The sequence below is a fragment of the Argopecten irradians genome, chromosome 3, assembly GCF_041381155.1.
Source record: "Argopecten irradians isolate NY chromosome 3, Ai_NY, whole genome shotgun sequence".
NCBI classification, from domain to species: Eukaryota; Metazoa; Mollusca; class Bivalvia; order Pectinida; family Pectinidae; genus Argopecten; species Argopecten irradians.
The window spans coordinates 59,103,174-59,164,121 of record NC_091136.1 but is presented as its reverse complement, the minus strand read 5'-3'; the positions used below and the strand labels follow the sequence as shown (position 1 = coordinate 59,164,121).

Sequence of the window (60,948 nt, the reverse complement as noted above, 5' to 3'; positions counted from 1 at the left end):
CAATACATAAAGTCTAGTAAATGATTATGATTTTTATTGGTAAAAAGTGTTTTTTTATTCAGATGTCTATGTCTGTAGTCTCTTGTGTCATTGCATGTTAGTAGAAGTAAGGATTAGTGGGTTTTTTTTGTGTGTGGACAAAGGGGAGTTACTCGTACGTCTCATATTAGACTGGTTCCCGCCTCAGTTACGTCCCTTGCACTCAATCCTGCGCATGGTATAAACAGGAAGTTAGACTTACGTTTCGCGCGAAACAGCGTGATCAAAACAAAAACATAGGGAACCATTTTGTTTTGCTAGATCAGCATGCCAAAGCGAAGAAACCCGTTTGGAGACTGCTCTCCACTGCAGTTTAAAACACACGTGGGTCAGAAAGAGCTAGTTGATGGTATATCCGGCAAAGACCAGCTGAACGCTGTGTATGGTAAATATTTAGAGACATCGGTAATGTTAGGACTGAGTATTTTACTGTTTTACCAGGTTGGGTACAACCCTGCATATGGGTAAGTTAACAATTACCCATTTGAGTAACAGTTACATTTTTGAACATTTTTGAGTAATCAATAAGTTACCCAAGTGAGAAATTCTATGAAAAGTAAAGAAAAATGTTGTTTTAAAAATTATCAAAAAAAGGACTGATCTAAGACTCTATATGTTTCAGAAACTTTTTGTGCGTGATATCAAATTCTGTTCAAACTTTGTTGTAAGATGACAATTTAAGTGTTCTCTATTGACTACAATGTATACACGAGGAGAAATTACTTCACATACATGTACATGGTTGCTGTTGCAATTTAAATGGCGGAAAATTGTTCTCTAGCTTTTAGGTAGAAAATGTTAATATGCTGTGTCACCAAGGACGTATATGAGAAGGATAAGTCACACTGGGTTTTGGGCAAGAACGGCACAGGAGCTTTTGTGTTTGTGCACTGACCGTGACGTTGGGTGATGACTGATTTTCTTTTGATATTCTGACGGCTCAGCATTTGATGTAGCTTGCAGGTGCGAGGGTTACCATCTTACTTTATGAAGCATGCTGTCATTTCATGAGCTGTTGTATTTTTTTTTAACAAAAATTTAAGACATTTCTTCTAAATATTCTGTCCTTAAAGCAAGTATAACATTGTGAAATTAGATGAACTTTACAATGATGTTTCGTTTGACTTAATAAGACAAGTATTTGTTGAGAAAAATGGTTTTTATTCCCGGTTCATAGGCGTCTTGAGTGGTGTTCAGTAGTGTAAAGAGACAGTGACGAATCCTTCTCACTTATAAATCCTTGTGTGTCACCAATAACCACAATTTCAATAAGACGATGAATGGGCCATACCCCGGACATTTCCATGTAACAGTAGCAAGCGCTATGTGTGTTACCGCGTACAAGTCTCTCCTTTCTTCAAACACTCAAACACTATTTCAAAATAGTACCTGCAGATATCGTTACACTATCAAGTGTGGTCTTGTAAACAACCCAAATTTCTGCATATTTCCGATTTCTCATGTAGAACACTGTTATATTATGTAGCAAATTGTAATTAATCACTGTTTGATTTTGAATTACGTATATTAACCTACCAGAATAAGAGAAAACCAAACACCATCATTGCTGGATCTCATTTTAACTAACGAAGAAGGAATGATAACAGTCATCAAATATAATCCAGGATTGGGAAAAAGTGACCACCTGTTACTGGAATTCAACTTGACCTGTTACTCAGAAAATTTGGAATCTAATATTGAAAAACGTAACTTCCACAAAGGCAACTATAAAGCAATTAACGAAGAGCTGACTGATCATGTCATAGATGCAAATACAAGTATGAAAGCAGATGAACATTGGAATAATCTTGTGGATCTTCTAGCTACCAGTATTAAGAAACACATACCAGTACACAAGAAACATATCAAAGAACACTGCAAACAGTACATAGATCGTGAGGTAACTGATGCTGTTTGGAAAAAACATAATTGGCTTGGACAAAATACCTTCATTGCAAAACAATAACTACCAACTTTACAAGATCGCCAGAAATAATGCTACAACATCACTACGAAGATCACAAAGGGGATATGAACGTTGTATTGCAGATAACATAAAGGAAAATCCCAAACGCTTTTGGAACTACGTAAGATCGAAAACAAAAACCAGAACAACAATAACAGAGTTTTGAAGCCCAATGGTGAATCAACAGAGTCTGATCCAGAAACAGCAAAAGTTATGAATGAATTCTTTGTGAGTGTCTTTGTAGAAGATGAAGTCATAGAATTGCCTCCATTTCCCAGCTGAAATGTTACATTCCCTTTAGAAAAAATCGAAATTACAGAAGAGTTGGTGTTAAAGGCAGTTTCGAAACAGAAATCAAACAAATCACCAGGACCAGACGGAACCCATCTGAAACTGATAGTGGAAACAAAAAATACCCTAGTTAAACCGCTAACTAATCCACAAAAAGATATCAACCAAAAACCCTAACAACTATCGACCAATTAGCCTATCATTAGTGCCATGTAAAATCCTGCAGAGAATCATCCGTGACAAAATTGTCGAACATATGACAGCAAATCAACTTTTCTCACCTGATCAACACGGATTCATGTCTGGTAAATCATGCACTACTCAACTCCTGGAGGTTATGGAAAATTGGACACAAACATTGGATAATGGTAGTAATGTGGATGTGATATATTTAGACTTCAGCAAAGCCTTTGATAGTGTGTCACATAGGCTACTCCTGCACAAACTAGAGGCATATGGGATCATAGGGAAAATCCTCATATGGATACGCAAATTCCTATCCAATCTAAACCAAAGAGTAATCATTAACGGGGAAAGTTCTACAAGCAGGAAAGTCAAGAGCGGAGTACCACAAGGGAGTGTCCTCGGACCTTTTCTTTTCCTGATTTATGTCAACGATATCCCTGAAATTGTGAACTGTGTGGTTAAACTCTTTGCTGACGACACCAAACTATATTCTAAAATCAACAATGCACAAAACTGAACATTGACAATATCAAAGACTGGATAGAGAAATGGCTCATGAAATTGAATAAAGATAAATGCAAACATATGGAAATAGGTAACCTTCCCATAATCAAACAGTACTGTATAAAAGATGGTAGTATAAGGATACCCTTGGAGAAAACAAATACTGAAAAGGATCTTGGAAATTTAGTTAACAACAAACTGAAGTTCACCAACCACGTCAACAAATCTATATAGCAAAAGCCAACAGCATATTGGGAATTATCTTCAGAACCTTTGTGTATCTTGAAAACCAAACTTTTACCACACTCTACAAAACTCTTATCAGGCCTCATCAAGAATATTGTTCTTTAATATGGTCTCCTTGGTTAAAGAAAGACATCAAAGCACTAGAAAATGTCCAGAGAAGAGGAACTGAAAGGCTAACTAAACTCAAAAACCTTCCATATTTTGAAAGGATCAGAGCCTTGGGAATTCCAACACTGGATTACAGACAATTAAGGGCAGATATGATGGAAACCTATAAAGTCCTCAATAAAATAGCCATTGTCAACAGTTAAAATGTGTTCACCCCAATGAGACACGCCAGAACAAGGGGACACAACAAAAAGCTATTTAAGAAACCCTTCCGTCTTAACACAGCAAAGTATGTTTTTAGTAACAGAATCATTGAGTCTTGGAATTCCTTTCCCAGAGAGCTCAAGGTGGTCACCCAGAAAACATTAACATCTTTAAGCAAAGACTGAAGAACCACTGGAAGAATCACGTCATGAAATTCCAACCATTAACCTAGTGCAACTACTGATATATATATATATCTTACTAGAAACTAGGAATACTATTATATATACATATGCTAACGCAATCACACGTATAACTTTTAACCACGTAAGTAAATATTACCATATATCTATATAAGCCAAATATGGCTTTCCAATGATGTTGGACTGATGAGATACTGATTAGATAATCCTCATATTTTGATACAATATCTGCGTTTTATAAAAATGATGTTGTTAACACTTAAAATTAGAAACAATGTCGTCAACACAATTATCTAATGTTGATGTTTGGTGGCTCATCTATTTTTGTTAAAATAACAGTATTTTTTCAATAGTCATGTTTGTAAACATGCGTAAATATCTTATTCCTATTCATGATCAGTTAACTTGCTATGGAGTATCCCTATATATATTTAGTACCAAAGAACCACAAAAGACAGTCACTTACGCTGGATACGATTTCCTTTACATTCAGTAATGATTTGTTTTCATCCATAAGATATTAAGGGTTTTAACATACTAATTACTTTCCTGATTTATAAATGAAAGTCCAAAAGGGCAATGTAGGAAAAACACATATGCATGTAATATATGGAAAAAAAGGCGAATAAATGTCATGTAATTAACCAAGTAGAAAATTCATTCTATCATTGTTTTATGTTAATGATTACGAAAAAATCTTAAAATTATGTATATTGGATCTTTAATACTCCCAAATTACAAACAATGTATATATACAAACATAGTAACATAACCAATAAGTCATGTGGGGTCTGATTGACAGCTGTCGATTCGTCAATTGCATTCCTGGTTTTGCTGTTTCAGAGAAGACACGTCAAATGCTTTTCAATGGAGCTATGAAGAACAAGACCAATGCCATGATGACAGATGCTAATGATAACAACATCAGCTTTCCAAGTCTGAGTCCCCCACAGACAGTTCCTTCTGTAACCCTACCTGGACAGATGTGTCTCACCCCTGGGGGACATCTGACCATGTCAGCACCTTCCACACAGGAAGTGATGACAGTGGACACATGTATATCTCAGAGAGTGCCAAATGTAACCCTTTCTGGACAGATGTGTTTTGACCAGACCGGTCACCTCACTACACCTCAGGAACAACAAATGTCTGTAGATCCCAGCTATACCCCAAAGTCTTTTGATTTCTTTAAAATGAAAGGAAAGGGTAGGTATATAATATAAACCTTTTGTCATATCTATAACGTATGTGTCTAGATCCTCTTGTTCCATCCAGCTAAAGTCCAATACAGTTCTGCACATTGCACTATTAATTGGTTCTTCAAATGCACACTAAGAATGGATAAATTACTTCTAGATGTCTAGATAAACTATTGATGTCAAATTAAAGTCACAAAAGACAGCTATGAAACTTAAGGAGCAAAAAAGGATCTTTTATGTTTTCAAGTGAATATTATAGCTTTGTATTAATAGAAGTATCATTTCTTTGCAGGGAAATTTTCAGGAATGAACAACAGTCAATCAAAGAAATCCAAATGTTGTTTTTGTGAAAACGCGGTTGCTGAAGGTTCAATTCAGCAGTGCTGTAGCTGTCAGGGGGAATTCTGTCATCTTTGTTCCACAATCAAGTAAGTAGCTATATATAGTCACAGCTCAATGATCTTAACAACTAGGGCTGTGGATTGTCTAACATGTGGCGATCCGATCCACGATTCGAGGTTGACGATTCACAGATCGGACCACGAATCACCAGTTAGATACAAGCAAAAGATTCAATTGAAGTAGAAACTGTTTTTATTGATAATTCAATAATGCTCTTATATATTGATAAATGTTTGATTGATAATAAAACCATTTTTAGCAGTTTTACATTCCTTATCATTAAGCAATAGAGTTACAGGTGAAGTGCAGCAGGATTCAGTCACTGCAACTGTAAAAAAAATCAAATCATTTGAATTTTGAAATGACGTCATCTCAAAAATACTACTGCACATCAATTATGGCATGAAATCATCATGGTAAGGCATAAATAATATCAGTATCAGTAATGCGTTTGAATTAAACGCTCACTTAAACAAGCGTGTCATACACACAGATAAAACCTAACATGGACGACACAAACATTGAAAACTGGACTGGTGTCCCAAACAAAAAGGCATAAAGTGCCGTGTGGGAATTCTTTTGTTTAAAATAAGATAAACAGATGATAACAGCCGGGGTAGCGGTATGTAATATCTGCCATGCATGCGTGAAGTATAGCGGGGAACGACAAATTTGACTACGCACATGGTACGGCATCACCCAGGAAAGGTTAGACATGACACCAAAAACATTAAGAATCTTATCGATGACCAGGTTAATGATGATAAGAAAGCAACATCTATGAATGTAAATTCAGCCCCTCGTCAAGTTACGCTACAACATGTCTTAGGGGCGAAGTATAAAATGAACTCAGCACGAAACATGGACATAACACAATCAATTGTTACTTAATTTGATAATTTACATACTTACTTAAAACTCAATTGTGAAGTTTAAAATTTGCCATATCATTTAATTATTCTTGTTCCAGTTTGTTAATTTTATTTTTGTTTTCTTTTACTTTTATTTTACAAATATGTAATAAATTTAGAAAAATAGACAAGAGTGTTGCTTTTATTCTTAAAAATAGGGTTCAGATTAACATAATGATTATACAAAAGTATACATTTGGTTAAGGACATATATGATATTTGATATTTTAAGCTCACAAATAAAACACAATATATTGTGGTACATATTGCAATACAGTGACTCTATATCGCAATATATCGTACGATCTTGCCGTATCGTGGCAGCTCTAATAAATAACCATATGAAAATATTTTCACTGTTACTTTTATTTTGGTCAAATACAGAATAAACATTGAGATTAAGAAAAAAATGTTTAAATCTGTAAGAGCAGTTACAATTTAATTTGGTTCTAAGCTTATAGTTTTTATTTTTAATCAAGTGATTTATGATTTTGACTCATAATTAGCCTACCTTTCGTTTTTGACATGGGGTTCACATCTACATACTCAGTAGCCTAATGTAATATATTCGTATTTTTACATATTTCCGACCCGTAATGAAAACGAAATCAATTATCATCTTTTACATCTCTAAAATTCAATAATTATTTTTAATCATTATTATTTTATGAAGAATTCACAACACTGCATCGAAGCGTGGATACGAAAATAACATGTTGCTAGCTTACTTCACGCAGCTCTTGTGTACTTCCGGTCTACTTCAAAGTGAAAACATCGATGATATTCAGATTTTAGTGTACTTTCCTTCACATTTTTGAGCTATGACAGCATTAAAGAAGGAATTATTTTTTGCTTTTGAAAGATCGCGATCCACAAATATCAGGAGTAACGAATACTCGTATCTGATCTTTCTCAATAATTCGTGAATACTCGAGTACTCGGATACTCGTTACAGCCCTATTAACAACCTTAGACAAAGTTCGGGAAATTTAATATATGTAGAAGTAAAAAGACACTAAACAGATCCAAAATGATGCAACACTTTTGTTTTATATGCTTAACACTATCATAGGATGTAAGACAGCAGTTAAATGTTGATTGTGATATTTTACAGCTATGATGAATGTATGGAGAGGATGTTTTGTCTCAACTGTAATCCTTGAGATCATCCAGAGGAGAGAGGAATTTCGAAGTTGTTGTGATCAGGTAGCTATTAGTAGCCGACGGGTCAGTTCCTAGTCATCCGTTTGACCATCGGAGCAGTATGAACATAACAATGCCTAGTCGATTGGGAGACATGCAAATATTGTTGATGAAGAATATTTTTATTATACCACACAAGGGGAGATCAGATAATAAATTCAGTGTGACCATAACTGTGATGTAATATTCTCAAACAGATAGTAAGACCAATACTGCCTGCAGCTCTAAGGACCATTGTAGTTATACAAAGTGTTGAACTATTATTGTAAGTATACCAAGTCATAGATAGATTACAGATTTATAGCAGAAGTGACACAAAATGTGGAATAATTATAAACTTTTGTTTTTAACATCTCTTGTATGAATCAAATCTGGTATGATTTTGACCATTATTCCAATGACACTTACATAATGTTATTTTTTCTCATATTTAGCTATTGAAACTCAAATTTTTATATGAATACTCAATGAATTTTACTTTATATGTTAATATTATTATTAGATTAATAATTTCTGAAAAATTTAATAATGTATCTTTTTCCATGAATAGCTTAATGCCTCGATTATGGTGTATATAACTTGAAACTTTTTGAGGTTTCATAATCAAATGGTCACACCTTGAATAGGAAAAGTTCAAATGTTGTATGATAGGAATGGTAAGAGAAGAAAATTTTTCCAAATCAAATCTACAACTACCTTTTAGTTTGTCAGCATTTTGTACTTCTTGATCGAAGCTTTACTGGTGAATTGAGACCAGTGCAGTATATATACATTGTTGAATAACAAGCTATGTGTAAATGTTGCGATGTCCCATTTATGAATTAAGTAAAGTTTGATAGCTTCGTTTGGATGGCAGAATTTATTTCATTTCGATGACAAAATTTATTGAGGATGTGAGTTTGTTATACAGTCAGTCTGTTTTACTGATATATTTGTACAATTATATATTTGTTATACAAAGGTTGAGTATTGATCATTAATAAACATATTTTTTCTTGTAAACGTTTGCTTGTGTTATATTTTAAAGCTTGATTCTTCATACTAACAATGGAGCGTGAAATATCAGGAGAAAAATACTGTAAACTATTGTTATCAATGTCAGATTGGTTTCTTAGGATCCTACTTCGAGATGCATGTATGTGCCCTGTATACCTTGGTAGGGTCATATCATCCTCGATACTCCAGGGGCTACTATTACTGACGTTGTTTATGCTCCCTGACTATCGTATTGTAAAACTGAAGGCTGTTAAGGAGAAAACATCTGACCAATTACAGGCCTGCAAAGACTACTTTTGAAGACCACTGAGAGAGCAACAGCCACACCGTCAACCAGAGTGTACCTTTATACCAAACTTATTTATTAACAGATTTATTATGAGAGTCAAGGAATGGATAAAATGACAGTAATAGTAACCCCTGAAGTGTTGAGGATAGGTCAAGGCCATTGTGTCAAAAATCACTCTGATCACCCGATACTAGCATGAAAACAATCACTTATTTGATAAAAATTAATTGATGACAAGAATTCCACGAAAGTGGATTTGTCACCTGCACAGCATCACAAAACATAGTTATTTACAGTTGAAAATATTGTTAATAATTAGGTGAAGTTATCAAATCCCGTAACTCTTGCAAATATTGATGGATTTTGAACAGTATCGAACGCATTTTAGATCTCATTGATTTAAAGCAATACACCAAATTTGGGTGAAATCGGACAATAAATACTGAAGTTATCGAGCGGAACCATGTTTTGACGATTATATAGTCCAGGAACTCTTTCAAATATTGACGGATTTAGACCATTATCGAACGCATCTAAGATCTCATTGATATAAAGCAATGTACCAAATTTGGTTGAAATAGGACACAGAATGAAATTATTTAAAATTATTTAGCGGTAGCCATGGATTTATCTGTTTTGACGATTTTAAAGTCCCGTAACTCTTGCAAATATTGACGGATTTTGACCATTATCGAACACATCTGAGATCTCATTGATATAAAGTAATATACCAAATTTGGTTGAAATCAGATAATAAATAATAAGTTATCGCACGGTAACCGTTGCAGGCGACACAATAAAACTAGGACTGAAACTTTGGAAGGTCATCCATTTGATCATGATGTGGCCCTTTCCAATTTAGGTTTAATGTCCCATTAATATTACCTAGGTTATTTTAAGGATCGTCTTTGTTGTGTGCAGTATGTTGCGTGTGTGAATGCTTGTTTTGGCAGGCTGCAGTATACATTCGTGTCGTGTCCTTGTAATAGTGGATTTCCTGTCGTTTTATAATGCTATCTCACTGAAGCATGCCAGCAACTTCACTTTAGCTCGATCGGTTGAGCGTCAGACTAGTAACCCAGAGGTTCCTAGTTCGAATCCTGGCAGAGGCAGTGATTATGCTTGTATCAAATCATGTGCTCTGTTTCATTTACAAAGTAACCACTGTGCGAAAGTGGAAACACTTAATGTTGGAAATCCAACGCTTGCAGATGACATTACTCCGATAAGCACGTCGCCTCGTTCATTCCAAAGTCTACTGAATATTTGCCACGTTTACAGTGAAAAGTAGAAATTCGAATTCAATAGCACGAAATGCCAAATTATTGTAATCGGGAATAATGCCACTCGCCAGCTCGACTTCAATTGGATGCTCGGTCCTGTCGATATAGGTATAACTTGTTCTCCAATTCATCTTGGAACTCTAGTATCAGCCGGAATGTCCAACATGGAACGTGTTCGCGCGGCGTGTGATAAAGGAAGAAGAACCATCCACTCGATCATTGGCATTGACCCATCCAATTTCATTAATCCGCTCGTCAAGACCAATTTGTACAAAGAGTGGTTTTGCCATCTGTTCTCTATGGATTTGAACATTTGGTGCATTCGAGTGTAAGCGATCTTTCACAACTAGCTCGTTTCCAACACTACGCAGCAAAATGTATTCTTTGTGTACACCGGACATGATCGAGCCCGGCCCATGCTTGGGTTATTTCGTGTATCTGCCGAAATTGACAAAAGAAAGTTGTGTTTCCTTCAGAAACTGATATCCTTAGAACAGTCGTTTTTAGTCAAGCGAGTCTTCACCGCACGATTGTATTTCTATTTGAATGTACAAGTAGTAAAACCAGGATCATCTTGTGGCAAAGGATATTTTTCAAATATCGATGGAGTTCTTCAAAGATACGAGCTACTCTCATATCTTGACACGTACCTCAGGACATATACATTCCCCTCTAAATGGAAATGGAAGTCAGTAGTGAATACCGCAATATCATCTACCGAAAACGCGGCCATGAAAATCCGTATGACAAATGATTCAGATTTTCAGATGTTTCGGCTGTGTCATTCATCCTACAAATCGTACGTCATGTTGCAAGCAGCAACATCCTTATTGGATGTTCAGGTCATTTACTCCTTGTGTTCCACGTTTCACATTATCAGTCACCCATGATACTACAGTGTGTGTTTTGTGCCTTTCTGCGCTAACTGTGATCATTCCAGAGCTCTCCGTGACAGGTTTCTGCAGGAAATCGTGACTGAACTTGGGCCCTGTGTCTTCAACACTATCATAAGCAAAAATGACATTTCATTTGCTAAAATCATTTTAGGCGAAACGGCAGGAGTCCCTTTCAAGGATGCTGCTGCTAGAAAGACATACCTGATGAAATCGGCTCGGTTCATCTTGAATGCTTCGCGTTTATTCCATCCGTGAAAGTGAATTTGATAAAAATTCGCGCAAAAGAGTAATGACTTGCCTATTACTCTTTGATTTATACTAATTGAACTTATCTCTTTGTTCTTTTTATGTCGATTTATTTTGTATCTCCACCTGGAGGAAATAAAGTTTGATGATGACGATGGCTTGGGACAGAACCCAGTCTTCCTCACAGAGGCGAACACTCAACTCAAGACCTAAAGTGAGGCGGCGTCAAAGAGATGTTATAAAGAATAGTAAGTTTGACAGAATGAAATTCTACCCCCTACTTTCCGGACAGAATTTATATCAATAGGTATATGTATCTAGTGTAGGAAAAGGCTTTAGTTACTATTATCATAAATTATGACAGAATGCTGGACCAAGGGGAAGAGTCAAATTTTATGTTTGTATTTTCATTAGCTTGCACCACTTGGCTGGTACTAGTGGCTCTGAAACCGTTAAACACTAGTTAATTCTTTGGTAATGGATACCGTACACGTCTGACACAGAACTACGTTTAGAAGAATAATTTCTCCCATTAGCATCTTTTGTACGAGCCAGTTGTGTTTAGTGGTAAGACGTCTATCGAAACTGAATGCATCACGTAGAGACTTGCGTTCCATATTGCAGGCTGTGACACAATGCATTCAGTGACAAATAAAAAGGGGGTCAATATTGTGTAACAATCTTGACACTAATCGTTAGCCTGTAAATCGACAAAAAGTTATGGCAAATGCGTGATAACGGCAAAATTCATTGAAATAGTTCATCCTTCTACATGCGTTTGCTCATCCAAATTTCATCATGAAGCTCCAAGCAGTTGGTACGGGACCAGGGCCTCTTTGGGTCTCTGGTTTGTTTCTTGGCAATCTATACCTTGAACTAAGTCCATACTCAAGTTCGAAACCAAACAACACATCAATAATGCCCCACAGCTATGCTTTCGAACTCGAACTATGATTTATGGAAGGTGACTAATTTAGTAAAACAATAAGAGGAGATTGGTAATGCAGGTAACTTTGATGAAGAGAAGGATTTGCCCTAAAGTTATATAAAATGTTAATATTTCGCTTATTAAAGTTAATTTGACGTGGACTTGCACGACAGGCGTTGTTGATCACGTGCAAGTGTACATTGATTAGTTGATTAATATTTCCTCATAACAGCTAGGGTCATTTTAAGGACGCCCTCTCATATACACAATGTGTTGCATGTGTGAATGTTAGTATGTTTTGGGAGGCTGTGGTGTGTTCGTATCAATTATTCCTTGTAATATCGAGACGATTGCCCTTTTTACAGTGCCGTCACAGACTCTAATCGATACCCCAACCGGTCACATTATACTTACAACGGGCAAACCAGTCATATCACTCACAGGTTTTAATAGACTAATCACCATGATGTGTCTCGGCTAGGAGATAGAACCCAGAGCCTTCCTCACAGGGGCGAGCGTACAGCTCGTGCCCAAAAGTATGTCGGTGACAAGGAAAATGTAAGGAAGAAAAAGAAAGCAAGTTAGGAATTAATATACCAAATTTAGTCGCATTTTAAACGAATAGAAGAATGCAAATTAGGAATTAATATGCCAGATTTAGTCGCCTTTTAAAATCATGTAATGGAGACATCAAGTCCAGTTCTTAAAATACATGTAGAGCATTGAACTAAGTTAAGGATTTGACCTAGCTTCGCATGGCAGATATTGTAGATGTAATGTTTTAATACTTGATACTCCGAAAGAACTTATATTTATCAGGAAATTTTGCTTTTCGTAACCCTAAGTCCCATTATCATTTTACAAAGTAATTCCCAATTAACGTCAACATTGTTACTTTCACTAAAAGGAAGTTCAACTTGGTCTTCTTTGTCTTTCTTTGGTTTGGTACCAAATGTAACAGTGAATTATTTAAAGTCGGACCAGGGGAGATAATTACTGCCGTTCTCTGGTAAGTATGTAAGTTATGAAACACGCTCAATAAAATGGTGATTTATTTCCAAATCGGATAACAGATATACAATTATGCTTAACTTTATATTAACAGTCTGTTTGTAATATGATGTTGATGGTGATAAAGGTTTAACTCATGATTCATTTTAGATGATCAGGCCTCCTGTTTCCGTTTCTTGGTGGCAGGAGATTCCTGTAGTTCCCGTTGTCGCATTTCCTCTTCCTCCTGGGCCCTCACGCGCTCCACGTACAGGTGTTTTCTCACGTGAATGTTATCGTGGGTGAGCTCCCACTTCCTCATCCACGGTCCCTGCACGGAACAGTCGAATTCCTGGTCATCGTCAACCTACGTAAGAAATGGTCACCTACAGTAAGTATATCAAAGGATTGCGAACGAATGCAAGGAGTATCACAGTTCATGTATTTTAAAAAGTATTGCATAATGTATCGAACATGACTTTTCCGAGGTAGGTGTACTATTTAAAGTGAACAGTCGGGCAAGGATGGCTAAAGTCGGTAAAAATGATGTGAATGTATCCAGAATAATTTCTTATGGAATAGAAAAATAAACTTTCCCGTCAAAATCTGTCTGCGTACGTAGAAATTAATTTAAAGTATAGGAATCCTAAAACGTCCTCCCGGCTGACTATGTCCGTGGTTATATTTCCACGCAGCCTCGCTTTCAATGCTTTCAACTTTTCTTTATTTCAATGGTCAGAACTGGGAAACTTAAGCAGACCTTGACCGTCGTATTAATATGTGAGAACTTTTGGAAGGCCAATGAACGCATTTAGACTGGTTTTCTTTGCCCGACTATTCACTTTAAATTTTGGTGTTTGTTTGAAAATCAATATCAGAATTGCACCTCACATGATAAAATAATGATATGGACATTTGGAATATGAACTTTTAAGTATACTATTATGTAGGATAAATGATATTCGTAGATCCTATTGAAAACATGAATATGGAATTCCAAAAGTGTCTAAATAAGAACTTAACGCAGACAAAATGTTATGTTGTACTTATGTTTACTTTGGCCTAATAAGTAACTTTTCCGGTGTCCATTGACGTTATACCCTGGCGCTTTGTTATTATTCTCTTTATTTCCCCCAAAATTGAATATTACTATACAGAATAGCATTTAACATGAAAACATGAAACAAACAGCAAATATATAAATACAAAATAAGATCAAGTCTTATTAGTTATAAGTTGATATTTAATCGTAAGAACAGTAAGTAATTTTTATGTTACCTTGACGATATCTTTGACCGATGACATCTGTGCCTTTGTTCTATCAATAGAGTCGAATGTTTCCCAGTCTATCTTCATGTTAGGGTTTTTAGAGGAGCGCATCTCCACGTCTGGTTTAAGGCCAAACATCCCGTTCGGAAGTCCCGTCTTCTTGAAGCGCAGGTCGATACTCCAACGGACTTGGTCCGAGAAGTTTTCTAGACTGAAATAAGTTAAAATATAATAGAAATTCACATTTAGATGTTATCAAAGTAATAAGATAAAACAAAATATAGAGTGACCGTTCTTTTTTTCTCGACAACAACAGCCGACATAAAAGTACAGGCCGAATGTTGGCCAAATCGATGTAATGTGGACAAGGTGGCCCATAGAATACTGTAGTATTTAATAAGTCTGAGTTGGTAAAATATAATAAAGTGTATTTATCACTGGAATAATTACATCCACCGTAAAACTTCCCTACAGTATTCATAAATCTAGATATGATTGTTCCATGTCCACCTCTCCTGCGTGGCTTAACTAACCTTCTGTGTGGGATGATGTTATTGAACAAGAGAAATCCTCCGTAAGGAATCGGACAGAGTTTCCTGTCTGCTGTCGTACAACCTGTCAATTCAATTAAATCTTCTTTATTGGTATTTCGTTGTTTTAATACTTTTTATTATACTTAATAATATAATCATATAAAATGTAAACGTTAACGTTTTTACTTTGTGTCTCATACTAAAAATCTCAGTTGTGCTAATTTCAAAAACGATGTACGGCCGATAACTCCTATAGATATGCATTATACTATACTTGATATATTCTTTATTGGGGAAACATTAAGAAATTTATGTATATTTATGACTTTCTGTTTAAAACGTTATATAATTTGTCCTCCTTATATGTCTATATTTTGTGTTGAATGTTGTAAATATTATGTTTCGCTAAATAAAGAAGTTTGGACTAAGTTATTAGGTATATACTTACCCAGAGTTTTCTTCATTTCTTCGTCCTCGATCATGATGTACCAGGTGCCCCCCGCACAGCACTGGTGCATACCTACCCTCCCACTGCGGTGACCTTTCGGGATGACCTAGGTAGGTGGAACAAATACTGTACAAATGTACTAAGACAGGTCTAATAATCATGTAGTCTATGTCGACTTTACATTGCTACCAAATAAACTCGACCAGGGTAAATGGTAAAAGTCTCCGTATGGATGCGTTACATATTCAACTTTTGTAAAGCTTTCCCATTATTTTTAAGACAGGGAACCTTAACGTTAAGAACTATTGGTGAAGGTGAGCCCTGCCATCTGTGTTAGTTTGTCGTGATGGTTTTTAATGATATGTTAGGTACTGACCTCCATACACCCGTTATGTTTGTCTGTATCCAAGAAAGGTATCCACACTGTCGCCAGTAATGTTTTGTAAGCGTCGTTGTCAAGGTAACCGGCGTCTGTTAGGAAAGTGTTTTAAAATTATTATGTATTTAGTGATATTCAACGCGTGCCCCGAAACGATATATATAGCGTGACGGCACGTAAAACTCTTCACTTCAGTGATATTCAGCATTCATTACCAATATTACGATATGCATGCAGAATCATTTTATGAATGGTAACACATTTGATTTGATAAGAATTTACTTAGAAAGTATTGGGATGAACGATTAATTCATGCAAACGTAAGTTCTATTTTTCTTCTTATTTTTGTTGTTGTTTAGTTTTTTTTTTTAGTGAATTCTGACCTTGATGCCAAGGAACAGTGAGCTCCTCATTGTACGGCGTCTTCGTCCGTAAATTCCAGTTGGGCATCCCAGAAATATCCGGTCCCAGAACCTGTTCCATCACGTTAAGTAGACGCTCATTTCCCCACAGATTCCGCAACGACTGTCAACATCAAAAGTGTGATCTATACATGTTTGTGTTTCTTTATTTGTATTTAATCAAGTATATATATATAAATATATGTTATTATCACAAAATACATATTATAGATGCTCCACCGCCGACAGAGCATAAGCGATACTCATGAATAATAATTGATATTTACTCATGTAAATTATGTACAATTAACACAAAAATAATATAAAATAGCATGTTTTGCTTTTGGTGAATGCGCAATGAGTACTCCATTCTATATAGAGCATATTGCCATGGAATTTTTCGAGACGCCATTGATCATTTTTATAATTTTTATCATGAAGTAAAATAACAAGCTCAAACTTTTCGATGGTTGTAATGGTATGAAGTACACTGTAAGTAACTTTTGCAACTGAAGAAAAATGCTTACATATATTCGTTTGCTCCTGTTTTTAATGGATAAAGATTACCATTCGTGGGTGTTATAAGAGATGCTGACACAGCTCTTTGTGTACTGTTATATATATATGTAACAGGGTGCAGGATTTACAATAAATTTAATACCTGCCTCTGCCAGGGATCGAACTCGGGACCTCTGGATTGCTGACGCTCAACCGATCGAGCTAAAGAGAAGTTCTCTCTAGCCGAGCGATATATTGCGGCTAGTATTGACCAGGGTTACATATATGTGATGATGAAGTAATCCTACCTGGGGGAGGTGTCCTATCTTGTGTAGAAGAACCGCTGCCCCCGGGAACTCTTCATTTAGTTTGATCAGTCTTGTGAAAACGTCGCTGTCCTCATGCAAATCTAGAAAATTAAGATAGTGGAAAATTCAGCAGATAAAAATCTAGATATGTCCGTTATTACCCTATTGTTATGGTATGTTACAGTGCGATTACAATCTCAGATAAAACAAGAGGCACAAGGGCCGTAACGGCCATCTGACTACCTTGACAATATATGAAATTAATCATATATAGTGTCATGGTAGCCATCTTCAATTTGGGATCAACCAGAGATGTAACAACACTTTGTCGGGACCATGTCAGCATTATTTCAAAATATGAAAAGTTTATGCACGGCGGACGGCGGACGACGACGGACGAAACATGATGATTATAGGTCATCCTGACCCTTCGAGTCATACGATCTAAAAAACAAATCTTTACTTACTTTTGATTTTACCGCCTTTGTACAGCTTCTGGGCCAGATTTTCCACTAGGATCTCGAAATCACGAAGACATGGTTCTAGTTCCTCCTTAGTGAAGAAATCCTTTACGATGACATACCCCTGCCGACCAAACACAGAGATACCGTAAGTACATTGCATGATATTTACATTTTCACTGCAGTTCCACTATATAACCTTACCAAGCGCATTTGACAGTCATATAGACTATGAACTTCAGTCGATTATTATGACGTCATTATCATTGTGACGTCACAATTGTCGTGAAAAATCCCTTGTTATTTCAACATAAAATTGTAACCAAATGTAATTATAAGCATCGAACGTCTTTCAGTTGGCATTCAAAGCCAAAATGAATGCCAACTGGACAGAGGCGAATTGCATGAAGCGCGCTAGCACTTCATGTTGGATTTGCCTCTGTCCAGTTGGGATTCATTTTGGCTATGAATGCCAACTGGAATAGTTCGATGCTTATAATTACATTTGAAAGACGTTCAACGCTTAAATGAACTCGTGTCTGCTCAAACATAATTGCTATAAAGCCGCTCTTCATGAACAGGCTCATAGATAAGCATGGTTGTATTTATTATGACGAACGTTACAGAACTGTAAATATTTGAATTTCAGCGACAACACATGCAACGCAGAGTTAATGCAGAGTACGTTAAGCCAGCCATGACTGTTTAATTTACTACCTGTTTATCTACATCGTATCAGGTCATATATAAGGACATTGACATTTACCTGTATCGTATGATCTTGTATTGCAGATAATACTGACTTTTATACTGGAACATGAAAGTATGACCCCACTCTTTATCAAAAACGATAGATTTATGTATAAACATAATGTGAAGGCAATCGTACTATAGAATGTCACTTACAGTAGGTTATCTGAATGCATGTATTATATGTGTATAGACACTTACTTCCTCAAAGTATTGTCTGATCTCTTCCGGAGAAAGTTGACCGGGTTTCTTGGTTTTTGGCTGTGATGGCATGGCACGGATATCGAATATCTCCGGATGAGCGGTCTCTGTGTAGCCCGACCATTTTAGACGATCTTCAGTGTCGGTCGCCATCATCATGTTATGTCTAAACTACAAGGTATGATAAGGCATGTCACGTGACTTCGTTATCAACAAGGTCATTGTGAAGAGGGTGGGTGATAAAAGTATATCGGTAAACGTATTGTTCTGCATGTTGTCAATGATGCATCCTTATACAGGATACATGTGCATACATAAAAGTACGTGTAGAAATGCGAAATCTTTTGTTAATACGTTTTGTCAGAGATTTAAATCTCTGGTTTTGTACATAAAGCCATGTGAAATGAGAATAGTTAAAAATACATGTGCTTGATTTGATAAAATGCATGTACAGCTTTATATAGTAAAGGTTTTAAAATCGGTTGTTTATAGATCTCTGTATGAAGAGTAAGAGAACATTGGTTACTAAAATATCAGGTGTCAATAATCCTGTACTGTCCTATAGCTAGGGTTACAAATCTTTGTAACACATTCACCGGCCCGGTGTATAAAGCGCCTTCATGTACTCTAGTTAGGCATACTTACAGTTTATATAGTACTACTCTTTTGTATATTAAGATAATTCAAAATAGAATAAATGTGGTGTTATGATTTAAATGTTTATCCTTCAATTAGATGTTTTATGATTACGAAAAAACTTATGAACAGCTGACTTCATACATTTGTACGGCATGATGACTCACCGGATGTTCAAACTGCGCACACACTAATGTCAGGATTTAAAAACCAGGACGGTCTGTCTGAAACGTCAGATATATATAGTGTGGTGTAAGTAATCATATTCTATTTTATTATACAGTATATATGTAATGTAATTTGTTTTAGGATAGGATTTTATTCAATGTACTTATTAGTTATGGGTAAGTTGCAAATTGTTTTATAGTATAAAATGTCATACATTGATGGACATGATGTAAAACGTAGAAACTTCCCGAGGACAAAAGAATGTTTAGTAGAAGTTTATTGAATTTATTGTTGTTTACAGTTTTTTTTGGTATCAAATGCTCATTTTACACAGAAGATGCTGCAGGATATTCGTGCTATAACATATGAATGCAATACAAATAATGTTTACTTTAGGTGTACGATTTCACCTCAGTGCTTATTTCATACGGGATTTGATCACACAATCTTTGATATGGTCTAGTTAAAGGCCAACCAAAATGTTAACTATTACATAATGTACCATGAAGATGATTTTAACTAATTTCTTCGCAAATGTGTTTTGTTATTTTGTTAATTGCAGATATGTATTTTCATATGTTGCAAATCTATGAAAACTATTTAACGATTTAAGCGTCAGTTACTAACATTAATATAGAATCATAACATACATCAATATTGAAAATTGGATTTTGTATTACAATGTCATTGATTTCATGGCTTAATAACTTACATTATAACAAACAGATACAAGACAGAGACACAAAATACTGTATAACAGTTGTGTCAATCACAGTCTACAATACATTGTCCGGATTTCAAAACGGTAGCGGAGAGACAGAAGGTATGTTTGTTTTAAATATTTCTTACTGACCAAAGGTATGCTAAATTTTCCACCACAAAGATATTTTTATACCTTAAGTGATACCTAGCTCCCACTTATGTAAGGAAAACAGTAATCAGTGTTCTGTAAACACGCTGTATTGTAATAATTAAGATACACTCCTATATTTTAATATGGGTTGAAATTTGTTATGTCGAATGGATCATCTCCTACATTTCACGGTGTTTATTCTTCTTTTAAGCAATACAATTTATAACCTTAGTAAGTCAATATCTATACTATACTATACTCAAAACCTCCTCACGATAATCAGACGACATGAATAATAATATAATTATACACAATTATCATACTTTATCTTCCGCTACATATCTTCCCCTACATATATAGCAGTCTTATTTGATTGCTTCATAAGGTTATACTACAATTACCTCGCAGATTAGATAAGGTTCAATGTTAACAATATAACACTATCTATCAATACGTTTGTGTTGGACGTCAAGGAATGAACCAATACCTACTTATGCCCATTGCCCTCAGTACACCCGCCGCCATCGTGCTTTGATTTTCTAACTTTGTCTTTTTTCATTGTCTCGCCTCGTGTTGGCCTCTGTAGATCTCCATCTCTTGCCTTTCGGATTCCAAGTCATGATGTCAGGACTTGGTATGTAGTGCTAGATGCTTGTGTAAAGAATAACAATATAACATTGTATTTAAGAAGTATCGAAGTTTAACAAAGCATAATTATAACATAGCATAAACCTATATCTCTCATTTCGTTACCATGACAACATAGTTCAAAAGACAGCTATGCTGATAGTCAACATAGCGTTACGAAACTGTTACTTTGTTATTCGGCATACTCCTATTAAACACTTTAATCTGACAACACCTTAGTATCAGTCAATCGGGACACAGTTTTATCAACATTTCTTACCTTTAATGAATGTATTAACTTAAACCCCTCCATCAGAAAACATGGTAGAAGTTAGGGAAACGTTACTTAAGATTTCTTCCATCATACCGTCTTTAATATTTTTTTTAGTTAAGAAATATTGTTGCCATGAAAACTTGAATCTTCCAAAATGTTGCCATTTTATGCTGTGTACCAAATACAGTCATAGTTTAAATTAGTAATGATACGAAATCATTTTTACTCTATGTTTTTATGACAATACTTATAAAAAGTAAGAAAGATAACTCTTCCCATCTCATTGATTTAAAAATATGTACATAAAATACGCTTACTTCATGAATTCGAAAAATGTAGGAAGAAATCACAAAGCAAGCAAAACGTGTAGATTTGAATATAGATGAGTAAGGCAAGGCTATAGTTACAATGTTGAAATTAATCTAAGTATACTTGCTCTCTGCGTCACTCATAATATACCTGAGCGAGTTTAGAAGTAGTTGATCTTATCTGGTTTTAGAATTTTTTTTTATTGATTACTCAGATGTTATTTATGGATGTGAGATTTTGTGTTAAAGTCACCTTTTTAAAAAGTTAATTAATCCTGACAATCACTATCATTCTTTTCATAGGGTCAATATTACACAATGAAATATTTTTGTCTTATCTGTCTGTTGTCAAATGGACTTTAACAGTACTCTTTAAGTGGGAGAGGTGAGACAAATAGTCCCCCGATATATTTGTAGGTTACAGTATTCTTTATCATTTTTAATGATCGTTACATAATACGGTTTTATTTGACAAAACATTTAGAAGTCTTCGCGTTTACAATGCCATGAATATGTTTACTTTCGACAGATACCGATCAAGTAGCTTTCTTGTACTAAAATTAATCTGGTCACCATTTCTGATTTTCACTATACAAAATACTACAGAGTGTAATAAATACAAAGGATAAATCGGTTATCTTGTCTTTAATTACACTGACTGACAAAATACTACATTATGTAATAAATACAAAGGATATATCGGTTATTTTGTCTTTAATGACAATGGCTAACAAAATACTACAGAGTGTAATATTTGTTTGTTTGTTTGTTTGATTTATTTACGTCCGATTAACAGCTATGGTCATGTAAGGACGGCCTCCCATGAATGCGGTGTGTTGCGTGTATGTTGTGCGAGGTGAGTGTACTGGAAGACTGCGGTATGTTCGTGTTGTGTCTTCTTGTCAGGGTTGGGGTCAATTACTTTGCAATGTAATGAATTACAATTACAATTACTTGGTCTAAAGTCAATTACAATTACAATTACTCAGTTTTGTAAATGTAATTAATTACAATTACATTCAAAAAGTAATTAATTACAATTACACATTACATTTTCCTAATATGTTTATTTTTGATAACGTCATACAATTTAGCATTGATACAGATATATAAGTCAATATCAGTAAATTCTGACAGAACACATGTTCACTTCACATAAACCGCAAGTTACAATTGAGTACTGGTAGGGTGTATTAGTTTTACATGTACATTTTTATTGGACCTAGCAGTAACATTGGCAAATGTGTCAACTTTAGGTACCAGGTATTCATGTTTTTGAATTGCATTTTATCATCATCAGCTTGAAAATTATCATCAGACAGTCTGATTATGTGTGATCGGAATACTTTGGCAGCAGCACTAAACAATCTCTCTACTGGAGCAGAAGTGGCTGGTATAGCTATAAATGCTTGCTAGCTAAAATAGACGAATTTGGATATCAGCAAGGATTATCTTTCCAGAACATCTCTCATTAAAGCATTGAATTTAAGACCTGAGTTGTGTCTCTTTCGTGGGGGTGTAATGGGAAGAAAACTGAAAAAGACTTCTGTTTTAATTTTCTTGGCAGGGGGCGGTGAAGACTAATATGAGCTATCATCTATACTTTTGCCTTCATTAGATATGCTAATTAGTGATCAACAGATGTTATATAAGCAAGACCTTTGTGAGTTGTAATCACAGGCTATGTGTTCACACCTCACACCTGTATAGTGCCTGAGGGGTAAACTACAGGTAAAAAGAGGTACAAGTGTAGTGTATACTATGGTCACTGCCTCACATGTGTTACTTAATTGTTTAAATTTCTATATAGCCAAATATATGTCATTAATTAATCTTGGTATTAGACATTAGTAAATATGTATTATGTAATTGAAAAGTAATTGAAATGTAATTGTTAATTACACATTTTTAGAATGTAATGAATTACAATTACAATTACATGTAATTGAAATATTTCTTAATTACAAATTACTTTCAATTACTTGAAAAAATGTAATTAATTGCAATTAATTACAATTACATTTTTAATTACCCCAACCCTGCTTCTTGTATAGTGGAACTGTTGCCCTTTTTATAGTGCTATATCACTGAAGCATGCCGCCGAAGACACCAAGCAACACACTCCACCCGGTCACATTATACTGACAACGGATATATCGGTTATATTGTTTTTAATTACACTGACTGACAAAATGTTACATAGTGTAATAAATACAAAGGATGTATCGGTTATCTTGTCTTTAATTACACTGACTGACAAAATACTACAGAGTGTAATAAATACAAAGGATAAATCGGTTATCTTTTCTTTAATTACACTGACTGACAAAATACTACAGAGTGTTAGCACTGGTAACCCAAAATATGTTAATCTTGCCGAAACTTGTTAGAATAACGGCAGAATACTTAATTTTTAACAAGTTTCGGCAGGATTAGTATATGTGCTTTTTTATTCAGTATTAACTCTTTATATTAAGACTCTTCCTCAGAATTCCAATTCGATTAATAAAATTAAGTATTTCTGCCGTAAAATTAAGTATTTTTCTGTCCGCCGTGGGTCGTGACGGCTGACGGTCGAATAACAGAGGGTATCAGTCACAATTACCCAACTTCGTTACGTGCACGGCTATTTATTGCTACATTGTCGGAGGTTGGGAATCGCCAAACTTTTCCGATGCGACGGTGAAATTAACAGATTCGGCGATAGAATTAAGAGTTTCTGCGTTTATATTCAGTGTTTCTGCGTTTATATTCAATGTTTCTGCGCTAATATTAACACATTTCGTCGCTTACATCGAGCGGGCGCGCCGAGCCGTGACGGCCGAGCACACGGCTTACACAGGTAAACTTTACCTTGTGAAACGAGACTTACAGTACGTACAGCCGCCAGCCGATTGTACCTGTTAAATAATTATGTTTACAATTCTCTTTTCCCCTTTAAATATACATATATCCTCATTATCCTATTCTCCTATCTTTTGTTGTTTTCTTTCCCGCGTCTCGTCATTTGAGCTATGCATTTTGCACCTTTTTTCGGAAGAGTTCCGATACGAGCGGTAACAAATGAATAACTGTCAAGCGGTAACAAATGAATAACTGTCTAGGTTACGTGTAAAATATGTGTATATACACGGGGATTAACTATGACAAACAAATTATGTTTTTGATTATGTGCAATTACATGTATGTATATTCTTCTCACAAATTTGAGTTGTTGACGATATTAAAATAAGATCGTTTTCCATAAAATAAATAAATATTTGTTATTTACAGACGTTTTGAAAGATATTTTGCTGTTGCCTTTAATTGTAAAATGCTGATTAAGTGTTATACATAATGATCTGCTTTTCAGGTTTGCTGAATTGATTTGATATACATAAAACGACTGATATCATATTCTGGTAATATTTGATGTACTTTGTTGCATGTAATTCCAGTATTTATTTATTTCTGCGTTTATATTCAATGTTTCTCCGTTTATATTCAATGTTTCTGCGTTTATATTAACACATTTCGTCGCTTACATCGAGCGGGCGCGCCGAGCCGTGACGCAAGGTAAGCCTAGTACTATACATGTATAACGTGACCCAAGGACGTATATGAGAAGGATAAGTCACAGTGGGTTTTGGGGGAGTACAACGTAGGAGCTTTTGTGTTTGTGCACTGACCGTGACGTTGGGCGACGACCGTTTTCCTTTGATATCTGCCGGCGCAGCCTTTGATGTAATTTGCGGGTGCGAGGGTTACCGTCTTACTTTCTAAAGCGGGACCGTCATTTCATGAGCTGTCGTACTTTTTAACGAAAATTTAAGACATATCTTCTAAATCTTCCGTCCTTTAAGCAAGTGATAAACGTTGTAAAATTTAATAAACTTTACATTGGTGTTTCGTTTGACTTGATAAGACAAGTATTTGTTGAGAAAAACGGTTTTTATTCCCGGTTCATAGGCGTCTCGTGTGGTGTTTAGTAGTGTAAAGAGACAGTCACGAATCCTTCTCACTTATAAATCCTTGCGTGACCATACCCCATTTGGTACACGACCCCTTTTGGTACAAAATTCGGGTTTTCCCCTCTAAAATCCTAGTTACTGTGTTTTGTTATTTATACTATTGTGATATGAAAATACAAGTATAAAATGACAATTTATGCTCAAATTTGAGTTCGATCGCTTTGATTATATTCGTATACGCCTACATGGAAATGGGCGAAAGGGCCGTAAATGTTAGCAGTGGGTGCCGTAGAGCCATTCGACGGCTATTTCATGCTATATTGTTATCCGTTTTCATCTTAAGTAAACGCATTAAATTAATCTATATATCACTAAAATTCTTCGGATATCATTTCCATAACGATACCTCTTTTATTAGCGCAGATACGACACTTTTCTGAGTATAACACCGCAATTCAAACATCCCGCTTCGCCATTTTTGTTTTTACTACCAATACGCATGCCTCAACGTTGCTGACTAAAACGATCTACCAGGCCAGGTGCTCGGTTGGGGGTTTAATGATCCGGATTTATAGCAAAGATATATATTATGTGTTGGTGTCAATTATTACTTTTTTGTTTATTAATAACTAGGATTGTAAGATAACCTACATGTACACCATATGAATGTACTTTTGTCTTAAATCAATTGAGATAATCAAACAACAGACCAGTGACATTTCCCCCAAGACCATGACATACAAATGTACTCAGTACAGATAAATATAACTTATATGTAAGCAGTAGCTCAGTAGATTTTTTTAAACGGTTCCTCAAAATTATAAAATGACTTAATCCAGATTTGCAGGCAAATACTGTTTCATCGTTAATAGTACACAAAAACAGCAATAAACTGAATCAGTGTTGAGAATCACCATGGGGATTTAATGTCACATGCAGTCATGGAAAAAATATAACATTGAACTTACATGTACATCCTAGATCTTTTATTATATAGAAGACATTGCTCACAAATATTTCATTTATTCTCTCTCTCCATCTTTTCTGTTTACATTAAAAGGGTTGTTGTATTCTTGATTTAAAGTTGCAATGTTATAAAATAAAATATATATAATTCTTAAACAGGTATGACAAATTCTGCATTTCTGAAAACTTGTGTTTAGGAATCAATATTGATATACCAACCAAAATATGGTCAGTGCATAGCATCAAAACTAATATCAATTTGTCAATGTGAGGCCATGTATACACATATACATGTACATGTATAGATAATTCACATTCCAAGTTATCCTGAATTGAACAAATGTGAATACATTTATTTTCATCTGTAAGAAGAAATTGTAAGAATCTTTAAAATTGTGTGTTTGAAGTATTGTTGTGTTTAAATGAACCTGTACTACCTCCTTAGGCCCTATTGCATCCATTTTTTACGGTAAAACTTGGTTTTACCAGTATTGGTATCGCAATTCCGGAACTAGCTTTTTACCCCCCCGGCTGGTGTCGTGAAGAATAAACTGAATAACCACACATTTGTGGTATATGTAGTTGTAATTTGCACCCAGATACAATATAAACTAGTTTAGAATCATTCTGTAAACTTATTCAGCAGCATCAATATCATTTTAAGTGGATTGCGAAGAAAATAAGAAAATATAGTGAACTGCATTTCATTAGTAACTTAATAATATTCCCGAGGCAATCAACAGGTACAAGTGGTGTCGTGGTAAGTCCTGAGCTTTCTAAGCTGACGGCCCGGGTTCAACCCTTATCGTCGGCAGGTTAATTTCATTTTTTTTTATTTCATATTTTTATTTGTTGTTTATTCACCATGCTTGAAAATATTCTTTATTTTTTCTTTATATTTATTTTTGTTTTATTTTATTTTTATTTTCCAAAAGTTTATTCCAAACATAGACATGTATAGCATATACACTAAATTACGAACATCCCACTATTACGGCCACTTATTTTCAGTTCCGATTTTTTTTTCTCTTCAGAAATACAATCACACCGCTATTCCGTTTTACGACCAATTTTAATAGTCCCAACGACCACTAAAGTAACACTAATTGACCATTTGATTATGACCACAGGCACATGTGACTTCACACCTCGCTGTGCCTCACCTTCCCGCACGCAGCAACCCGTGAACAACTACCCGCAGGTACATCAGTCAGTCTTTTGTTTCCATCGACCTAATTATCAGATTATCTACCTGTACTAGGAGTGTGTTAATCGCCATCATTTGCATACTTGTGACTGGCAGTTGACGTGATCGAAACCACAAGTAATGCAACGTTCTTTCGATAGCTCTGGTGGCGAGATCGAACGATTTAGGCAGTTCTTTCTCATACGTGTAACGCCAATGGAATTAAAATTCTTTAATGTATGAGATATATTGATCTTATTTCAGATATTTATGAAGTACCGTACGTCAATCATCTCATTTCAATAGATGTGTCATCTATTTTGTTGCGGTAAACAATCGATGTTTTGCATTAGTTAAAAGTACGCTTGACTATTGCACAGTAGTCTTTCAAACACTTTACCGATTGTGATCGTAAGTTATTATTTGACTAATCATTGCACATGGCGGGGTAATTAAAATCGATTTACGTAAATATTAATAATAATTTACACAGATCAATACCAATTTTAAAACACATAGATTCTCATTTACCTCAGGTGATACTATGTGATAATTAAACCAGAGACATAGATAATTTAATAACTATCTAAATCTCTGATTAAACTAACGATATGTATTTGAATTATAATTAAAACATAATAGAAAGTAATGTCTAGAAAAAAGTATTTTCATTTAGATTGTCAACAATTACTTCATTGAAATTCAGTTTAAGATTTAAGTAAGCACACACCATTAACTTAATTTAATGAAAAAAATATGTCTATGCTCTAGAAATAAATGGTATAGTCATTATATGTCCCTAATTTATCAATCTTTAAAAAATATTTGTAAATTATTGGTTTTGATTAGATACGCATGCATTAAAATATGATATGATTAAGATTCTAATGATCGACAAAACTAATTGATCAAATATAGTAATTTGCAAATTTATCTTAACCAAAATATATCAAACTGGTTTTTTCCCCACACGTACATGTACATACTCAGCATGCTATGTTATGTTTCTTATGTTTTTTTATATAAATGTAATGTATATGTCATGTCAAGGTTATGTTGATGTCCCATGTATTTGTAAATGTGTTAAATGCAAAAAATTGAACAAAAAAAATAAAATATATATATATATAATATACATTTATATATACATGTATATTGCATTTTTCATAAAATTTCAATTTTGAAACAAAAATACAGTACATATATTATGTACCGTCAGCTAGGATACAGAGTTTCTGTTCTTGATCGTCATGATCATAGAAGAAACCTGGTCCACCTCAGAATTAAGACCACCTCGCTATTAAGACCACTTTTACTCGGACCACTGGGTGGTTTTAATAGATAGGTTTTAATGTAAAATACTGTTATACATATTCTCAACACATGTTATATAATGTTTCTGACGTCCCTTGCTCATACACATTTTCATTTACAGCGGTTCGGAGCGGTAGGGAGCTGGGTTTTCGAGAAAAAATATTTCAAAGATTAAAGGATAGATAACCACCCCATATATACATCTACATCTCTTCGTATCTGTAGCAGTGTGCAGCCAAGCGTGAAGGTGTGATACATATTGATCATGACCACATCAAGTTTCTTTATTAGTTCTCTTTGACAAATACATTGTATAGAGAAACATAATATATAGATATCAATTTCAAAAATTTGACAAGTAGAAAATATGTACATATAAGGAAGGACAAATCATAAATTCTTTTGGAAAATATCAAAACAATAAGCAGTGATCTAGAGTTGGCTGTTCTATTGTTTAGAGGATTAAGTGTCATTTTATAACGAAATCTTATCGTTTGGTTGTTTATGCAAATTAAATGAAAAAATTCGGAGGTGTTTAAAATATAAATGAAATTGTAATACATGTACGTACTATTCTGTACTAGGCAAATGTACTTATATAATTTGTAAACACAATGTTTTTTTCAGAGTAGATTATCATGTCAAAGTAAAATTGCTGAGTGAATCTGCTATAATATATATTGAAACCACTGAAGCTTATAATTTTCGTTACTGTAAAGGAAATTTTAGAAATATCAACCCATTTCAAATGATTCGACTGAACTAATCAAGTCTTCCCATCTTCTCCCTCCCGGTAGGAGTATGTTATTTTTTCATTACGTTGTACAGATCAATATGAAATATTTAATGTAAGTAGGAAACAAATTTTGACATATTTCAGAGTCAGCCTAATTCAGGTATTCTCTGATAGCAGATACTAAAACCGTGATATTCCACAAAATTAGTACTAATCTGATAGATTTGTATCAATTCATCAAAACAGTAAAAAGTAAGCGTGTCACTATCCTTCATTAATTCATATACTACAATTATGTTTTTCTTGAACCAAGCCTTATAAGAACAGTTTTTTCTACCAATATTCATATTTCAAAGTAAATTATCATGTTCAAGCCTTATGAAAACAGTTTTGGAACCAATAGTCAAATTTCAAAGTAAATTATCATGTCAAAGTAAAATTTCTGAGTGAATTTGCGATCCGAATTTTGGACCTATCCTTGCTCCAAATTTTGCTGAACAACTTTCCATAATGTTTAATAAGAAGATATTTACAAATTGTAGTTAGAAAAGGACACTGATGACAATATCTGTCATTTAGGTAACTCGTGCCGTTACCGTTTGATAGAATATATGTTGTAATGTACTACAAACTTGATAGACATAGAGAAAAAATATTAACATGTTTTGACAAAAAACATCCTTCGTGCCATTTACATGTCGTTTAGTTAATTAACTCAGGTTATTTAGTTCTTTAGTTAATATATATACATTCATGTACTTGAAAACTTGATAAAGCATATACCGGTAAACAGCTGATAGCTGACAGAGATTTTTTTTTTCTCTCTTTCCCTCTCTTTCCCCTCTTTCTCCCTGATATGTTGCCAAAGTAGTATTCGTGAAGTTATGAAGCATGAAAGTCATCCTTTATGACAATATACGTTAGTTATATATGTTACACGGTCTGAGAACCATTAAATTTTGTACTTATAGATAGTATGGTGTTCTTAAACTTGCTAGATACATTTTTGTTAAAAAGGAAATCCTTGATGTCATTCATATTAGTCATTAAAGGTCAAATACGTGTACGGTATCGCTTAAACATTATATGAGATTTTATATAATATAACCAGTAAGTTTTTTCTTGATATCTGAAGAATGCCTGTTTATTTTTTAACAAAAAAAATCAATTTAATTTGACATTACAAGTCACCATAATGCTGAAACTTTTCTTTATATAAAACTTGACAACATAAATACTTCCTCTTTGATTGAAGGTTCTGCACTGAAATGCATTATGTGTATTTAGAATAACTGGACCTGTACAAAATGTGAGAAAATAAATCAATGTGGTAAATTATTACGACCAAATAAAAAACACAATTATTTGTATTAGTTTTTCAGCCTTAGTTTAAGTCCTGTTTTCTTTGGATCGTTTTCCAATTTGCAGTTATACTGATAATATAACCATTGACTTATCAATCTTTAACACTCGAATCAACTCCTATCATCCAGAAGTTTTACCGCAGCAGTACTTTCAGTACTTTGATTTATCCACTTATCAAATTAATATGCAATTATACAGTGTACCTGCATGTATTACCTAGTACCTACAAGTATAAATGTACATGTACCAGGTATATATTGACTGTACCTATATTATTACCATGCATACACTATCTGGTGATTCCCAGTATTATGATTTTAAAGAAAGAACAAATTGATATATTTATGAGTGCTGAAATGTATTTACTGAAAATTAACAAGTATAAGGGCAATTCCAGTTATAAACCAGATCTTTCTTCTTTAAAATTATACTTAATTTTACAATAAAACCATTTTCTGAGACATTCACATCTTCATATAGGTTTGTATATGACAATATGTTCCAAAATTATTGTGCTAAATGCTGAATGCTGCAATTTTCAAAGAAATTTTAAAAGAAATTTTGTAACAGATGATGAACTCAGGAAATAAAACAAAGAGATATTATGGTTTCCATGCATTTAATACTGTCTGGTTTTTACATATAGAAAAGGTATGTGTAGCCTCAAGAAATTCCTCCTATATTCTGGGGTTTTCCATGCCTGCAACATAAACAAAATTGAAAATTAGACATGAAAAATTATACCAGGTACAGAGCTATTGATCTTAACAATATCCATTCATGGCTGGATTATAGGTATCTTTGTTCTATAGGGAACAAAATGCAGTATGTACAGGTAAAAATGCAATATTATTGCATTGACATGACCATTATGAGGACTTTTCTTATCCTTTTATTTGTGGTCTTCCAGTAAAAATGGACACGATATATCATTCCCAATTTTACCATTTTACAGATAAACTCCCAGGTAAAAATGATTTACATGTAGCTGAATAATTACATGTAATAAGTTAACAGAAGGAAGGATATCTAGTCATTGGTAATTCATATACCCAGTAATTGAATAAAATGGTATTTGTTTTACCATAAAAATATCTATATTTACTATAAAATAATTATACATGAATCACATGTATTTGAATCCTCTTATTAAATTGATATGGGGAAATTTATATATGTAATGTTTTGTAATGCAAACCTTTTAAAATCAAGAAGGGAAGATTATAACAAAATTGACAGAGTTGTAAAAAATTAAAACAGAAGAGTATTTAAATTCATTTTGTAATGTAATTTATAAAATTATCTTTAAATATCATACATACATAATACATTAAAACATTTTTAATTACCCAATATACCTACATGTATCTATCTATGATTTTGTTTAATTTTTTCATATAAATAACAATTATAAACAAGACCTCAACCTCAAAATACAGTTGCATAACAAGATTTTCAGCAAATATGTACTATTATGCATTAGCTGTGTATTGAGGGCTAAATGAAGTCTTATCAAAATTAAATACATGCACATTATAAGGTTATATACATTTTACATACAAACAGTTTTAAACAAGCTCTTTTTCACAATATGTAATGTACACTACATGGTACAATGAATAAAATGATCTTATAAAACAAGATACCATATCTTATAATTATGTTCTATTTGCGTTATTTCCAATGCTTCATTCGGAGAATGGATAGATCTATATTATAGGCCTAGTTATAATATGGACTGTTTAGGCATGTTATATTAAATTTTATATGCAAATGAGCAGGTGCTTGTTTCGTTTTGATAACATATTTTAAAAAGTTTGGAAAATTGGTATTTACCGGGAATATAGATTGCAGAATACTCTAAAAGAGTTATGTTCTATTTCAAATCAATTTATATGAAGAAGTGTAGTAGATATTCCCATATTTTAATTGTAACACCAAACCGTCTTTCAATTTCACTGAAAAATACGGGAAATGACTCGCCAGATTAGGTAGTGTTTTGAACGGCGGTACTTTTTAGATAATCGTCGGTAAATATCAAAGACAGTCATACAGCTTGATAAATGAATACCATACCTTTCGATCAAAGTGCATAAATTAAAATTTCAGCACACCAATCGAGAATCTCTAAGCAAAATGTCCCGTGTACCAAAAGGGGTCCGCTCGCTGTATCAAAACCGGAAGTGACGTAGTGAGGAATAAAACCGGTCTATTTTTAGCTTGCAGTTACGACGATATTTTTTTTTATTGTGGACGTACACCCCAAAGGCAGTCCTTGTCAGAAACTGACTAACATTGAATCACATTGAATGCATATTGAAATTATCACAAAAAATATGTCAAATTTGTACCAAATGGGGTACAGTGACGTTACAGCATATATACGTATACGTTAGATCTACAATTTGAGTTTTTCGAGTAAATGGTTATTCTAGCTTTATGATGTAGATATTTTCAGTTTCAAAACATTCCATTTACACCACTTCAAAAATTCAAACAAGCATATATTTAACTTTAGATTAGATAATCAGTCCAAGTTGATAGCGATATCAAAATGATGTTCGGATCAGTCTGGACTGAGATTTAGATAGCATATGATGTAAATTTCAGTGTAATAAAAAAAAGTATAATGTAACACTATCTTTTTACGAGTAAAATCCCAAAATTTAGCATGAATATATCTAGAATCCGTGTTTTTATTTCATTCAAACTTCTGCTATAACGATATGATGCAAACGCGGCACCGTTTTTGAGTAAAAATAAAATGTGGACGGTTATCAGTTATGTGATATTGGAGTTACAGTACCAAACTTATACCGAAAATAATATGTATATCTATATTGTTGCCTTTGAAACTTTATCCATAACGTTTACTAAAAAGCAGAAATACATCAATGGTATTTCTGATATATGTTCCTATATTACAGTTTAAGTGTAGATTTAAATTCATTATTTCAAAATTATACTAAATCCTTAATAGTATATTCATTGTCGACCGTTTTGTATATCATACCGAGATTTAATAGTATGATATATGAACATTTATCGTATAATCCAAAAAGTAACCACATACAGTGTTCAAATGAAAATTGAAATTATTCGTATAAGGGCATTAAAAATAGATATAATATCTTGTACCTTTTTAAAAATATACTAAGTGATATTTAAATAAGTATATTTAGTGTGATAATGTTGTAACCCTTCTTGTATGACTATACATGTACATTAAGATTCGAAACGGTGAAAATACATGCTTAGAATTTTTACTAATACCTTAGAAATTACTGGAGATTGCTATATGCCACGATTCCGTAATTACAGTCTAGACTGGAATAATTTTTAAGGTTAAACCTTTAGTTGAACTAGTTCTTAGAACCATTTTTGTTTCTGAATAAGTCACCTTCCATTTTTGTTTTACCTGCGTACGACATATATATATATGTGTATGTAATATGTATTCCTAGGTATGATCAGGTATATTTTATTTCCATTTGCTTTTACATCTTCATTTTAAAAATGGAGGTGACAATAAAAAACCTAGAGCATAGATGTACGGGGTTTCCATAATTCAAATCACAATCCAATTAACGGATGTCCTAACCTGATTGACAGTAAGACAATAGCAAATACCCGATATAGTCCACCGAATAGCAAATTGCCCGCGGCCAGGTAATTACAGGTGAGTTCGATGAATGGCGTTGTGTACAGGTAAATAACATCCTGGTCAAGGTATTACATAACCATCAAACCAAAGGCATGGCTAATTATATATCTATAATGTCGGTGTATCTACTAGTATATCGATTAAAAATTGAAAGCGACCGCACGGTCTGAAAAAAATAGTTTGTTTTGCTTAATATCTCAATATTTAGATCTTTTATAATATCGAAAGTAAATTCTTTCTATCACATGTTGAAACGTTTAACGGTATTGTAATAAATGTATCTCGATTTATTCGGTTAGCATCACACAACACAATGTTTGTAATGATAAATCATCGGTGTGTACATATGTCAAGCATCATATCCTTGATGCTTTAATCAAGAATTTCTTCAATTGTTACGTAAAATTTCATTCTACAGTCACAAACTTTGCAATTCACAATGTATCAAAGATACAGACTGCGTATTCGTTGCTGAACTCCTCGACAAAAAATCGGAAACTTTTATTTCTGTGTGGATACCTGCTATTAGAGCACAAATTAGAGTATTTGAAACATCGAATTTCACTCTTTTAGTTATTAATATTCGAGACAAAGTTATTGTACGATTAACTTCACTCAAAAGTAATCATAAAAAAATCTTTGATCGGCTTTTCCTGTGACCGTCGATGTAAGTGATAGCACATCAGTTAAAGTACAGCAATAAGCCACGGACTATTGTGACGTCACACGGTTTAGGGCTAGAAAATATGCATAATCGGGCGGTCAGAAAATTTGACCTCGATATCGGCGGTTTACAGGTTATTCCGGTCGCGCGCGGCACGGAGAGGTTTCTACACGGTCTAATAAAGCCATTTCCAGCATAAACTGAAATTATCATTTTTGACTGCACAAATCCTTTAAATATATCATGGAATTATAAATGCTTATAAATGCTTATAAATCCTTGTATATACAATTGTATGTAATCGTGTTCCGTATTTTATTAACACTTTTTGAACTTGATTTAGGCCTAATAGTTATCGGACTAACGCACCATTTTATCATAATAAAAATGTAAATGTGTACAGATTACCGAGTACCCGGATGTACTGTTACGTGAATCTCCTAAAATTGCTGACTTGCAATATGGCGTGTGTGTCAATGATTATATATGCCAATTCATAAATACTTGGTTCTGAAACCACCCCTGAAACCACCCCCATTTTGTATCCCAACATCGTCAAAAGTATCATCAAGGATTTATAAGTGAGAACTGTCTCTTTACCCTACTAAACACCACGCGTAACGAACCGGGAAATCGAGTCCAACGAAACACCAATGTAAAGTTAATAAAATTTCACAACGTTTAGTACTTGCTTTAAGGACGGAAGATTTAGAAGATATGTCTTAAATTTTTGTTAAAAAAATACGACAACTCATGAAATGACGCTTCAGAAAGTAAGACGGTAACCCTCGCACCCACAAGCTACATCAAAGGCTGCGCCGGCGGATATCAACGGAAAATCAGTCGTCTCCCAACGTCACGGTCAGTACACAAACGCAAAAGCTCCTACGTCGTACTTGCCCAAAACCCAGCGTGACTTATTCACCTCACATACGTCCTTGGTATCATCAAGGATGTATTTTAGACAAAAATCCTTAGTATCATACTATCATCTTATTATAAGCGACCGCGGTGTGAAAAAGTGCTCACAGAAATTAGACATACACTACATATGAAACTATATATACTATGGTCTCATTAAATTATTAGGTAGCTGTATGACTGTGTTTCTGGTGTTAAAAATCATACACATATGATCGCATTGAAAAAGTGTATACAACTATCGTCGGCCATTTTTCTCACTTCGAGCTCCCCAAAATGCATACGCATCCCCTTCGTAACCCCGCAGGGTACCGCTAGCTAGCTCCTACCCGTGGTGTCAGGATGGCCCCAATATAGCTAAATTTGTCCACGGCGTCCGTTATCTGTGGAGTTAATTAGTCGGATGACACGTGTGCGGTACACAGTACACCTGAGAGGTGTATCTATGGCGACAACATATAAGTAAATGTACAGGTAATATAATTCACCTGACAGAGAGAGAAGAACATATACTGGCAATAAGGTTTTTTTTTTGTAAAGTTCATTCTTTGTAAACCCCCATTAAAGTGTACTGGGTTAAAAAGGGTCTTCCCGAACTTCACTGACAATCTAGTCTCTGTCTTTCGTTGATTAGCATTTTGAGTATATAATTTTTTAACAAATGTATAGCACAGTGATCGTTCATATGATATTTTATGTTTATCATAGTGACGTTGTGTATCGATTAAGTCACGCACTAAATATAGCCTTGAAAAAATTGCTAGCTGTTGGTCGGTTTGTGTTGACACAATATTCCATGTTAATGTGTATTTTATGGTGTAATACATAACATGCCAGCTATGATAACTCCCAGTAACTGGGTTTCGAAAGGTGTGCTCTTAAACTGAAAATTGTATGAAAATTCTGTTATTATGTGACCGTCTTATTAGTGCTTTATTCGATTCGTGCCATGACGGTTCATCAGGATATTTATTCAAACCAATATTATTTTCACTTTTGTGTCTCTTTTTTTAGAAATAAGATATGATGATTAATACAGACACCGGTATATCCCGAATGTCATTTCCTATAACGAGTTTTACATAGATCTAACAAATATCCCCAGCTAACCAGTTGAAACGTTTTTTGTCCAGTGATAGTAATATTAGGAAAAAACCCTTTTAAAGATATTTTTAGGTGTAACGACGTCACGAGTATAAAAAATGCATACTGAATCAGAAACGTATAAAAAATTAATGTAATGTATGTCGTTAAGTTTCAGATTCAATAAGTTAATCGACAAAGAAATAATAATTTTTTTAAAAATTTGTTGAAACCTCACTACCATTATGTGTAAACTGGAATATGAAGAAATATACACGTTTTATCATTATGAAGAAATCGATGAATACAGCTCCCTATACTACTCTCCTTATGGTCGTATCCAGAGTACCTCTCTTTGACGACACAAAAGAAATCATACATGACCAAGCTAAGTTCGCTTCGTTGTAATAACATAGGCCTGGGCATGGCCTCGTAATTAGGGTAGTAGTAAAAACCTTTACCATAACACTGACTAATTAGCAAAGACAGTATATCACCATTGTTTATTTAAGTCAAACATGTAATTATGTAATATCAAATAAAAAAAAAACAATTGTGAGAAAGAGTGATCTTTTTAATGACCAATTAAACTTCTTAATTGCCGGAATCTTGTTTTTGATTTTATAGTCTTTGTCATTCCGACAAAAAATATCAGTGGCCAAGGCTATAAATACTCCCTCACACAATCCTTATAGTATCATACAACATGAATACCTTTCAAGAAGCAACCTACCGATACCTGTTCAGCGACACCAAGAAGACCTGCATCCTCGGTCACAGCTTTATCAGACGCCTCATCGCCCGATGGAGAAAAGAAGAAATACCACTACCCAATTGGTCATTCCATGCCTTCGGACGAGGTGGTTTGAAGCTTTGACAGCTGAGAGACATCGTACTAGCCGAAGATTTTTCCATCTATCACTCCGTCTTTGTACAGATAGGCGAAAATGACATCGCTGACCAGTCAACGGCCCGTACAATTGGACTTCTTCAAGAAGAAATCCATCAACTGTTTATCGCCCAGGGTGTAGAAGTGGTGATGTTCGGCGAGCTTTTTCCGAGACACGATCGCAAATTCAACAAGACCGCATCACTTATCAACAGAATGATGAAGAAACAACACCCTGACATCATTTGCCAACACGACAGAGACTTGTTGAAGACAACCTCAATCCGAGCTAAAGATGGTACACACCTGAAACCGTCGGCGGAAGTTGCTTTCTCCAACAGCATTGACCGGGCCATCAGACACATGAGGGCTTGATCTTATAATCAGCCAATCCTTTATAAAAAAAGCCATTTTCATGGCTACCCAAATATCACAAAAAGACCCATGAACACTCGAAAATACGCATTTATATATTACGAATTATATATCTTTAGCATGAATAAAAACAACTGAAAATTGACACGTGTATACTATTTATAATTTTATTATAAATAATTGACGAATACTTCTTAAAACTAAACATGTATTTAATCAGAAACATATATGTATAATTGTTTCTGACAATATGAATTAAATTTTATCGTATTAGTTCACCAGTTAAGTTTGGCCTCTATACTGGCATTACGTGCAACAAAGTACATCAAATAATTACCAGAATATGATATCGGTCGTTTAATGTATATCAAATCAATTCAGCAAACCTGAAAAGCAGATCATTATGTATAACACTTAATCAGCATTTTACAATTAAAGGTAACAGCAAAACGTCTGTAAATAACAAATATTTATTCATTTTATGGAAAACGATCTTATTTTAATATCGTCAACAATTCAAATTTGTGAGAAGAATATACATACATGTAATTGCACATAATCAAACACATAATTTGTTTGTCATAGTTAATCCCCGTGTACATTTGTTACCGCTCATATCGGAACTCTTCCGAAAAAAGATGCAAAATGCATAGCTCAAATGACGAGACGCGGGAAAGAAAACAACAAAATATACATGTAGGAGAATAGGATAATTAGGGTATATGTATTTTTAAAGGGGAAAAGAGAATTGTAAACATAATTATTTTTCAGGTACAATCGGCTGGCGGCTGTACGTACTGTAAGTCTCGTTTCACAAGGTAAAGTTTACCCGTGTAAGCCGTGTGCTCGGCCGTCACGGCTCGGCGCGCCCGCTCGATGTAAGCGACGAAATGTGTTAATATTAGCGCAGAAACATTGAATATAAACGCAGAAACATTGAATATAAACGCAGAAACATTGAATATAAACGCAGAAATAAATAAATACTGGAATTACGTGCCACAAAGTACATCAAATATTACCAGAATATGATATCGGTCGTTTAATGTATATCAAATCAATTCAGCAAACCTGAAAAGCAGATCATTATGTATAACACTTAATCAGCATTTTACAATTAAAGGCAACAGCAAAATATCTTTCAAAACGTCTGTAAATAACAAATATTTATTTATTTTATGGAAAACGATCTTATTTTAATATCGTCAACAATTCAAATTTGTGAGAAGAATATACATACATGTAATTGCACATAATCAAACACATAATTTGTTTGTCATAGTTAATCCCCGTGTATATACACATATTTTACACATAACCTAGACAGTTATTCATTTGTTACCGCTCGTATCGGAACTCTTCCGAAAAAAGGTGCAAAATGCATAGCTTAAATGACGAGACGCGGGAAAGAAAACAACAAAAGATAGGAGAATAGGATAATGAGGATATATGTATTTTTAAAGGGGAAAAGAGAATTGTAAACATAATTATTTTTCAGGTACAATCGGCTGGCGGCTGTACGTACTGTAAGTCTCGTTTCACAAGGTAAAGTTTACCCGTGTAAGCCGTGTGCTCGGCCGTCACGGCTCGGCGCGCCCGCTCGATGTAAGCGACGAAATGTGTTAATATTAGCGCAGAAACATTGAATATAATCGCAGAAACACTGAATATAAACGCAGAAACTCTTAATTCTATCGCCGAATCTGTTAATTTCACCGTTGCATCGGAAAAGTTTGGCGATTCCCAACCTCCGACAATGTAGCAATAAATAGCCGTGCACGTAACGAAGTTGGGTAATTGTGACTGATACCCTCTGTTATTCGACCGTCAGCCGTCACGACCCACGGCGGACAGAAAAATACTTAATTTTACGGCAGAAATACTTAATTTTATTAATCGAATTGGAATTCTGAGGAAAAGTCTTAATATGAAGGGTTAATACTGAATAAAAAAGCACATATGCTAATCCTGCCGAAACTTGTTAAAAATTAAGTATTCTGCCGTTATTCTAACAAGTTTCGGCAAGATTAACACATTTTGGGTTACCAGTGTAGAAATACAAAGGATAAATCGGTTATCTTGTCTTTAATTACACTGACTGACAAAATACTACAGAGTGTAATAAATACAAAGGATAAATCGGTTATCTTGTCTTTAATTACACTGACTGACAATATACTACAGAGTGTAATAAATACAAAGGATGTATCGGTTATCTTGTCTTTAATTACACTGACTGACAAAATACTACAGAGTGTAATAAACACAAAGGACAAATCGGTTATCTTGTCTTATGTTGTCACACATTCACATGATCGCAAAGACGACTAAGAACTCACTAAGTTGGTAAAACCTGAAGTGTTTATCTTTTTTGAGAATGAAATAATCAGTATTGTAAAATTGAACGTTTAAATGTTTGAAGTCCTGTTTATCGTAGATTTATGTAGTTGTGAATAACATTTAGGACATGTTATCCAGACACAGGCTTGTCCAGTTATTAATACTGTTTACAGTTGAAACACGCCTTGAAATCCTTGACATCTAACCCAACTGTGAAATATTGGCCAAAAGAGAACATGAAAATTCACAGTGTTCGCTTTAGTTTATGATACAAAAAAATTTACCCAGTAATTCGCTTACATGAAACGAGTATTACTTCGTCTCTGATTTTAAGTATTATCAATTCCCTGTTTTTACATGCGACCGAAACTATCTAACCATCATTTCATTTTAAACGTGATTTAAAATTAAAGAACATTATAATTGAATCCTTTACAGGGAACTAACCATGCTTTGTGACCTATATTGGTCACCTTTTGGTAACTACCCATAACACCCACATCATTACACACGTGGGCATGGCCGGACACAATACCAGGTTAATTGTTCATTGGTATTTACTACGACCACATTCATTACAAAACTGAAAGTCATACTTAAAAGGATTGTGTGTATACATGTATAATCGAACAAATGGGACAGTTCAAGTAGCTCTGACCTACATGTAAGTCACGCTAAAACTTTCTAAAGTAAAAGACAAATTGATCGCTAAAAACTGTATAAACGGTAAACTTTAAATACTTAGTAAGGAAAAAATGAATGATGGTTAGATAGTTTCAGTTTCATGGAAAAACAGGGCATTGTTCATACTAAAAATACATTTTCATAATAAACTAAACGGTAGCAAACCGTTAACATGTATTTATAAATACAATTAAGAAAATCGGTCATTCCTGTCATGCGTTTCTCAGTATCCTTCACAAAACAATGGCTATTACAATAGCAGTATCAATAACATACCTTCGAAGAATCTAAACAGGGTGTTGATAAGGAAACTTCGCCCAACACCTCCATCAACCAGCAACTCATTGTTCTGAATCCTAGCTTGCATCTTCATCTAGAAGCAAACGTGCAGGGAAAACAAACTTCTACAATTTTTGTCATGAACATATTTAATAAGTAGTTTTAGAAAATGTAAAAATTGAAACTATTAGTGATTTTGGTTAAGGATTATTGAATTTCTATTGATTTCCTACAAACATTTGTAAGAGATTCTGGACACAGAGAAATAAGGCAATCACTCACCCAATTTTACAGTTGCTGTACATAAGTTACATTAATATGCTCTATACATATGGAATTGCAGTTGTGTAAATCTTATTTCAAGATAAACGATTCTGAAGGTAATTCCTGTCTTGGAAACACAAGAGAAAATACTAGTATCGTCTAAGATTATATGAAATAAACAGAAACGGTAAATGAATGTTTAAAGTTATATTTTGCCATATTTTTCATACTCACGATTCAAGATGAGCTTTTATATATTATTCACCATCAAACATTACCAACATTTTGAGAATTACAATAGTTTCAATACCTAGCTTTAAATTTTACAAGTACAAATAAGAACTGAAAATGATTTTTGACAGTACTGCCAAAACTATTATATTGACATCTTCAGGGCAGTGAAATGAGTACGTACGGTCAGACCAAGAAGCCAAATTGTTTTCTACAATTTAATTTCACATTTTTACAATATTAATAGTAATTGTACAGTGATTTCTGACGGAATCTTTCCATCAAAGCATTACATCAGGCATAAAACAACAATAGTTTTACAGTGCATAAAGTTTGTGTTCTAACTACCGTTTATAAGGCATCATATATGTTTGTCTGTCCATTTGAATGATTTTCACAGCTTTATTCATTAAACCTTATGCTTTTAGATAGATAACTGAAGACAAAATAGCATGTCAAAATTTTCGCCAAATTAGGCATATATAACTTTAGAAGTTGAAAAATTTGCTTTTAAGGATTTGCTTTGATGAGGTTTCAGTCTCGCTGAAGTCTCGTTTCAACATTAATCGGAGAGTTTTTGTGATTTTTAAAAATTAATTGTCTCAATTTATAGCAAGTTGTCATATATAAAACATAAAATTAGAATTCTATTTTTTTTTTTTTTTTTTTTTGCAGGTAAAAAATTTTGTTTACAAATTTTCAGAAATGACCAACTTGGCGGCCTTTTTGAAAAGGTACTTTTTACACTTAGTTAGAGAGGTGAAATTGCACCCTTTAATACTTCAATATTATCACTTAACCAACCCGTAAGGCAACATTCTTAACACTATCAAGTTAATTGTAGCTGTAAATCTCGTTTAAGTTCACTGAGATGATGTAAATGATAAAAATAATCCTAACCTATTGGTTTTTATTTTTACATTGAAGTGCAGATACAGTAATTTGAATTTTTGGTAAGAAATGCTGAAAAAATAACTGATTTGTATCGGGGACAAAAACCCAGCACACTGACCTCCAATTTGTATGATAGTTTTAGAAACAGCAACCTATATTTTTTATAACTAATTTTTATTCAGGTTTTCATATGCAATGATAATTTGGCATTTCATTTCCATATAACGACTTCTTCTCTGAAACTAAGCATGGGATAGCACCCATAATGCAATGGTAGCATTTTTATAGGGTGGGGATTCAAAATTGTACAATTGATGGGACTGACCCCGGGAAGCCTGAGGGGCAGGGTCAAAAGGGGTCAATTTGAATGTTACCATATTAACAACTTCCCTGCAACTTATTATGGGATAACACTAATAATGCAATGGTAGCATCCTTATAGGGTGGGGATTAAAAATTGTAAAAATGATAGGGCTGATCCCATGGGGCGTTAAGCGCCGAGGCCAAAGAGGTTAATTAGGCTACTATTTTCATATAAATCCTCTCTGAAACTCTGAAACTATGTTTTGGATAGCATATTCGTATGTGGGGCCAATTTGTCTTTGTGATTTTTGAATCACTAATTACTAAAGTACAGCATTACTAAAAAAAAAAAAATCAGGTGAGCGATAAGGCCCTATAGTTAACACTACACTAGCTATGATCTTCACATTCAATCATCATTTTCATCTACCTTACACACATCTTTCATTTCCAAACAATCAGCATTTTCATCTACCTTACACACATCTTTCAATTCCAAACAATTGTTTTTGTTATGTTTTTTTTAAAGCAAAAATAATGGGTTAACTGTGTGATGTTATTATTTTCTTAAAGGATACATCGTTTTTGACAATTTCGCAAATATTTATACTAATCAGACAACCAATTTGCAAAATATTGCTAAAGTTCTTCGTGTTTATGATAAAAAAACAGTGGCATTCCGGTAAAATCACCATTTACGTGAAAAAGGTATCTTTGATTCATAATAGCTCAAAATCAAGCACACCACCATATTATCTTTATAACATTTTTAGCTTTGCATGCACTACTATTTCTAAAAATCTATATAAGAAAAAATGTTAGTCATCAGAAAATTTTGACTTTTCACCAGAGCTAAAGATTTTGCTGGTCTAATCAATGTTCATTCAATTCCCTTCGCCAAACACACAAAATACACAGATATTTCCTCCCTTTATCAAATACGATGTTTCTTTTTTCAATTGCTGTATTTAACAAGAATAAAATTGAATTGAATTACATTGATGTTCCCATCAGGAGTTCTCTACGATTTTTTTTACAGATTATAGCAAAACGTAAGAGTTTTTATGGTAACGGCTTATTCACATATCCCCATTTAAAACATAAACCCAAATCGTGAGCCATGCATGGATAATTTCAATCAACTACGTATTCATCTGTATATGTAAACTTTGATACGATTTCATTAGATTTCATTTGCCATTTATTATTGATCCGAGAGGGGGAAAAGGAGAGAATCTAAGTGTTTTCAGCAAGTCGAAACAAGCAGAACTGTTTGTTTGTGGTATCTTATACCAGATAATACTACACTTTAAAAATGAATCCTATAGCTTTGTCACGCATGAGTAAAAATCACGCTTGTACTTGTTCACCCCGAGTGGACAGATATGCGTGAATGAACAAGTTACACATACGTGGCATGTGATCACAATGTTTGGTAGCCAGGTTTGTCAAATCTTCATAAACACGCATTTTCAGTGTGCTTAAAACGTTGTAAAGTGTGGAGACTAGCTATTAGTTATAGAGGTTAGATACAAGTACTGACATCAAATACAAGTACTCGCATCAAATACAGGTAATGGCATCAGATACAAGTACTGACATCAAATACAAGTACTCACATCAAATACAAGTACTCACATCAAATACAAGTACTCACATCAAATACAGGTAATGACATCAGATACAAGTACTGACATCAGATAAAGTACTGACATCAAATACAGGTAATGACATCAGATACAAGTACTGACATCAGTTACAAGTACTGACATCAGTTACAAGTACTGACATCAAATACAAATTTACAAGTATTGACATCAAATACAAATAAAAGTACTGACATCAAATACAAGTACTGACATCATATACAAGTACTGACACCAAATACAAGTACTGACATCAAATACAGGTAATGGCATCAGATACAAGTACTGACATCAGTTACAAGTACTGACATCAGTTACAAGTACTGACATCAAATACAAGTACTGACATCAAATACAGGTAATGGCATCAGATACAAGTACTGACATCAGTTACAAGTACTGACATCAAATACAAGTACTGACATCAAATACAAGTACTGACATCAAAAACAAATACAAGTACTGACACCAAATACAAGTACTCACATCAGATACAAGTACTGACATCAGATAAAGTACTGACAGCAAATACAAGTACTGACATCAAATACAAATACAAGTACTGACATCAAATACAAGTGCTGACATCAAATACAAGTGCTGACATCAAATACAAGTACTGATATCAAATACAAATACAAGTACTGACATCAAATACAAGTACTCACATCAAATACAAATACAAGTACTGACATCAAATACAAATACAAGTACTGACATCAGATACAAGTACTGACACCAAATACAAGTACTGACATCAAATACAGGTAATGACATCAGATACAAGTACTGACATCAGTTACAAGTACTGACATCAAATACAAGTACTCACATCAAATACAAATACAAGTACTGACATCAAATACAAGTACTGACATCAAATACAAGTACTGACATCAAATACAAGTACTGACATCAGATACAAGTACTGACACCAAATACAAGTACTGACATCAAATACAGGTAATGGCATCAGATACAAGTACTGACATCAGTTATAAGTACTGACATCAAATACAAATACAAGTACTGACATCAAATACAAGTACTGACATCAAATACAAGTACTGACATCAAATACAGGTAATGGCATCAGATACAAGTACTGACATCAAATACAAATACAAGTACTGACATCAGATACAAGTACTGACATCAAATACAAGTACTGACATCAGATACAAGTACTGACATCAAATACAGGTAATGGCATCAGATACAAGTACTCACATCAGTAACAAGTACTGACATCAGTTACAAGTACTGACATCAAATACAAGTACTGACATCAAATACAAGTACTGACATCAAATACAGGTAATGGCATCAGATACAAGTACTGACATCAGTTACAAGTACTGACATCAAATACAAATACAAGTACTGACATCAAATACAAGTACTGATATCAGATACAAGTACTGACATCAAATACAAATACAAGTACTGACATCAAATCCAAGTACTGACATCAGATACAAGTACTGACATCAGATAAAGTACTGACATCAGATAAAGTACTGACATCAAATACAAGTACTGACATCAAATACGGGTAATGGCATCAGATACAAGTACTGACATCAAATACAAATACAAGTACTGACATCAAATACAAGTTCTGACATCAAATACAGGTAATGACATCAGTTACAAGTACTGACATCGATTACAAATACAAGTACTGACATCAAATACAAGTACTGACATCAAATACAAGTACTGACATCAAATACGGGTAATGACATCAGTTACAAGTACTGACATCGAATACAAATACAAGTACTGACATCAAATACAAATACAAGTACTGACATCAAATACAGGTAATGGCATCAGATACAAGTACTGACATCAAATACAAGTACTCACATCAGATACAGGTAATGGCATCAGATACAAGTACTGACATCAGTTACAAGTACTGACATCAAATACAAGTACTGACATCAAATACAGGTAATGGCATCAGATACAAGTACTGACATCAAATACAGGTAATGGCATCAGATACATGTACTCACATCAAATACAAGTACTCACTACAAATACAAGTACTCACTACAAATACAAGTACTGACATCAGATAAAGTACTGACATCAAATACGGGTAATGGCATCAGATACAAGTACTGACATCAAATACAAATACAAGTACTGACATCAAATACAAGTACTGACATCAAATACAGGTAATGGCATCAGATACAAGTACTGACATCAAATACAAATACAAGTACTGACATCAGATACAAGTACTGACATCATATACAAGTACTGACATCAGATAAAGTACTGACATCAAATACAACTATGTTTCTGTGTTCTGATCATTTACTTGTTCTTGTTTTTTAAAGAGAATTTTCTAAATGCACCAAAATTTAAAGAAGACTGGGATCCGTCTTGGAAAGCGAATGTGGTTACTGAACTGTTCAAACAGATTCCAAGAGCTCACTCCATGGTATTAGCGATCCGCATGCGCAGTGTCATGGGGAATTTCCACTGAGACATATGAGTATGGATTAGAACCGGGGATCACACACATGGTTTGTCTGTATAAATGGCCGAACATGTAATACACAACTACGTCGCCGGGGCTCTGGGAGGTAAGTTAAGGGGCCTAGCAGGCTCCATGTAACATACATATGTACAGTACCAAACATTGGTACTTTGATACACGTGTGTGCATCACGTGTACTACTGTGTTCTATTCATGGTAACGCTGATACTATACTTTTTGTTAGTGTACACATATAAATTGATTATGTGTTACTACTGAAAAAAATATGGTCACATTACAGCACAAGTCACAATACGCGAAGGTTGACGATTAATAGTAATACAACTAATAATTTAAAATCTAGTATGATTGAGGATATGATTATGTTATAATTAACACTATAGCTTTACTTCCGAAATTCCTGCTTATAATGAACATTTATATAGCACCCGTTTTGTTAATAGCTACTCACCCGAAGTCAAATAAATTTGTAAATGTTTAGGGCAGTGTTCCCGTGATTACTTTGAGTAGCAGGTCCCGTACAGTGTAGGGACTGGTCAAACCAATGTCTTAGGAATAGTTATCTAACGTGGTACCACTTCATCCACATTCCAGCTCGCCGGCGGGAGAAATATCGCGATGTCTTCTCTTTACTTGGGGATTACTGGAGCGGAAAAACAATGGTTACGTTATGTTGTATAGTATGTGGAATAAAGTTCGAGAAATCGTGGCCTGACGTTACAAAAGTGCTACCCGATATCCTTGGCTAAAACATCATGTGACTAGGTTTACAGGTGTAGCAGCCGTCTAGAGTGTAGGGTAGAGACCTATTACCAATGTTGGGTTTCTCTCACATCTTTGTTCCTTTTATTCCCACTGAACTTGTCTGATGTTATTTGTATGCATCTATGTCTGTGAGGTCGACTGTATGCTGGCTAAATAGGACTCCCTGTTAGCTTAGTTCGACCTACCAATATACATGCTGGCTAAATAGGACTGACTCCCTGTTAGCTTAGTTCTACCTACTTAAATACAAAAAATATCGCTCCAACCCAGCAAACCTTACTTTTACCGAATGTGCGTCAATGATTAAAACAACATTAAAGTTCCCTTTGAAAACCCATATGAAATTCTAAAGTCAACTTGAAAGTGATTCTACCGAGCCACGAACGAATATATACTTGCAATAAAATGAACAATTCGGTCGTTATCAGACGTTATATATCATCCCAAAGCACGTCATTAAATCGAACTTTGAACCTATAGATGTAGTTCTTAGGTAGCGGATTTAGCTGCTTTGATTTACAGTTTGGACCAGATTTAACTCGATCAAGACCTTATAGTAGTTTTTATGTATGTAGTTCAGTTACGTATAAAGGTGCACAGTAAAACATGTGTTACTGTTACAAAAATGGAACCCTTTCGGCCCGTCAATGTATTGATGAAACCTATGCCATCTTCTCAAACAAATTAAATTGGCACATTTTAAAGATGCTCCATCACCGACAAATGTTTTTTTTTTTTCACTATCAAAACCAAAAACAGACGATTTAGTATTTTTCTTCAGTTACAAAAGTTACTTACTTTACACCATTACCACCACGGAAAAGCTTGAGCTTCTAATTTTTTCTTCAAGGTAAAAATATGAAAAATAATTAATTGCATCCCGAAAAAATTCCTTGGCACTATATCCTATACGGAATGAAGTACTGAATGCTCATGTACCAAAGGCAAAATAAATTATTTTGTATATTTTTTGTGTTAATAAGACAAATATATACACGATTAAACATCAATTTTTGTTCAAATAATGAATATCATTTATGCTCTGTCAGCGGTGGAGCATCTTTAAGTTTATCAAAATGTTTTCAAACGAAATTCTTCGCAATCTGACAAAAGTATAAGAAATTACGTTAAAAATAATCGCGACCTTTCCAGGATGTGTCGGCATTTTTGTAACAGATACACAAAACAAGACAACATCCATATTACAGAAAGAAGCAAACTCTCTGTCGCCCTATTATACAATGTAAAATAAACTGGTGTACGTTTTAACGAGGGTAAAAACCTGTAGTAAGAATGACCCTGGAAATATGTCTTATCAATATTATAAGTTCTATTAAGCCTCAAATAGACATACTGACAAAGATTAGCGACACAATGCATTGACTAACGGATTAATACGGAGGGTGAAATGTTGTCCTTGGATGATGTTTAATCAGTGTTGTTGCTATGGAAATCGTCTGTTAAAAGATCATTTTGTTTGGAATAGCATGCATGACTATACATGTAAACTCAAAAAGCTATCTACGACAATAAAACCCACCAATTTACCGGCCATGCCTGCATAGAAAATTAATTAGCCGTGGAGTTTAGCCGTCTGACTGGCAATTCAAGAAGGGTTTGATAATTATCTTGTGTAAGTCAAAGGTATATAGGGGTGAGACGGGGCCAATGGTCACCCATACACGGACCAGGGGGAGCTCTTTATATCTCCCCGTAAATATGTACATGTATACATGGAACCAGGAAGGGGACTGGGTGTGAGGGGGATAGCGATACATCTTACAAATGGGACACAACTGACATGGCCTTTGTTAATACAATTAACAATTTAATTAAGAGTAAATGGTTTTATAAACGTGTCGAACATATGTAATACATGATAAAAGGAATGTCCAACTAGGATTGTCTCCCTAAGGAAATGGTCCGGAGCGGTCTCCATGGAGACGAGACAGGACTGCTAGTTAGTTTTCTATACATATATTAATATATATATATATATAGGGCACAGTGACTGATAACTTCCCATTGCGTTTTATGTGACGTAGAAAATGAAATATATATGTATGTAAAAAATAAATCGACCAATTTTGATGTTTTGCTTGTTTGTGTATGTAAACCCAATGTTAAGTATACTTACGCATATTTACCATGAAGGAGCAGATTCGTGTACATTACTTTGCTATTTAGCATTGCGCTTGTCTCTTAGATACGAACATACTGAGTAAGTTTCTCGTCCCCTGTCGATCCACTTGCGATGAAAATCAATTAAAACGAAAGCCACTCGAATAACTTTCTAAGAAGAAGCAATGATGACCTTGACCTTAACCTGACAATTATGAGATCGAAATATATCATTTTTATTCTTTTAAAAAATCTGTTATTTTGTGGAAATTGAAAAAGATATGAAGCACCATAGAGCTGACGATGGTTTTCTATAAATAGCAAGTGACCGTGACCTTGACCTAACAACCTTCCAACACTTCTCAAAGATAAAATTACTGTGCGTTATATGTGTGAAATGTTTCAACAAAATTGATCTCTTCTAATAATAATGTCTAATATAAGCCAAATTGGATGGAAAATAGTCCTTTTTTGATAACGGTGACCGTCGTAGTTGACATTTTTTCTCCAAATATAATACCAGCCTGTGTTTCCTCAAAGGCTGTGACGTTTCAACCAAAAACATCAATCCTTCTCATGCTATATGGTAACCAAACGTTAGACAAGCTTTACCTATTTAGGAAAGGGACGTTTATAGCTGACCTTTTAACCCATAATTCCATCCTAGTCATAATTCCTTTAATCTAACAGTGTATGAATTTTCAACAAATGCCTCCAACGTTTTGTTAACTTATGGAAAGGACTTAATGCACTATACATTTCTTCTTTATTATAACAAATAACGTTGTAAAAATGTAACATGAAATTGTAGACCACAACTCGGCTTCATGGTCTGACTGTATGGACTCATTTCATTACACTGTAGATGTATATATACTTATTTTTGGCAGTAATGCCGAAATCATTTTCATCTATTATTTGTACTTGTAAAATTAAAACCTATGTATTGTAAGTGTTGTAATTCCCCAGATGTTAGTAAATTTTGATGGTGAATAAAATATTTAAAGCTTCTTGATTCGTGGGTATGAAAAATACGGCACATATCAGTAACTTATAACTGAGTAGATTATATACAGGTTGGATGTCGTTCTCGCAGTTTGGTCTTTATTTTCTCGTTATTGTTTCAGGCACCATCGGCCTCTTTGCTGGTTATCCGCTGGATACAACAAAGGTGAGTCATTTACCGATTCTCTGACATATTGATTTTCTGTTGTGTTCTGACAAAAGTGCGCTAAAAGATTCGTGTCAGTGTGTCGGGCATTGTTGATATAACAATTATTTTATCCCTGGGATCAAACATTTTTTATTGCATAGTATATATAACGATTCAGACCATGTTGTATACATACACGTTCAAACTATTTGAAAATGCAAATTTTGTGCAATTGAGGTGTGTGCAAGTGTGCATCAAAATAACATGAGTTGTGTGTTACTTGTGTGTTACTTGTGTGCTCGAGACGGTGTCCAATGTGTCAAACGTGGCATCATTGGAATGTCAGTATAAACATGGCGCAGTTTGTTCAACAAGTCGTTTGTTTACAAACGCAATGATACGTATTGTAAGGCGTTGTCAACTAGAATATCACTGAACGTGACAATCCATTCATCGTGTGAGGATTGCACTTGGTGAAGGTAATGGGTCAGTTACTATACCGCAGTGGATACCATTCAAATCGGCAAATATTCCTAACACAGTTTTGATTCATCCAACTTAAAGACCCACTCTTGTTTTTATCCCCAGGTTCAGCTACAGACATGTTCCAAACTGAGTAATAGTCAGCTGCGAGGCCTCATCGAAGCTGCCCGGAAAATACATAACCAAGGGGGATGGGTACGTTTGGATTCTTGTGTACACAATCAAATTTCACTGTTCAACCTCCAGGTACGGGGTTCTACCGAGGGTTTTCATGGCCCATGTTCTCCTATCTGTTTTATAACATGTCCCAATCCCACTGTTCAACCTCCAGGTTCGAGGGTTTTACCGAGGGTTTTCATGGCCCATGTTCTCCTATCTGTTATATAAGATGTCCCAATCTCACTGTTCTACCTCCAGGTACGGGGTTCTACCGAGGGCTTTCCTGGCCCATGTTCTCCTATCTGTTATATAACATGTCCCAATCTCACTGTTTTACCTCCAAGTACGAGGGTCCTACCGAAGGCTTTACTGGCCCATGTTCTCCTATCTGTTATGTAACATGTCCCAATTATTATCTCACTGTTTTACATCCAGTTATGAGGGTTCTACCAAGGGCTTTTCTGGCCCATGTTCTCCTATCTGTTATATAACATGTCCCAATCTCACTGTTTTACCTCCAAGTACGAGGGTCCTACCGAAGGCTTTCCTGGCCCATGTTCTCCTATCTGTTATGTAACATGTCCCAATTATTATCTCACTGTTCTACCTCCAGGTACGGGGTTCTACCGAGGGCTTTCCTGGCCCATGCTCTCCTATCTGTTATATAACATTTCCCAATCTCGCTGTTCTTACTTCAAGGTACGGAGTTCTACCGAGGGCTTTCCTGGTCCATTTCATTCCTATAAGTTATAGATCATGTCCCAATCTTACTGTTCGACCTCCAAGTACAAGGGTTCTACCGAGGAGTTTCCTGGTCCATGTTCTACTATGTTATGTAACATGTCCTAATCTCATTTGTTTACTTCCAGGTACGTGGGTTCTACCGAGGGCTTTCCTGGCCCATGTTCTCCTATACAATTATCGACCTATTTTCAGGTGGATACGGTGAGTTATCAACCCGAGTAAGTGATATATCCCGAGGCCGGAGGCCGAGGGTTATATCATTTTCGAGGGTTGATAACTCACCGTATCCACCTGAAAATAGGTCGATAACTGTTTTATTATATGACACTTACGTGATATTAAGCCGGCTCTTCAAAAAGACTTTTAAAACTACAAAAAACAAGATGATATTTGCAAACTTTCTGTTTACAAAAGCAATTACATGTAGTATATGGTAAATATCCAAATGCTTCTTGCTAACGGTTTAGACTGGTAGAACTGGAATATTGTATCAACTGCAGCCCGTCTGGCATTCTTGAACGTTTTCCATAAATTGAAGTTTGCAGTTGTCACCGTTGATCGCAGTGAACTTGCTGCCTTCCGCCATGTATGTTGCCGACTATAATATTGACGTCACAATAGATTATCCCGACGTCATTGAATGAGGGAAACTCCTGTTACGCTGTATTTGGGTACGACTTGACGTCAAAAGTGATTATGACGTCACATTTCAAGGGAGTTTTCCTCGATCTATTTTTGACACAGGTTACTGGACTCGCGAGAGGTATCTGGACTGAGTCCAGTAACCTCGCGTGCTTTTTGCCGCCGATTTCGGGGTTGATATCGCAGTTGATGAATACTTCTGAGAAACTTACTAACCAATCAAAATACAGCAAAAGCAGCAGTCATATAATAATATCTGTTATATAACATTTCCTTATCTCGCTGTTCTCACTTCCAGGTAAGGGGTTCTACAGAGGGCTCTCCTGGCTCATGTTTTCCTATCTGCTAGATAGGATGTCCTAATTAAAATGTTCTTACCTCCAAGTACGGGGTTCTACTGAGGGCTTTCCTGTCCCATGTTCTCATATCTGTTATATAACATGTCCAAATCTCACTGTTCTACCTCCAGGTACGGGGTTCTACTGTTTTCTTTCCTGGTCCATGTTCTCCTATCTGTTATATAACATATCCCAATATCACTGTTCTTACTTCAAGGTACTGAGTTCTACCGATGGCTTTCCTGGTCCATTTCATTCCTATAAGTTATAGAACATGTCCCAATCTTACTGTTCGACCTCCAAGTACAAGGGTTCTACCGAGGAGTTTCCTAGTCCATGTTCTACTATGTTATGTAACATGTCCTAATCTCAATTTTTTACCTCCAGATACGTGGGTTCTACCGAGGGCTTTCCTGGCCCATGTTCTCCTACGGTATCACGTACAGTGTCTTCTTCGGTGTCCAAGGTAACGTCCTCAAGAGGCTCGAGACCAATAAGGATAGGCGGTCCGATTGCTATTTTAAAATTTTTCTATCAGGATGTGCAGGTGGTGCCGCACAACTTATTCCTGTCATTCCGACAGATTACATCAAGGTCGTTCTCCAGTCTCAAATTCCAAATGCGACGGCTGAACTAGGAACAGCTACAGCGGGTATGTTCTCTCCATGTCAAGGTTTCTTTTGACTGTTCAAAATATTTTAGCTACTGGTATAGCGTTATCTCATTTTCAATGTACATATTTTGCTGGTAGATTAATTTTGTAACATTAGTTTGTATTCTAAACATTGTTTCATTCAATTGTATTGTATTATTAATTAGTATTACGGTCGGATATACTTTTCTTGAAATCTAGTAACTTGAATGAAGTATTTTAATAAGTATGATTGATTTTCGTTTATTTCAAAGATTTATTTTATCTTTCAAGGTGGCACAGTAATTGCTGCACAAAGAAGGTGTTTCAGTGGTCCACTGGACTGTGCCTGGCACGTGTACCAGAAGGAGGGTTTGTTGGGCTTCTATAAGGGCTCCCGTGTAGTAATGTGTCGGGATATCCCCTCGTACGGCATGTACAGCCTAACCTATCAGTTTCTTAGCAACAAACTCAAGGAGAAGGAATGGACGGACTCGCGTGGAATACTGGCCGATATGATTGGTGGAGGATGTGCAGGAAGTTTCACATGGTTCCTTATTATGCCATTCGACGTGGTCAAGAGTCGTTACCAAGCTGACCTGAAGGGGGAATTTAGGAGCCCTATAGACTGCGCAATAAAGAGTTACCAGAGGGAAGGGTTCAAGGTGTTTTATAGGGGTGTGTTAGTGACGTGTTTACGTAGTTTACCAGTGGATGCTACAGCTTTCATGATCTACGCACAGACTATGAGATATTTGGAAGGTGTTCGTGATTGAAAGTATAAATCGCTCAATCTTAATCCCTCCGTAAACAAGCTATCTACAGTTAAACCACAATTACCATCAGTTGGTGCCTGTTGTATTGTGTGATCTGCAATGTTTTGAAGCATTGTCTGGCGTTATTGTGAGTGGCATTGTTACAAGTAATGCGGACTTTTATAACCGTAGTGGAACATGTCGGTTTGATTTAAACTGCATGGCCTTCCGAACCCGTACGCTGTGTCTTTCTGATGCGAAAAGCTGTTGGTAAATCAATACTAGCATTGTTGAGACAAGATAAATTAATGACAAAGCAAATATTGATGATACACTGTCCGAAAATTGATGACGAACAAACCAAAGAGTGATGACAAATACACCGAAAGTTGATAACGAACAATTACGATTTTTTAATAAAAGACCGAATGTTTCGTCATCCTATCGCTACCAATGCCTTCATTTTACCGGTTATTGATCTGACTGGTATAAATACCCAATCCTGTGGATTGATATCTCTTTTCAACAGTATTTGTTGACATGCCATAATTTATAGTCAATTTGTGACAATATTTTTATGTTGTGCTTTGTTTTATAATTACAGGGAGATTTATGCAGGTTTTAATCAACGGTTGCTCAATTCTTGATGCATGATATCATTTGCCATCTTGAACACTGCCTGTCAAGTTTGGATAAGTCCATGGAGAATGTTATAGCAACTGAAATCAATAATGTTCAACCCAACAAAGCCAAAACATATCTCGGACTAAAATGAGAAAAAGGGGGAATGCCTTAGTGACAATACAAAGAATGGTGATTACAATATTTATTTATTTTTAATGTTCGCAAAAATACATTCCAAAAATTTATATTCACTCATAAACTCATACTGTTCCTTTATAAATACTGTATCAACTTCGCTAGCCAAGGGTATAAGCCGATACTCTACTTTTACCCTTGGCATATCTGACTTCAGAACGGGTAGTCCCGCACTACGCCACCTGCTGGATCACCGCAGTTGCGCCCCTTCCATTTACGTAATAAGCAACCAATTAAAAAGCTCATATCATTGTTGTATGGTTGAAAAAATGGCAGCGCCCCATGAAACACGCGTGTTGTTTGCGACAGATTCAAAATACCAAGAATGAATATGCGTGTGAGTCATTTGTTTATTAGTGAGTTCGGACACCAGTTTTTGCGTTTCATGCAGAAGTTCTGCAGTGTCCAATTTTGTAACGAGATCGTAATATATCTTTTAATTGTTTAATTTGTGAAACATAAACCACGCACGTACTTTCCAATCTGTTTGGAGAGCAACGTCTCCAAGACGTTCATTTAGCTGGTATAAAACATCTAATTGATTAAATAGATAGTAATATAATTTCGCTAGGAGTTGATGTTGACAGACATGCCTGATGCCTCATTTTACAAATGTAGGTCACTATACTACCGCTTCAGTTCAGTTTTGTTGACAAATCAAAGCTGCGTTTTCATTGGTCGCCTGAACCTAGCCGCATCCAATCAGAATTTGAAAGCAAAAACACCTGTTCTGAAGTGAGATATGCCAAGGGTAGTAGGAAGAGAATCGGACTTAATACCCTTGGCTAGCGAAGTTGATACTGTATAAGTAATATCAAGTCTCATATTTCTGTCTCGGTTCTTATATATTCTTAAATACTGTATAAGTAATATCAATTCTCATATTATTGTCTCGGTTCTTATATATTCTTAAATACTGTATAAGTAATATCAAGTCTCATATTACTGTCTCGGTTCTTATATATTCTTAAATACTGTATAAGTAATATCAAGTCTCATATTACTGTCTCGGTTCTTATATATTCTTAAATACTGTATAAGTAATATCAAGTCTCATATTACTGTCTCGGTTCTTATAGTTTATATTCTTAAATACTGTATAAGTAATATCAAGTCTCATATTACTGTCTCGGTTCTTATATATTCTTAAATACTGTATAAGTAATAACAAGTCTCATATTTCTGTCTCGGTTCTTATATATTCTTAAATACTGTATAAGTAATATCAAGTCTCATATTACTGTCTCGGTTCTTATAGTTTATATTCTTAAATACTGTATAAGTAATATCAAGTCTCATATTACTGTCTCGGTTCTTATATATTCTTAAATACTGTATAAGTAATATCAAGTCTCATATTACTGTCTCGGTTCTTATTTATTCTTAAATACTGTATAAGTAATGTCAAGTCTCATATTACTGTCTCGGTTCTTATATATTCTTAAATACTGTATAAGTAATATCAATTTTTCTTTTACTGTCTCGGTTCTTATATATTCTTAACCGAAAGCCGAGATATAGCACATCTTTGAAATCCATTGCTTTGTTTCATATGGAACAGCAGCATTTCATGGGAAACAATGCTTTATATATACATATATATATATAATAGGTTCACTACAGGGTAGGTGCTGTGGTAGATGTTAGCCAATAGATGTGTAAACAGAGGGGACCAACATGTTAATTATGCTGCTTGTAATTTGGACTTATACATCCAATGTTAGCTCGTGTTGCTTAATGGATCGTTCATCAAGTCATCGATGTATTGATGTTTCTTTTCACTTTAGTTTATTAAATTAAAACTATGAAGTTTAAGCCCTTGTGTAAAATTCGCGAGTGTTTTAGCTCGTTTGCTGTGGAATAGTAAGATGACGATTTTGTCACTGCCAAACCCAATCTGCCCATGTAATTGTAGATTTCTATTTTTTCAGCTCTAGTTGCCATTCGTAATAAGAGTAGAAGATTCAATGAAATTAAAATTTTAGTCCTTATTTTTATTGCTTGCTGTTAATTGAAATGTTTGCCGTCCTTAGCTAATGGCTATGATATATGATATTTAATCATTGTTTACAGGATAATTACTCCATTGGGTTTGTTCTGAGGAATCAATAAAACTGTTTAACAAAAATCAGAAGTTCGAGGTGTTAGCTTATTCATATAACGGATACTGTAATCTCACCAAACGGTCTCATTATTTGACGAAAGATCACTCCATATTGAACCAACAATCTAGACACGAATTACAGTTATTGATCTTTTTTTTAACATTGGAGGAAAAAGAATTTTGCAAATAGAAAATATGATAGAATAAGATCATTTCAAATGATGAAAATGAAATAGCCGAAGAGAATCTCACAAGAATGTTATCAAATAAAATGTCAAAAGAGAATTGAAGTTGTGAATTTATTATTTACTGAACATTTTTCAAATATCTCGCCATCCATTCCTAGTAGTTAGTATTAAGAGCAGAGCATGGACTACCGATATACCATATGGGACATACTTTATCATCGCCATAAATAAGCTCCAGCAGACTTTAATGTGGATACTTTCGTCTAGAGGCAAATCTAATCAAACAAACGGTAGGGCGTCTAACTACAGATACTAGTGCGCGTAATTACATAGTTATTTTAGTGTAATACATACAATTTCATGTTGTGTGAATTACCATGAGAGTATATAGCTGCTGAAAATTTGACTCGTCAACAGTAAGATACATAACTATCTGTAGCAGTACATATCAGTAACTCCTGTACACCAGACTAGTGCGGACCTCTATAAATACTAATACATCATTAGGTCAGTTTTACCATTGGAGAGTCGAAGTATGAACTACTTTTTAGTAGATGTAGTCGCGATCGGACGTTGTTGATAACTAGTATATCTTATTGTTATACAACTCTAGTACTAAACAAACGCATGGGGATCATAAGCCAGGCTATATTGTATCCTTGTATCATGATACTGCTGTAGGAACACTTCATAATATAATCTTCCCGTATAAAGTATCAACTGGCTACAGAATAAAGTTCGGATCTTAGCTGTTAACACTAACTTTGTACTGAAAACAGTGACACTGTGTGAGCTGCTAACATGATTTTGATATATTAAGGTTCTGTAATCGACAGGCCATGACACATCACATGGCTTCTTATAGCCGTTAAGATGATCCCTCGATATAAATAGTTGTAATCATAAAAACTTAATTAGTTTGTCACACACCAACAAAGATGATAAAACAGACAGATCTGCGCTCAACCATACCCTTTAATGTAACCATATATTGTATAAACTATTTTAGTTTAGAAAAGGTCATGTAGGAATGCATTATAAAAGAATGCATAATGCAATATTCACGTGTTATTGTGTTACAATAGATTAGATGTTCATTCAGCATTTGACAGCTCTGTGTGCACTGACCTAGTTCCGTCTGCAAATTGTGTTTAAATTGTACACAAGGTCAGCTGTCAAGGGCAAAATGTAAGAAAGACATTAAGGAGTCCAAAACCAAAAAAAACTCAGAACAGATCTAGAATCTATTTGGATGTACTAAATTCTCTGACAAGACTGTACGTTTGGATAATACGTAATATGTCAGTTGTAAACAGAATATACTACAAAGTTTAGGAAAATAGCTATGATTTAATAATATTTATCAATCATTCAACAACATAATACAAAGGACTATATATGGTTTCAACCGTTTTTTGCTCCCCTAATCCAACTCAGGCAACCAAATTATGAAACCTTTTATTCATAGGTGTTGAATTTCATATATAGGGTACACTTCTAATGCAACTGAAATGATAGTTATGTATCACTGCAACTGTAGTTGCCATGGTAATCATCTGAAACATGCACAGATGATATAAATGTAAATATTATGTCAATATTGGCTATTTTGTATAGTTTGAGTTTTCATAGAACGCTTGCTTGGACGAACTTTTTATTTCTCTTAAGTACCTTAAAGATGCTCCACCGCCGACAAATGGTATTTTTTCACTATCAAAAACAGGAGCAGACGATTTAGTATTTTTCTTCAAATACAAAAGTTACTTACTTTACACTATTACCACCATTGAAAAGTTTGAGCTTCTAATTTTACTTAAAGTTAAATATACGAAAAATAATTAATTGCATCCCGAAAAAATTCCGTGGCACTATATCTTATATGGAATGAAGTAATGATTGCGCATGCACCAAAGGCGAAATAAATTATTTTATGTTATTTTTTGTGTAAATTAGGCATATATATATACACGATTAAACATCAATTTTTGTTCAAATAATGAATATCATTTATGCTCTGTCGGCGGTGGAGCATCTTTAAGTGTCTCGGGAAATATCAAGCTTGTTAGAGTTGCTCTCTATTGATTCGTACAGAACAATTTTTAAAAATAGGCCAAAAATGACAATTTACATATCTGCTTAATTTATGAAAAATTATGATGGTTACCATAGTAACTAGTGCAACAATAATAGAAAACTATGATTGTAATTGAACCATGAATGTATAAGATATAACAATTAAATTTCTGAACTCTTTAGTGACTTTGGGGGCCAACCTGTCCATATCTGGCAATCATAATCTGTTCATTTTTCCATTTTTAGCTTCGAAGTATCATGCCGTTAGCTCGCCTGTCGGAGATTTCATAAACCCCCTCTCTTTGCATCTACATCAAGAATTCTGTTGGGGAACAATAGATCGTACTGTTGTACGATTTTGTTTTTTTCGAATTACCAAGTCTTGTCTTCCATTCTGATAGGATACAACTATCATCCATGTTGGTACATGTATCTTGACCAAAGAAGACTACAAGCCAGCTAAACTTAAGCTGTAGGCATTAAGTTTAAAGGGT

General features: G+C 34.6%; 3 protein-coding genes across 6 annotated transcripts; 2 read left to right on the top strand and 1 right to left on the bottom strand.

The window, feature by feature from the left end:
- Nucleotides 1–222: 222 nt before the first annotated feature.
- LOC138319235 (apoptosis regulatory protein Siva-like) lies at nt 223–8,464 on the top strand. The gene is made up of 4 exons (XM_069262232.1): nt 223–424; nt 4,591–4,953; nt 5,239–5,374; nt 7,374–8,464. Exons 1-4 carry the CDS (start codon nt 307–309, stop codon nt 7,420–7,422), a joined length of 666 nt encoding a protein of 221 aa, XP_069118333.1. The 5' UTR covers nt 223–306; the 3' UTR covers nt 7,423–8,464.
- Nucleotides 8,465–13,135: 4,671 nt separating this feature from the next.
- Nucleotides 13,136–18,497, bottom strand: LOC138319233 (uncharacterized). The gene is made up of 9 exons (XM_069262226.1): nt 18,339–18,497; nt 17,394–17,511; nt 16,927–17,027; nt 16,103–16,244; nt 15,717–15,811; nt 15,341–15,446; nt 14,893–14,974; nt 14,369–14,570; nt 13,136–13,457 (listed from the first exon to the last, which is right to left on the bottom strand). Exons 1-9 carry the CDS (start codon nt 18,495–18,497, stop codon nt 13,266–13,268), a joined length of 1,197 nt encoding a protein of 398 aa, XP_069118327.1. The 3' UTR covers nt 13,136–13,265.
- LOC138319234 (solute carrier family 25 member 45-like) lies at nt 18,377–58,223 on the top strand. 4 transcript variants are annotated; one of them, XM_069262231.1, is made up of 9 exons: nt 18,380–18,516; nt 19,074–19,226; nt 19,869–19,965; nt 47,316–47,564; nt 51,493–51,536; nt 52,107–52,196; nt 54,272–54,536; nt 54,810–55,193; nt 55,875–58,223. In XM_069262231.1, the coding sequence occupies exons 4-9, from the start codon at nt 47,519–47,521 to the stop codon at nt 55,922–55,924; spliced, it is 879 nt and encodes a 292-aa protein (XP_069118332.1). In that variant the 5' UTR covers nt 18,380–18,516; nt 19,074–19,226; nt 19,869–19,965; nt 47,316–47,518; the 3' UTR covers nt 55,925–58,223. The 4 variants fall into 4 exon arrangements, with proteins under 4 accessions (XP_069118329.1, XP_069118332.1, XP_069118330.1 ...); XM_069262229.1 differs by adding an exon at nt 42,791–42,849 and having other exon boundaries at nt 54,810–58,223; XM_069262228.1 differs by having other exon boundaries at nt 18,377–18,516; nt 19,107–19,226; nt 54,810–58,223.
- Nucleotides 58,224–60,948: the final 2,725 nt, after the last annotated feature.

Coding starts and splice junctions, on each gene's coding strand:
- LOC138319235 (XM_069262232.1), top strand. CDS start 307: ATGCCAAAGCGAAGAAACCCGTTTGGAGACTGCTCTCCACTGCAGTTT. Junction 425..4,590: donor CCAGCTGAACGCTGTGTATG/GTAAATATTTAG, acceptor TTGCTGTTTCAG/AGAAGACACGTCAAATGCTT. Junction 4,954..5,238: donor CTTTAAAATGAAAGGAAAGG/GTAGGTATATAA, acceptor ATTTCTTTGCAG/GGAAATTTTCAGGAATGAAC.
- LOC138319233 (XM_069262226.1), bottom strand. CDS start 18,497: ATGATGATGGCGACCGACACTGAAGATCGTCTAAAATGGTCGGGCTAC. Junction 15,447..15,716: donor AACATAACGGGTGTATGGAG/GTCAGTACCTAA, acceptor CCACCTACCTAG/GTCATCCCGAAAGGTCACCG. Junction 13,458..14,368: donor CGGTCAAAGATATCGTCAAG/GTAACATAAAAA, acceptor TTTCTTACGTAG/GTTGACGATGACCAGGAATT.
- LOC138319234 (XM_069262228.1), top strand. CDS start 47,519: ATGGCCGAACATGTAATACACAACTACGTCGCCGGGGCTCTGGGAG. Junction 47,565..51,492: donor CGTCGCCGGGGCTCTGGGAG/GTAAGTTAAGGG, acceptor TTATTGTTTCAG/GCACCATCGGCCTCTTTGCT. Junction 54,537..54,809: donor ACTAGGAACAGCTACAGCGG/GTATGTTCTCTC, acceptor TTATCTTTCAAG/GTGGCACAGTAATTGCTGCA.